The 58,626-nt window shown below is 36.2% G+C and overlaps 6 protein-coding genes and 1 non-coding gene across 11 annotated transcripts; 3 read left to right on the plus strand and 4 right to left on the minus strand.

The window, feature by feature from the left end:
- Positions 1 to 638: 638 nt before the first annotated feature.
- LOC147532669 (adenylate kinase 4) lies at positions 639 to 3,872 on the minus strand. The gene is made up of 6 exons (XM_086648383.1): positions 3,577 to 3,872; positions 2,638 to 2,783; positions 2,398 to 2,517; positions 2,044 to 2,211; positions 1,750 to 1,839; positions 639 to 948 (listed from the first exon to the last, which is right to left on the minus strand). The coding sequence occupies exons 1-6, from the start codon at positions 3,686 to 3,688 to the stop codon at positions 850 to 852; spliced, it is 735 nt and encodes a 244-aa protein (XP_086504509.1). The 5' UTR covers positions 3,689 to 3,872; the 3' UTR covers positions 639 to 849.
- A 1,426-nt stretch (positions 3,873 to 5,298) lies between these two features.
- LOC147532670 (cyclin-dependent kinase C-2-like) lies at positions 5,299 to 12,449 on the plus strand. 3 transcript variants are annotated; one of them, XM_086648528.1, is made up of 14 exons: positions 5,299 to 5,775; positions 5,935 to 6,077; positions 7,132 to 7,245; positions 7,957 to 8,038; positions 8,189 to 8,279; positions 8,381 to 8,410; positions 8,493 to 8,602; positions 8,697 to 8,769; positions 8,858 to 8,978; positions 9,099 to 9,216; positions 10,483 to 10,622; positions 10,746 to 10,803; positions 11,341 to 11,411; positions 11,502 to 12,449. In XM_086648528.1, the coding sequence occupies exons 3-14, from the start codon at positions 7,136 to 7,138 to the stop codon at positions 12,034 to 12,036; spliced, it is 1,539 nt and encodes a 512-aa protein (XP_086504654.1). In that variant the 5' UTR covers positions 5,299 to 5,775; positions 5,935 to 6,077; positions 7,132 to 7,135; the 3' UTR covers positions 12,037 to 12,449. The 3 variants fall into 3 exon arrangements, with proteins under 3 accessions (XP_086504654.1, XP_086504653.1, XP_086504655.1); XM_086648529.1 differs by having other exon boundaries at positions 5,418 to 5,775; positions 5,844 to 6,077; XM_086648527.1 differs by having other exon boundaries at positions 5,336 to 6,077.
- Positions 12,450 to 14,982: 2,533 nt separating this feature from the next.
- On the plus strand, positions 14,983 to 20,755 carry LOC147532671 (uncharacterized). Its single transcript, XM_086645166.1, has 9 exons — positions 14,983 to 15,253; positions 15,357 to 15,485; positions 15,972 to 17,654; positions 17,828 to 18,056; positions 18,187 to 18,411; positions 18,900 to 19,073; positions 19,524 to 19,721; positions 19,850 to 19,963; positions 20,055 to 20,755. Exons 3-9 carry the CDS (start codon positions 15,988 to 15,990, stop codon positions 20,385 to 20,387), a joined length of 2,940 nt encoding a protein of 979 aa, XP_086501292.1. The 5' UTR covers positions 14,983 to 15,253; positions 15,357 to 15,485; positions 15,972 to 15,987; the 3' UTR covers positions 20,388 to 20,755.
- Positions 20,756 to 20,948: 193 nt separating this feature from the next.
- On the minus strand, positions 20,949 to 25,130 carry LOC147532672 (arginosuccinate synthase family). The gene is made up of 10 exons (XM_086645167.1): positions 24,772 to 25,130; positions 24,106 to 24,164; positions 23,943 to 24,024; positions 23,680 to 23,815; positions 23,153 to 23,201; positions 22,773 to 22,955; positions 22,394 to 22,468; positions 22,121 to 22,306; positions 21,847 to 21,935; positions 20,949 to 21,650 (listed from the first exon to the last, which is right to left on the minus strand). Exons 1-10 carry the CDS (start codon positions 24,839 to 24,841, stop codon positions 21,098 to 21,100), a joined length of 1,482 nt encoding a protein of 493 aa, XP_086501293.1. The 5' UTR covers positions 24,842 to 25,130; the 3' UTR covers positions 20,949 to 21,097.
- Positions 25,131 to 30,182: 5,052 nt separating this feature from the next.
- TRNAK-CUU (transfer RNA lysine (anticodon CUU)) lies at positions 30,183 to 30,255 on the minus strand. Its single transcript has one exon. It is a non-coding gene; the product is annotated as a tRNA-Lys (tRNA).
- Positions 30,256 to 30,410: 155 nt separating this feature from the next.
- On the minus strand, positions 30,411 to 34,910 carry LOC147532674 (U-box domain-containing protein 45-like). Its single transcript, XM_086647124.1, has 6 exons — positions 34,473 to 34,910; positions 33,875 to 33,968; positions 33,354 to 33,539; positions 32,997 to 33,104; positions 31,650 to 32,827; positions 30,411 to 31,452 (listed from the first exon to the last, which is right to left on the minus strand). Exons 2-6 carry the CDS (start codon positions 33,923 to 33,925, stop codon positions 30,627 to 30,629), a joined length of 2,349 nt encoding a protein of 782 aa, XP_086503250.1. The 5' UTR covers positions 33,926 to 33,968; positions 34,473 to 34,910; the 3' UTR covers positions 30,411 to 30,626.
- A 9,953-nt stretch (positions 34,911 to 44,863) lies between these two features.
- On the plus strand, positions 44,864 to 53,830 carry EMB2746 (RNA-metabolising metallo-beta-lactamase family protein). Of its 3 annotated transcripts, none has more exons than XM_086645757.1 (17): positions 44,864 to 45,518; positions 45,856 to 46,075; positions 46,527 to 46,650; positions 48,721 to 48,777; positions 49,201 to 49,392; positions 49,470 to 49,547; positions 49,825 to 50,007; positions 50,131 to 50,211; positions 50,825 to 50,890; positions 50,999 to 51,091; positions 51,313 to 51,438; positions 51,541 to 51,654; positions 51,738 to 51,833; positions 51,936 to 52,033; positions 52,148 to 52,602; positions 52,741 to 53,201; positions 53,463 to 53,830. In XM_086645757.1, the coding sequence occupies exons 1-17, from the start codon at positions 45,413 to 45,415 to the stop codon at positions 53,547 to 53,549; spliced, it is 2,637 nt and encodes an 878-aa protein (XP_086501883.1). In that variant the 5' UTR covers positions 44,864 to 45,412; the 3' UTR covers positions 53,550 to 53,830. The 3 variants fall into 3 exon arrangements, with proteins under 3 accessions (XP_086501883.1, XP_086501884.1, XP_086501885.1); XM_086645758.1 differs by having other exon boundaries at positions 45,168 to 45,518; positions 46,527 to 46,636; XM_086645759.1 differs by having other exon boundaries at positions 45,191 to 45,518; positions 46,527 to 46,733; positions 48,463 to 48,777.
- Positions 53,831 to 58,626: the final 4,796 nt, after the last annotated feature.

Consider the following 58,626-nt stretch of genomic DNA (forward strand, 5'->3'; position numbering starts at 1 on the left):
AAATAAAACATCTACGAAAATAAAATAAAAACAACATAAAAAATATTGAGAGAACTCCGGACGGCTCTATTTTGGGGCAACATAGAGAGAGGGGAGAGGGAAAATGAAAACTAAGGGACAATGTTTGATCAAGTCAATTATTGGGCTAAAACAAATATGCCCCTAAGTCAATGTTTATTGACTAAGTCTTTATGCCCCGGAGACATTATTCGCCGTAACAGCGGCCTTATTTAATTGTGCAAAGGCAATTAACCAGCTAACCTACCATTCTGAAAAAAGCTCTTCGAGAGGGAAAATATAGAAATCGGCTTTACCACAATCCTGAATTCTACTCAAAACACATATACCCTAATACCCCTACTAAATCTACAAAATTATATTAAGAAAATCCCATGAAATCGTAAGAGATCGCTGCTGGAACATAGTTACGAAGAACTGACAACAAAAAATGTAAATGGTTAAGCCATTCCGACAATGTATCGGATTACATTATTCCCCGTAACCGCGGCCTTATTTAATTGTGCAAAGGCGGCAATTAACCAGCTAACCTACCATTCCGAAAAAAGCTCTTAGAGAGGGAAAATATAGAAATCGGCTTTACCACAATCCTGAATTCTACTCAAAAGTCAAAACACATATACCCCTACTAAATCTACAAAATTATATTAAGAGAATCCCATGAAATCGTAAGAGATCGCTGCTGGAACATAGTTACGAAGAACTGGCAACAAAAAATGTAAATGGTTAAGCCATTCCGACAATGTATCGGATTACATAAGATCAAAAGCCGAAAAAGGTTTTTTCATGTCTCTACTTTTGTAAAGTTTAAACAACTAAAGATGTCTACTGTTAAGAGAGAACCTTCTGAACTTCGGTTGTTACCTCCTTCGGAGGTTTCTCTGCGTGAAGCTCTGCGACGATGCCCTTCTGAGCATAGTACTCAATAACCTGCATTAAAGTGAAAAGAGTGATCCTTAGGTCGTAACAAATTCGATAAAGATTAGAAGGTGCAAGAAAATGAGAAGAGCAAATATGGTATCTATTTATAGTGAGTGAATAAGGGGGTATTAAAAGGAAGTATCCCACTACAGGCTTTAACAAAACATCCCGACTCTTTAACGTAATCATCCGCTTCAAAATTTGTTGACATGCCCCGTTAGTTAACATCGACAATAGCATTAACACGAAGTTGCAATTAAGTGTTGGGTATCATTTGTCGAACCTAGTACTCGAGTATCCTACCCCATGAATTAATGGAAGTAAGGCTGTTTAGTGTAGGTTAGTCATGTAAAACTCGTCTCAATACCAGTCATACCGTCCTTGATTTAGGCCCCACCCAAGCCCATTGGCCTAGTTCCACATGGTACAAGGTTTTTGGTTGCACAGGTCTGCCCTAGACCACCCCAAACTTCTACAACTGACCAATTTAGGCGCCAAACCCACCCAAAAACCAAGCCAATAATATGTAAGACGAGGTGTTAAATTTTACCTAGTCTGGAAGGCCTTCCTAAGCTATGTGGGACTAAGTGCCTTGAACATGAAACATCTATTTCACATCAATTAGTTATCTGGTTTGTCAAGCTGCGAAAAATTACAGTTGCAAGGACAGCTCCTGAACCAATTGTAAAACATGAAGCACGACCTCTTTAGTAGTTCAGTTCAGAATTCTTTAGGGTCAATCGTTTTTCCCTCGACAATTTCCAAGTAAAAATAATTTTTCAATATAAATAGAAAATAAAGCATGTATACCGGCTTGGTCTGCCTGTGGAAGGCCTCCAATCTCGATTTTAGAACTGCAGCATTATCATCTTTACGCTGAACCAAAGGCTCTCCAGTGACCTTCAATTTAGAACAACAAGATTAAAAAAATTGAAATTGCAACTCAGATTGAGGTAACAAGACTTATAGGAGACATAATTTGTAGGAGATCCCGCAGCGGTCAAAGGGGTATATCAAAGTTCACTAGATCTGCCGGAAGAGTAATCACAGTTTAAACTGAACTCATTAAGAGAACTGTAAGAAACACACAGGTAATTTACTTACATCATCAACACCAGGAACCTTTGGGGGTGCAAATTTAGTGTGGTACGATCGACCACTTGATGGATGGATCCAACGGCCAGTAATTCTCTCCTCCAAGATCGCATCATCAATTGCAAAGTTGAGGACCTTGTCGATTTTAGCTCCTTGCTTTCCAAGCATATCATCGAGCTACATTGTAGGAACAATTACGCACAGAGTTAAGAACCAGAAACAGGAAGGGAAGAAGTAATTCAAGGTGAGAATTAATAAAGGTTTGGTACATCGGAAATAAATATTAGTTGACTCTAAAAAATGTATCGATTAATATTATAAGATAAAGAAGTTGACAAAGTTACAGATGCCCAAGTTTATTACCTTTTCTGCTTGAACAACCGTTCTTGGAAACCCATCGAGAATGAAACCTTTCTTACATGATGGCTTCTTCATTGCTTCATCAATTATTCCGACAACCAAGTCATCGGAAACAAGCTCTCCCTGTGAAACCATTATAGGTTCAACCAGATTAAGTATGGTAAGATATATTTTAATTTATTAAAAAAAGTACAACACATCTTTAGATGCAAACAATAATTTATAATTATGATAGAAAGTCACCTTGTCCATAGCCTCTTTTGCCTTAATCCCTAGAGGAGTTTTAGCAGCAACCGCGGCTCTTAGCATATCACCAGTGGCCAAATGACACAAACAATATTCATCCTTAATAATCGGTGATTGGGTGCCTTTACCGGATCCAGGAGGACCTGCATTGATTACTTTCCTGATTAAATTATTTATATCAGATCTCATACACGTACAAAAAGATCAACCAAGAGCTTGCCGTAAAGAAAAAGGGTGTTCACAAGCAAAATTGCATGCCGGCAATTTACCCAAAAACTTTGATGTCCATGTCTCTCTCTCATTCTCCCACCCTATCTTTTCTATATTGAAACATGTTTTGTCCAACACAAAGAAATGGATATAAGTGAAGAAACGATTGTCACGTTTCACAACATGGGCACCATAACTCTAGAAACTAACCCCTTTGGATAATCGCCAGAGATGAGAATTACATTACCTAATGAGATTCATGTTCTTGAAAATATGAAGTAAATGTGGTTAAATTGGTTCTGGAGTCGAGGTTTGGTCAAGGCACTAGTAAGTATAGCTAAATCACAATTTACTGGTTCTCTAAAAGAATCTAAAAGCCCTAGTTTTACTGGTTCTCTTAAAGAATCTAAACGCCCTAGTCTTAAATTATACAGATGCAAATATGGCTCCAAAAAAGCAGATCCTTCAATGAACACCAATAGTTCACAAAAAGAAGAAGAAGATAAACTGTGGGTGATGATAAGATTTATGGAAATAAGGAGACATCATAAACCCTAAGTACTTTAACAAGAAGAAAACATTAGTGACAATTTTACGAAGATAAACTTCCGCTGAAGTACAGATGAATTCATAAAATTTCAAGAAATTTGAAGTTAGTCAATTGTTCTTCATAAAAAAAAACTTAAGCGGTGATTGACAAACATCAAAAATGAGAGAGAGAGAGACCGATAAGGATGAGACGTTTATCAGGTTTTGGAGCGCATTTGAGACGGCGAAGAAGCTCAGACATGAGATCCATGGAGTCGACATTCTCCAAATCCACAGAAGATGTCGCCATCTTCACTTCTTGTGTTTCACAGGTATGAGAGTTAGAAAGAGAGAACTGAGAATACGAAGCCTGGAAGACAAGGTTATACACACTGTTGATTGGGTACCCTTCCAAAGCCTCGAAGAGAGTTGGGGGTACTCTTTAGTTTACCATATTTAATTACAGTGTTAGGGGCTTAGCCGCTAGCATCTCCGGCGCAAGACGATAAAAACTCTAAAAATTCTATGTGTCATGTGTAAAAAATGAAGCTCTAAATATTCTCTTTCCTATTTGGTTATTTAGAGACACTTTATTGCAAAACCTTCTCCAATGCAACACTCAAGAAAAATTCTAAAAAGCTATATTTTGGTTTAAAAGTAATTGATTTGCTTATGTGGCACTTAGAGATCCTCAAGAGGACACTCTAAATTTAGAGATTCATGTTGAGTTTTGCATTGAAGATGAATTTCAAAGAAAAACTCTAAAAAGTCCTATGTGGCACTCTAAGATTTAGAGTTTGAGTGTTGCAGTGGAGATGCTCTCAAGGTTATTGAATCATTTTTTAATATGGGCAGAAAAATCCTTGCCCGGGCAATAAACACATCAGATGTCCAGTTGGCAAAAATAACGTTTTTACTCTTTTCGTTTTGCTACATGACAAACGAAAAAAATGACGTCTTGAAATATTTTATAATTCATAATGTGTGTGAAAATATACATGATATTTAGATAAACAACAAAATCTTAGTATAGGGTGTCTAGAGAAAGAGGAGAGGACATAGAAAATGGTGGTTGTGTTGGAGGATGTGGTGGTAAAGAAAGAGAAGATCGAAAAAAGAAGAAGAAGAAAAAAGAGGTTAACGACGGTCGATTGTCTGTTGACGACTTTTTCCAACGAAAGGAAAGAGAATAGAACAGAGAGGAGATCATCTTAAAAAAAAGGTAAAAAACATAAAATTTGACTAACGGAATTACAATTATTGGGGAAAATTGAAATGATGGAAAAACATGGGAGCAAACTTTCCAGTTGATCACAAATTGGGCTCATATTGGAATTGACCCTAATTTTGTGCATTAGTTTTGAACAACTTTCTTCATATGGGTACAAAGATAGAAACACAAGAATGGATTATTTTACTTCCGTCTTTGCCCTCGGTTTTTTTTAATTCCCGTTATAGTCTAGTCATGATCTTCATTTACATGTTTGATCTTCTTCATTTTCTTCTTGTCAGTTTTCCTCATGCTCTAAACCTCCAAGTTTTTAAAAGCATCGTTTGCGAGTTTTCGTTTCTCCTTTTTTACTTGTGTTTCTTTTCTCTTGTCGGTTCTTCAGTTGCATCTCCAGTTTTAGCGGTATTGGCTCATTTTCAGCCATAGGTTCGCCCATCAATGGCAGACTCGCCTTGTAATTTCTTTGCTGAAAATTTAGCAGGTTTATCTTTCAATATTCATCTTGTGGTATCCTCTTGAAAGATTAGTGGGGGTAAAAAAGCTGAGTAGAGCTGTATGAGCAAGCTTGGCCATGTTTTTTTCCTTCCGTCTTAAGCTAACTTGTATGTACCTAACTTATCTGAACGTGAACTTGCATGTTCAAGATTTGTTTCAATTAGGGGCTTGACGGGTCATAGGAAGTAACTTCATACAATCTTTTTAATCACGAATTCATAATTCCTCCGCAAGGTTAGGTTATGAAATTTAGTAAGAGTGGACGGGCTGTTAGAAAAGGTGTACGTGCCAATAAGAGAGGATTACAAGTTAAGTTGGTCATTAAGTTGGGGCAGAAAGGAATTAGCCCAAAAAAAATCCTTATATTTTCTCAAGGGTGTTTGATCAAATTGATCGTCAGAGAGGACGATACTTGGTTCTATTTTACCGTAGGCGGTTGGTTGAGTTCCTCAGAAAATTAGGGTTTGTGTTGATCTTTAACATAAATTAGGGTTTCGCTAATAAGCTCTCGAGAACACATTAATGGTTCCTCCCTCTTGCTAAAGGTGCTGTCTTGGAATCGAAATCTTCTGCTTTTCTCTTTGAAAAAGGATCGACCTGCCAATTTTGATTGACTGAGTAGCCAAAACCACCAAAATTTTCTTGCTTTCTCTCTCTTTAAAGCTTAAAAGGTACATGATGTCTCATATTTATTTCTCAAGACAATTTTTTGTTTCCTAACTTCTCAATTCGACACCAGCAAGGAGGAACCGAGAGAAACTCGTTCTAGGGTTTATCTTTAATCTCCAGGATTTATGGTGAGGATTTCGCTTTGAACTTTCTCTCTGAAGGATTCGGTTGGTCTAATTCTAACCACATCAAGGAGCCGAGCAACTAGGGTTTTATCCTAAATCTTCACTTTCTCTCTCAAGGATTTCGTTGGTTTATCATTCAATTTTTGAATACTCCAACGTTAGGGATACTCAGATTTCTGGTGAGTACTTGATACCTGATTTGATTCTAACCACCTTGATGCGTTATTTGTAAAAAGTTTCTTAAAACTGGATGTTCTGACTAATAGAGATTATTGATCCTTATTCCTTTCCTTGGGTTTTAGATAAAATATTGCCTCCCCTTTTAAGAAATTCATCAAGAAATTGATGAGTCTCTTTGAGAATGTAGATATTCTTGTTACTCCAACTGTTTGATGAAATTCCTCTTGTAGGTTAGAAATTGCAAATTAGATGATTTAATCAATTGATGATGATGAATTATGAACTATGATTCCTGCTTTCTTACAAGCTGTGAATCTTAGATAAGTTCATATTTTGTTAATTAGTCGATGTTCTTTTTTCGATCAATGGTTATTATTTATAAATTATGATTCTTTCTTTTTTAGTAAGATATAAATCTTAGATAAGTTCAAATTTTGTTAATTAGTCTAATGCATGGATTCTTACTTTCTTATAAGTTATAAATCTTAGATAAGTTCAAACTTTGTTAATTAGTCTAATAACACTTCTATATTTATTCGATGCATCATAGGTAGTAACCTACTTAGAGTGACTTTTCGTTACAAAATTTGGCTACCGTGAAGTTAAAGCTTAGCCTCGTCTAAGTTGAAATCCTGGCTGCGCCCCTTACAAAGATGTTAGGGTTTAGGGATCATCTTTCTTGTGTAAAATATGAATTAGGGTTTTAAGTGAAAAGACTTTTACTTGATATATTTGTGAATTGTGACAGGGTCTAATGTATGGATTCTTACTTTCTTATAAGTTCTAAATCTTAGATAAGTTCAAACTTTGTTAATTAGTCTAATAACACTTCTATATTTATTCGATGCATCATAGGTAGTAACCTACTTAGAGTGACCTTTCGTTACAAAATTTGGCTACCGTGAAGTTAAAGCTTAGCCTCGTCTAAGTTGAAATCCTGGCTGCGCCCCTTACAAAGATGTTAGGGTTTAGGGATCATCTTTCTTGTGTAAAATATGAATTAGGGTTTTAAGTGAAAAGACTTTTACTTGATATATTTGTGAATTGTGACAGGTTTATGGCTTTAGCGGGTCCTGGTCAGCTCAATGTTGACGAGTCGCCTGTATGGGGATCTCGAGGTGTTGACAATTTCGAGAAATTGGAACAGATTGGTGAAGGGACATATGGGTTAGATATTTTTTTTTTGTATTTTGTAACATTATTGCCCTGTGGACATGTTAGTTAATTTTAAGCTCATTGATGTTTCTTATGTCTTGCATTTGTACCATATTTATAATTTAGATGTTTTCTTAAGATATTGTCAAAAAATATATTTTTTTGGACATTATGGGTTTTACTCTTGCTCGTCCTAGGAATCGTGTTGTTTTAATTGAGAAAAATGTATATAGGTAATCAACAAGGGAAACCATAATAACGTTGTTTTATTGGTTAAAACCACTGTTGATGTTTGAGACTGTCTAAATCTGCATATCTGATACTGTCTAGCAATTTAGTGGTTGCTCTCTATTTCTAACAATAACAATTATAGAGTTGCAAGGTAAACACCATAAGCATAGTGGATAGAGTGTCAATCTGAAATTTAAAAGAAATGGTTAAGGGATAGGGCACTGCGTTTGATTATTTCTCGGTTGGAACTTGTAGGCACTGGAAGTGGAACCCAAAGCAACTCCATTGGCTATTAGTCTTTTTGTTTTCTAAGCAAATTTAGTTAATTATGTGTTTTGGTTTATTCTACTGTAAATTTTTGTTTTGCTGATGTTGCTCATTCCAAAATTTCTTAAATAAAGGTTAGTAGTGATTATTCCATCACTCTTTTTTCTATGTTATCTTATATGGAAAAAGCTCATCTTTTTTAGATTAGTTTTTTTGTTCTTGCAGTCAAGTGTTTATGGCTAAAGAAATCAGAACTGGGGAAATTGTTGCACTGAAAAAGATAAGAATGGACAATGAAAGAGAAGGGGTATGCTTTATTGTGTTTTTTTCTTTCGGTTCATATATATATTTTCAGTTTTTAATTGAGATTTGGTGTACACACAAAAAGTAGAAACGGTAGCTACATATCTTATTGTTTGTATATAATATGTTTGATACATTGTCTCTGCTTTTGCAGTTTCCTATTACGGCTATACGTGAAATTAAAATTTTGAAGAAGCTCCATCACGAAAACATAATTAATTTGAAGGAGATTGTTACTTCCCCAGGTTTTTCTTTTCAAAACTAATTTGTTTTTCTTCTTCTCTAACAAATATATGTCTTTGAGGCACTAAATTCAAAGTTCTGATCTTCTATTGTGGCTTTTCAGGTCGTGAAAGGGACGAGCAAGGGAGGCCTGGTGAGTAGTTCGAATATTGCATGCTTGCATGTTTATTGTCTTGGACAATCCTGCATATCGTTAATGCAATTATGCATTTCAGATGGGAATAAGTACAATGGTAGTATCTACATGGTTTTTGAGTACATGGACCACGATTTAACGGGTCTTGCTGATCGTCCTGGTATGCGATTCACAATTCCCCAGATAAAGGTATTATAGATCCACATAGCTTACTAAATACTCATATTCTTAATTTACAAAATTGGTGAAGAATCGTGCTGAAAGCATGTCTTGTCACTACCAGTGCTATATGAAGCAACTATTGACAGGACTTCATTACTGTCATGTCAATCAAGTTCTGCACCGTGACATTAAAGGTAATAATCAAGTTAAAATGCAATTTTTAATGTCTTGTGGTTTTCAATTGCAGGTTCGATGACAATTGTATTACCTATGCCTTCGCAGGTTCTAATCTTCTAATAGACAATGAAGGAAATCTGAAGCTTGCTGATTTTGGTCTTGCACGGTCTTTTTCTAATGATCACAATGCCAATCTAACAAATCGAGTTATTACTTTGTGGTATAGGTAAATATTACAAGGTTATTAGCATAATATCTAGATAATAAATTGTGAAGTAGGTCTGTATATATCTATTTCCTGAACACATCTCATTATATTCCCTAATTTTCATAATGGTTTCGACAGACCTCCAGAATTGCTTCTTGGAACCACAAAATATGGTCCTGCTGTTGATATGTGGTCTGTTGGATGTATCTTCGCTGAGCTTCTTCATGGGAAGCCTATCTTGCCTGGAAAGAATGAGGTCAGTAATTTAGTATGAGCTTTTCCTGTATTAAGCCATGCACAATATAAGATGACCTTTCAGAACCTTGGCTTTTGCACTGATCTTGCAACATTGCCCCCATGAAATTAATGTGGAACCTTCGGAATTAAGATAAGAACAAGTTTAGAAAGGCTGTCCAATGCAAAAGGACTAACTGTAGGTTCCTACATCAGTTTAGCAATTGTTGGAGCTTCATTGAAATTTCAATTTGGGTATAATAAAATGAGATTGGAGAACTTCTCCTGGCTTCTAGTTTCATTTCCTTCTTAGGTTTATTAATTTGAGTATCTGTCAACTTCTACCTCTTTTTACTTGTATATGTGGTTTTTTTTTTTTTTTTTGCTTTTGCAATTGTTACTATTTTCTATGCTCTCCAGTATTCAGCAAGTGACAGCTTCAAGATTCTCGTGTTAGTGCTTCAGAATAAGATGTCTTCATATCTTGCTTAGAGTTGAATTTTGAACCCCACTTAAATATATTATTTTGTGTATGTAGTAGAAAGATATATACTAAATGAAAATACTTGAAAAATTCATTTCTGTATACGTCAAAATGAACATTGTGTACACATCAAATTTGAAATGAAAGAAGGATGCAGTTGTTTCTGCTTTGGAACATCAAGTTTATAAGGATGAACTCCAAACACAATATAAGTATTTGACGCATTCCTTTTGGGCTTGGTATGTTTCAGTGACATGTTTTATACTTGGTGAATCTATCATTATACAAACAGAGTGGCTATGCAAACAGGAAAAAATGTCAGATTTAAGAAACATATTTCAAGAGCTATATTTTTTTGGGAGAGAACTTGTATTTGCTCTTGAAATATAAAACTTATAAAAAATTGAAAACCTTGTACAATGTGGATATTGGTGCGGGTATTGACGTTTCTTTACCTACATTTGTACATAGTTTCAGATACTTCGAAAAGAAACAGGCCAAAATGCTGACACCACCATATGTGTATATAGAATTGTCATTGTTACGAGGTCCAAAGTGGATTTTCTATGATTTTTTATAGGAAGAGGAAATTGAGAGTTACGGGAGGTTAGATAATTAAAGAGTAAGATTAAATTATACATTTGGTAATTGATATTGCAAAACAAAGACTGAAGGTGACTCTCAGAATGCCATATATTATGTGGTACTTTGAGTTAAGTTATAATTTCATGCATGCTCATATAGCCTGTTACAACTTCCCTGGAAGCATAAGTTCAATACAAGTTCTTTTTATACCTACTGTAGGCAGAGCAACTTAACAAGATTTTTGAGCTGTGTGGAGACCCTGACGAGGCCAACTGGCCTGGGGTATCCAAGATTCCGTGGTATAACAATTTCAAACCGTCAAGGCCAATGAAGAGACGTGTGAGGGAGGTTTTCAAGCAGTAAGTATATACTTTTATTTGTAGATTTTTCTGGATTACAATCAAAATTACACGAACTTGTTCTTCTCTAGTTTGGTCTGGTATCTTAAAATCATTCAGTTCATAACTTATTGCGCATTATAGTTTTGATAGACATGCTTTGGAGTTGCTGGAGAGAATGTTAACTCTCGATCCGTCTCAGGTATAATTGCATAAATTTATGTTAGAAAATTTATTCCGAGAAGAAAACACAATAGTGTTGCCCACAGTAAAGATTTGTTTTTATTATGTTATTTCTTTTATTTATTTACTTATCATTCATATCTGCTCAGTATCTGATGTAGCTACTTCAGAGAAACTTTTGTCAAGTATCTCTTTTTTATTCTTCTTTGATTGGACACCTGTTGATATAAAAGGGGTACTTTGACCACCCTGAGATGACTCAGGATCCACCGTTACTGAGTAGCATCAAAGTTCACGTATAGTTAGTTACCCATATACGCAGACTTTGTACTTTGCATTTGAATAGTTGAATAGGGATTGTTCACTATTACTTACCTTCTTGCTTTTGGGTTGTGGCGCTTCCATCCTATCTGGGTGATATGATTATGTCAGCCCAATCTACAATCTGCTCACTACATCTAAGTTTCGTCACTGATGCTGCGCAAGTATTTAATTAAATACGAGAAAATGTTCTAATTGTGTTTGTTCTTTCCCTTTTTCCTTGATCTGTCTAAAGAGAATATCGGCTAAGGATGCCCTTGATGCTGAGTACTTCTGGACGGATCCGTTACCTTGTGATCCTAAGAGGTATATATGGATTTTATCGTCTATTCATCTACATAAATAGTTGTCTTGGTATTTATATATGCTTCTTACTGGTCCATCTTATATGGACAGCTTGCCTAAATTTGAATCATCTCACGAGTTCCAGACAAAGAAAAAACGACAGCAGCAAAGACAACAGGAAGAAGCAGCAAAGAGGCAAAAATTGCAACATCCACAGCAACACCATGGGCGTCTACCTCCAATCCAGCAATCTGGACAACCGCATCCTAATCTAAGACCAGGTCATAATCAGCCTATGCATAACTCGCAGCCACCTGCGGTCGGTGGACCTAGTCACCACTATGGAAAGCCTCGTGGACCCTCTGGAGGGCCCAATAGATACCCACAGAGTGGAAACCCTGGTGGCTCTTATCCGAATCGTGGAGGTCAAGGTGGAGGCTATAGCAGCGGCCCATACCCGCCACAAGGAAGAGCTCCACAATATTCTGCAAGTGGTATGCCTGGTCCAGGACCACGAGGAGCTCCATATGGAAATTCAGGTCCCCCAAATTATTCGCAAGGAGGAGCATATGGTAATTCAGGTGGGAGTGGACCAAATAGGATGGGTGGTAATAGAAATCAACCATATGGTGGGTGGCAGCAGTAACACATCTAATGATAGCAGACACCTACCAGAAAATTGGGTTGTGGTTTTGGTCATGAGCATGGATGAGAACTGAAGTCAGAACCTAGTCTTTGAGTAGACTTGATTGACTTTTGTAGGTAGGAGATCAACTGTGAGGCGTAATTGATGTATAGTACCCTAACTATGCGGCTGCTTTTAAGGATTTCATTTTGTTTCCGAGGAAAAAAAAAAAAAGAAACATCATGAGATTCTAAAATCCCAGGAACTGTGTTTTTAAGGTGTTTTTCTTACGGTTTCATTTTTTTCCCTAAGTAGCAGTTGTAGCACACTGGGATAGCCTGCCATGGCTTTATTGTTGCACCCAGATCAGGATATTGGATAAACTCATAAACAGGAGTGGAATGGAAAGGGCTAATTACTGCTTTCAGTTTTCACAATGAGTCAATTTGAGAAGACATAGTTTTTATTAATTGATCTCTAGAAGTATAACACATGCAAGTATTCAAACTATAAAAGTGAATTACATATATTTATTTCAGATTCATATTTGGAAGATAGAAAAAAAAATTAAAAAACTGATGGTGGCCTATCTGCAAAAGGACAACAAAGAAAGAAGTATATATTGAATTTGACTAAGGGCAAGAAACAAGTAAGTATATATTGAATTTTGTCTTCAGACAGCTCCGACTTGTTCTCCACATATTTTGCAACTTTAGCATAGAGATAGTTGTCATTAACAATCTTCACTAGCTCAGGGAAATGCCAAGAGTACCATTCCTTGCAGAAAGATGTTTTTCATAATCAACATTATCTAAAATAAGCGCGTGACTAGAAGAAAAACTACAAGTACAAGAGCATAAAATCACAAGTCTCAACAGAAAACCAAGAAGTCATAACAAGCTCATGGAGAACGAATTAACCAAAATGAAATGTACCTGACTTTCATGGAGAACGAATTAACATCTTTATCCAATGTGTCGAGAAGAAAGATCGACTGCATAACCATATTATCCACCAGATTGACATTGAACTTAACCTTTGCTCTACTGTAACTATGCCCCAAACCAAGTTGAGCTTTATCTAGGTCTGAAGACTAGATACAAACAGGTTTCAAAAATGAGAAAATACCCAATTTAACTTTTTCTTTTTTCTTTTTTTTTTTTAAAAAAAAAAAGCCGAAAAAATCATGAATAGAGTAGATAGATAATTGGCGGAAAAGAACACAAAGGGTAAGCTCAAAACCTTAAGATCATTGATAAATTTATAGTTTTTCTTAAAAACTCTCTCCAATGCAAAATTAATTTGGATCCCTACGATGATGTGGTGGTAGTTAAAAAGAGATATATCGAGAGGGCATTCTATCTCTAATTGTCTAACTTATCAATATTTAGGTCTGGACCAATAGAAATCAAGTCATATGTTTTTAGAATAACTAATTATCTTTTTTTACAAAATTAATCACTTATATTTACAAAAATGACTGCCACATACGAAGGGACTAATATGAACCAGAGTTCAACAGAAAAAATAACTATTATGAACCAGACTTTATTATTTTGCTTGATAAGTCTCATTCTATGTTATTAGACCAAAATCATGTGATAAAAAACTTGTCCGGTGTTAACAGCAACAACGTGATCACTTTTGGACTTCCTAGTATCACTACATATTAAATTCAATCTTTTGAATTTAAAAGTGTGAGTTGGGATGTCATACTCGGAACGTCTAATATCAATCAAAACTTGCTAACCCCTATCACGAATACAAAAATAAAGAAATATAATCCAAACCTTAAAGTCTATTTATTAGTCAACTTATTACAATCGGTAACTTAAGGTAGAATTTAGGCTGTTCTTTTTCACTAGATTGCATCTCCCACCAAACAGCAACAAAAACTAATCTATTTGGACATTTGGTTACTCAAAGGTGACATTTTAACATCCATCTACCTTCTCGTGCACCTTACCTTCTACTAACCCGTTTTTGTCAAAGTATTCTTGTTGTTGTTCGAGTTGGAGTTTCTTGGTTCTAGTTCAACTTATTTATCCTTGGACCCAAACCCACTCTGAGTTGGGTGTTTTTTTTCCAACAATTTTGATTGTGGAGAGACACATACTAGCAACGTTTGTATTAGACAATTTATACAACTAACAATCTTTTCCAACACATCTACATGGTGTTTGTCTTTGTCAAGATCGTCATTCTCTAATGAGGTATTTGTTTCAATAAGAGGATACCAGTTAATGTGTATAACCGGAAAGATTGCATATGTGAATTTAATTGATTTTGCATGTAATTTTGATAAATCTAGACACGTTTGGTGACAACTGATTTACTCTGAATCTATATAAGAGGCTTCATCAATTGACAGGGCCCAGGCCAAAAAAAAAAAAATGGTATCATACTTATTTGGAATTGCATTGTAGTGACAAAGAAAACACCTAATGTGATAGTGAATGAATGTTAGTAATTTTCTCGTCAAATGATGGGTAAAAGAACACCTATTTGTAAAAGAAGCGCTTATTTGAAAACCTCCCCTTTACTAGAAAAAAATGAGATGATAAAGTGAGTGCGAGAGAGAGAGAGGGAATGAAAGGAGGAACACGAAGAAATAGGATGGGGAAAGTAAATGAAGCGAGAAATAAATAACTAGTCGTTTTCCGCTGGTGGTGGTATGTCGGTGGTGATCGATCATTGGTACCTTGCCGATTGGTCAGTCAACCGTCTACTAAAGGCCCATTTCAGAATGACCAAACAAAGACAAAACAAGAGATTAAATTTTGAGAGAAGGGTAAAACTGTTAAAGAAATAGTCAACTGACATAAAAATGGAAAAAGAGTGTTTGGAAGGTCAAATTTGGAGGACCATTTAGATGAGTTGGTCATAATTAGGGGGGTAAATAGAATGGAATTACATTACCCAAATGTACCACCAGCCAAGAGAGGGACCATTTAGATGAGTTGGTCATAATGCCCTTGTCCCTTTTCCCCTCTCTGGGTCTCTCTTTCTCTCTCTAGAACAAAAATATATAAGTGGCGCCAAAACGTCCCCCCATATTTTAATGGAAACTGACACTTGCGATGATAAACCCCAGGAAAAGTTGAGATTAAAGAAAGGGAAGAAAAGGAAAGAGAAAACAAATGGGGGGTGAGAGATTCTGACTGATGTCGACAAAATAACCTCTTCCCCCATTATAACAACTCACTCCGAACTCCCAAGGAGTAGTAGTAAAACACAAGTTTCTCTCTCTCTCTTTCTTCTTTCTCTCTCTATAAATGTGAAGTTTTTTTTCTGTAAATAAAACTACTTATACATCGATTCCTCTGTTTTTTCTTTCACAGTTTTCGAGTTTTCATCCTTAAAAATGGAGTAAAATCAGTCAATATTCATGACCGCCGATTCCAAAATACATACAAAAATCTCATTCTCTGCACTTTTCCTGCATCTCTTGTCTGATCAGATTTTACTCTGTAAGTATATACTCTCTCTCTCTCTCTTCGTTGAACTTGTAGTTAGATAGTTTATTGTCTCTGTTGCTTTGTTTTCTGTTTTTTTGGATGTTTGAATGATCTAGATTCTAGGTATTCCTTACATTTCTGTTTTTTTACTTTCTTTAACTTTAGCTCTAATGATGTGTCAATTAGGTCATTTTAGGTTTTTTACTAGACATTCAGATCAAACCAAGTAAAATCACTTGCATTGTCATCACATTTGTAAAAACAAAGTAATGAATTTGGTAAAAGTTCCTCTTTTTAAGCTGTTTTTCTGTTAGGGTTTGTGTTTGATTCAGCTCCAAGTCCATTTCCATGTCTTTAGAAAATTGCATTCTTCTTAGTGAAGTTTTCGAGCGAGTTACCGAAATGAAGCTCGAAATTGAATTTTTTATGCTTCATTGGTCTTTAGTTTAACTACTAGCCAATAAAATTTCTCAAACTTCAATTTTTCACTCATTATAGACCTTATCAAGACAAGATGATGACAACATCGAGAACGAAGAACCAAAGAGATGGTGCTTTATTTCAGGTTGAGTATATTGTCCAAGTCCAAGAGATTAGACCATGGCCTCCTACCCAATCTATGAGGTCCCTTAGGTCTGTACTGCTTCAATGGGAAAATGGGGATCGAAATTCGAGTTCTACTAGACCTGTCAGTCCTTCCCTTGGGCCAGGTATTGGAGATGGAAGAATCAAGTTCAATGAGTCTTTCAGGATTCCGGTTAATCTGGCGAAAGATGTCTCTGGGGACGAGGATACCTATCAAAAGAACTGCTTAGAATTCAATTTGTATGAGATTAGAAGAGATAAGACAGTGAGAGGTCAGCTCTTAGGAACTGCTATTATAGATCTAGCTGAATATGGGATAATAACAGAAAAAATGACAATCAGTTCTCAGATGAATTGTAAACGGAGCTTTAGGAACACAATACAACCACTTTTGTTCGTTAAGATCCAGCCACTAGATAAACTTAACTGCAGCTTCTCGTCGAGGGAGAGCTTATCGAAAAGTGTGTCTTTGGATAATGACAATGAGGAGTTAGTTTCTTCCTTGGCCAATGGAGAATATGCTGAAGATTCTGAGATTATGTCCTTCACATATGATGATGTTTCGTCACATTCATCCTTGATTCTTTCTTCTTCTGCTTTGGACTCTACCGGGTCCTTGGAAGCACAAAATCATAAGGTACTACAAGTCGTGAAGGATATAAATGGAAGGGGTATACCAGTAGGAGACGACTTTCCTTTCGAGCCAGAGACTGCAAAGACCGATGTGATGCTTACAGGCTCACCATACAGTCATCTGAATAGGCCTTCATCTCGAAGATCATCAAGGGATCTTTCCCAGAACAGAAACCAATTTGGGGCTAAAATTATGTCTTCAGGTGCAAATCTTCACGATGGTGAGAAGACAGATATGGAAGATAATAAAACCTTCGAGGGATGCAGAAATGGGTCTGAAGACGCTAAAAGTACCAAAGGAAGACATGCTGGTTTTACAGAAGAGGGAAGGGAAGGAGACGGACAAGAAGGACATTTTAAAAATTATCCTAATTATTCCCCTGACTATTTAAACTTGAATCAACATTTGCAGGATGCTATCCCAATTCCGCTGGAGGTTAGTCCACCTGCATTCACAAGTAAAGGTTCTGAAGGGAAGGGTATTCAACTATCCAGCGAGAGGCTGAGGCATCTGAAGTCCGTTCAATCACGACTAGATTCATTCAAGAGCCATGGTTCATTAAGCAATAATCATTTTACGGAAGTTGTGAAGGACATTGGTGTTTCAGAAGATGTTCTTCATAATGGCCCTAGAAGATCCAGCTCAAGTGATAAAAGAGATGGCATTGTTGTCCGTGGAGAAAACAGAAACTCATCTGGTAGCAAAATCATACAGTTAGAGAATAGAATCGAGAAGCTTGAGGCCGAGCTGAGAGAAGCTGCTGCAGTTGAAGTTGCACTTTATTCTATTGTTGCCGAACATGGGAGTTCAGCCAATAAGGTTCATGCTCCAGCTCGTCGCCTTTTTAGATTATATCTTCATGCATGCAAGCAAAAGTCTAAAGCAAGGAAAGCAAGTGCAGCTAAGAGTTCAGTTTCAGGGTTAACTTTGGTTGCAAAAGCATGTGGTAATGATATACCAAGGTACATTTTAACGCTTCTATTTAGTATTTACCCTTCGATATATTTATTGAGCATCATTTAGGTAACCCTTTCATTTCTTCATGCATACCAATATAGAAAACGTACACGGTACAACACTAAATGTTTCGCAGATCCTCAATTTTTTTTAAAATTTTTTAGGTCTCTTGATACAGGTTAACTTTCTGGCTCTCAAATTCAGTTTTCTTGAGAACTTTAGTCAGCGAAGCTTCAGGACATGACAACAGATCTCCAACGAAATGGAAGGAATCTTCCCAGATAAGGAAAGATAAAAAGCTGACATCGGACTTTGATGACTGGGAGAACCCGAACACATTTACAAATGCACTGGAGAAGATTGAGACGTGGATCTTCTCTCGAATCATAGAGTCCATGTGGTGGCAGGTCAAACATTAATAGTTTTTCTTCCTTAAATATTTTTGGACTTGTATTTACGAGAAGATTTCTACAATATTTCAATACACTTTTGGCTTAGTAAAATTTTTATTTAGTTCTCCTTTTCCAACTTCCACAGATTTTCACACCAGTTATGCAATCTGCCTCCAGAAAGGTAAATGGTAAAGATGACGGTTCAGTTTCCACAATGCATTGTGGAAGGAAACCTTGTTTGGGCGATCAGGATCAGGTGAACTATTCTTTAGCCCTTTGGAGAAAGGCATTTGTGGATGCTTATGAGAGGCTTTGCCCTGTCAGAGCTGAAGGGCACGAGTGTGGTTGCTTGCGAGTTCTGGCAAGACTGGTAAAATATTCCACCCCTTTATTGTGTATTTGGGAATTGGGGATTGTAGGCAGTGGTTGCTATTTCTTAAGTCAGATCTGAAGTCTGACTCAAGGTTAGAGTTGACTCGAGTCAGAGTTCAGACTGCGGTTTTGTCCGATTGTAATGTTGGACTCGTGTGAATGGCTTATTTGGGTTGATTTTGGGTCCATTTGCTTCAGAAGATTCAGATGAGTAAGACGAGTTGGATTTAGATAAGGAGAAAAAACAAAAAACGCCTAGGGTTTGTGCTTCGTCTTACTCATTGCAGAGAACGTAAAAGTACTGTTTACGGGTGAACTCTCTGCTGCATTAACTTGATATTTACACGGTTGCTGCTAATTGCTAGAGCTTGTCATTTACCGTATTATGATGTGTCGATGTTAGCTCTACGAATAAGTTTTTCTTTCCATGAATTTCATTGTTTCAATCAATATTTTGAACTAACATTGAAATGCTCTTGTGCGCAGATGATGGACCAGTGTATCAGTAGATTAGACGTTGCTATGTTCAATGCAGTTCTTCGTGAATCATCTGAGGAGACTCCAACAGATCCTATGTGTGATCCAATTAGTGATTCAAGTGTTTTACCCATTTCAATCGGGAAATCAAGCTTCGGTGCAGGTGCTCAACTGAAAAATGCTGTAAGTTATACATCATCTTTTGTTCGGTTATTATTTTAGGTAAAAAATTAGGAAGAAAAAGGAAAAATGGTTACAGTCCGTGTAATACGCTGATCCTTCATTGTCACTGTGAAGGTATACTACGTCTCTTTTCATGTGCACCCCTGCCTTTTCCTCCCTAATCTAATATGCAAGGATATCATACTTCGATCTATAACCCTTGCGAGAATTGGGCTTCTGAACTTATTTAAGGTTGACACCAAAAATATGGCAAGGTCGATCATAAATATCAGGACATTGTCCCGGGGGATACTATTCAACATGATTCTATTCTTAAACACATGAAATTATAACATACACATGGTTCTATTCAGGACATTGTCGTGATAATCATGCCTTTTTTTCAAGATAATAGTTTCCTAAGATATTCATTGAATACATTTTCTTTTTCTCTTTGATGTTGTAAACCAGATTGGTAACTGGTCAAGATGGATAACAGATCTAATCGGCATAGACAATGGCAATAATGAACACGACGAAAATGAGAATAAGCTTGATAATGACGAGAGACGAGAATCATCCTTCAAATCTTTCCCTCTCCTTAGTTCATTAAGTGATCTCATGATGCTCCCAAAAGATATGCTCTTGGATAAATCAATCAGAAAAGAGGTTAACTCCCTAGAAGTTGATTCTTCATTCCTTTTACTAGCTTCAATCATCTTCTTCTTCTTTTTTTGTTGAAGTATCATCTTCTTCTTCTTGATTTACTAACTCGGTTATAAATTTATATTCTGAAGGTTTGCCCTGCATTTTCTGCACCTTTGATCAAGAAGATACTTGACAGATTCATCCCAGATGAGTTTTGTTCCGACTTGGTTCCACTAGCTGTTTTTGATGCACTTGACTCTGAGGTTCGAATCTTCGATTTCTTTTTCAAGACTTCTGTTCTCTCCGTTACCAATTCTAGTTTCATTCTTTGGACTTGTGAATTGTTCTTTGCAGGAGTCTTTTGAGGTTGAGGGCGAGAACAGATCGCTCGAAGACATTCCTGCAATTTCTGTTCCGATAATCTATTTACCTCCCTCTGCGGATGCACTTTCTAATGCTATAAAAGTTCAAACTGATTCTAAGCTACTACGAAGTGGGTCATCAGTTTCGAAATCATTTAATAGCGATGACGAGCTAGATGAACTTGATTCACCTCTGACATCCATCATTTATAACAACTTTCAATGTTCGGCATTGCCGAGGTGGAAAACAAAGGAAAATGTAAGTCGGAATTCTGTCAGATACGAACTTCTCCGCGAGGTATGGAGAGATGTTGATCAGTTGTGATTCTCCCCCCTGCTGTTTGCTTATCTATTCCCCCAGTAAATACTACATCAACTCCCAAGTCGACCACTTTCTGCTGTTTATTATCATCATTTCACGGAGATTCATTCGAAAGCGAAGTAGGAAATTGGTCTTGCATTTTATATTCCTTGTGGTAGTTTGTTATATCTTGATCTTAGATGGCTAAAATAGTATTAGGTAGCATTTGTTTCTTTCTATCCAGATCTAGAATCTGACTTGAGGTCTGAATAACACTCAAAATAGCAGAATGTTTGATTTTGTATGACTCTTTCAAATGGCTGATATATCAGTCCATTGAGTCCTACAATCTGAAGAAAAGCACCGTCCAATTAATAGTATAATATTGTAAAGTTCTTCCTCTCTAGTTTTCTTTTTGTTGATTCTAAGTTCTCTTGTGAAGTACAAACAACTGGTGTAACTCCAGTGTAAGAACCTACACATTTGTGACTGATAAACTCTACTACTCAAATTCATTTTTAGGGTTTAATATATAAATTTGAAGATACCGATGACCAAATTCATATGCATTAGATAACCAAAACAGATAAAATTTAATCCCATTTATCCTTAATTAAAAAGCTTCAATGTTGTCACAAAAATAAATAAGAAAAATCACAAATATAAGAGAATTCTAATTCTAGTCAATATCTTTAAGGATGAAAAGGGTTTGTTACAGATCAGAAACAACTTTCTTAGATACCCTTCTCAAGCATAGCCCGAACCCTCATCGGTAAACCATATAGCCGAATGAACCCAGCAGCATCAGCCTGATTATAAATGTCCCCACTCTCGAATGACGATATATCTTCTCTATACAAACTGTATGGACTTTTCCTACTTGCTACTGTCACTGATCCTTTATACAATTTCAGTCTAACAGATCCTGTTGTAGTTTCTGTAATTTTCTTCATGAATTCATCCATGGATTCCCGAAGTGGATCAAACCATCTACCTGCATAAACCAACTCTGCGTATTTCAAAGCGAGCGAGTCTTTTACCTGAATGGTTTCACGATCTAGAGTCAATGATTCTAGTTCACGAACAGCAGTGAATAGGATTGTTCCACCGGGTGTTTCGTAAACACCTCGACTTTTCATTCCTACTAGTCTGTTCTCAACCATGTCGATTCGACCTATCCCGTGTTTTCCACCAATTTCGTTTAGCTCTGAGAGGAGTGATGCTGGAGATAGCTCCTTTCCATTGACTGAGACGGGGAGTCCAGCCACTATTCCAATCTCCACATATCTGCAAGAAATAGAAACGCAAGAAACCTCGAGTTCGTCAATGGAAAAACAATGGGGTTTGGAGAGAAGGAAAAGAACTAGCACTAATGGTACTAAGTATATGGTGCATGACATATTTATATATATATATATATATATATATATATATATATATATACACAAATATACTCATAACGAAACGAAGGAAGGTTATTTACTCGGGTTGGTCGGGTGCGTCTTCCGGGTCGACGGACATCATGTACATATCAGACTTTGGTTCGTTAGCTGGATCTTCCAAGATATCTCCCTAAAATAAAACAAAAGAGCCGGAACAAAAGGGTCAGCTTCTCTTTACATTCTGATGAATTTTTCCACGAAAAGGACTATATCACTAATTCATGAGAAATACATAAACATCAGTCGCGAGTAATCTCTAGGGCAAATCATTGAGAGAAGCTAGAAAAAACTCAACCTAATCAAAGTGAAAGTTACCTCATGACTAAGGTGCCATAAGTTCCGATCTCTACTATAAATAGACTTCTTTGTTACTGGGACGGGTACATTGTGTTTCTTTGCATACTCAATAGCATCTTCACGGCCAGTAATATCCCATTCCCTCCATGGTGCCACAACATTGAGCTCAGGATTTAAAGCAAAGAATGTCAGTTCAAATCGCACCTGGAGAGTAACATGGTAAGGGTATTAGAAGTCATGTTAGGAACCAAAGTACTTGGAAATTGCTAAATAGCAAACTTTAAGACAGACCTGATCATTTCCCTTTCCTGTGCACCCATGGGAAACAGCATCTGCTCCAACTTCTTTGGCAACATCGACCATAGCCTAATATTTAAAAGATGGTGTTAATTTTATTAAAATAGCATTACAACCTTTTTACAGGGATAACAAGTGAAGGAAAGAACTGTGAAGAGATTGAAACCAAGTAACATAGGGAGTTCTTGATTACAACCCAATACCACCCATTGAATTTCCCGCGCATTTCATTTGACATAAAAACTAGTAAACTTGATATATACGAGTAAGAAGTTCCATTGCTAATGATTTAGCAAATTTGGGCCAAATGCGCAACTCTATATCATGCAGTAACTAGACATAGAAACATACTACATTACAGGTGAGAAATCACCTTAGCAATAACAGGGCGTGCCATGGACGTTCCGAGAAGATACTTCCTTTCATAGATAGCACCAGCTCTCAAGCAAGGATATATGTAATCTCTGACAAATTCCTCCTGCAAATCCTTGACAACTAACTGACAAGCTCCACTTGCTTTAGCTTTTGCTTCCAAACCATCCAGTTCCTTGATGCCCTGGAAGATTTAGGTTACTAGAGTCAGGTACTGAAATTAAATAAACACAAGGAGATATTCAATTATTCTTCATGAGGTCATAGTGCATTTTGTCACCTAAAGGGAAAAAAAGGTGTACCATGTTTTCACAGACCTAGAAGAACCATCAATCATGAATCATACAACTCAATCTTGGATAATAGATACTTATGACATACCTGACCAACATCAGCGGTAAAGCAGACAACCTCGCAGCCATAATTCTCCCTGCAATGTCATATGAAAGAAGAAAATCAGATTTTGAGGTCTAAACTAAATGAAACAAAGAAGAAGTGCAGACTGCAGAATACAAAAATTAAGTTACATAACGTTACCAATACATCCATCAACAATATATCAAATCCAATATTACAAATCGGCCAACCATATTTTCATTAATTTTTTTCGATAAGGCTTTCATTCTTTCTGTTTATATCTGAACACATAATGAGCAATCAAGCATAAACTGAATCCAAGAATGCTTTCAACCTCCAATTCTGATTTTCTTTTTCATTTTTTATCAGTACAAACAACTCTCTATGACTGTACGTGATAATGCTTTTATTAAGTTTACGTACACTCTGGTGATTCCTCATTCCCAACACATATGAAAAACAATTGATATAAATAAGAGAATACACATTAAACTTTATAATATATGATCTCCTAGACATAGGACAAGCAAGGAACCATTCAAGAAATATACCTTAGCCATGGGACAATAACTGAAGTGTCTAAGCCACCGCTATAAGCTAAAACCACTTTATTCAATTTTCCACGCAAACCTTCAGACTTTCCAGAAACATCGGTCCCTTTCTCGCTGGCCACTACAGCACGAATTGCTGTATGAAGTGTAAAATGTTAGAATTGAGCCTAATAAACAAGAACGGACCGAACTCAAACAACTACTCAAAAGCTAGTTCCGAATTAATGAGTAGAACTTGATTTGAAGCTAAGCAACATGAATACCATGGTTTTTACAAACTTGAGTAAGATTTGAACTCTGATGAACAATGGCATTTCCATTGAGCCCACTCGACCGTGCCCCTAACTGGAAAACAGAAAAGAGTTCGTAAGCACCGAAAGCTATAAAACAGTAAGTACACAATGAGAAAGAGTAAGTGTGTATAACCTCTAGGCTCAGTGACGAATTCCTTGAGCAGCATAGTGTGGTACGACAGTTAGCAGATTCTGTGATTAGCCCACAAACTCAAAAGAATTACTAAGAGTAAGAAAATGCAATATATGCTCTCAATTGAAACCCTAACTAGTCATCCAAAATAAATGAAATCGCTGGTGTTTCCTAAATGGTAGCACCGTAGCATTTACTATATTCAAATTGTCGAAATTATATAGCAACCAGGGATGCATGTCGAGCCCAACCCATCACCATAATTTCTACTCCAGGTCTTTAAGCATGTATCTTAATTCAATCTTATAAATTCATTGCTGAAATGTTAGTAAGGTTTGTTGAAAATGTTCAAAATCCTCAAGATCGAAAAGTAAAGATACTAAAAATGCAGCTTATAAAGTTTCTATCATGCTTAACTAAGATATTTGAACTGAATCTTTCACAAATATCTCGCATTTGGCATCAAATTGAAATGGGAAGCGGAAAAAATATGAATACTGCATTAAAAATGCAAACTTTTTCTGAAATAATTCAACTAAACATGGGGAAAAGTAAGTAATTTATCCTTCGAGATTAGGGTTTCCAGATTTGCATAAAAGACAATAGATTATGTAGATCCTTACAGGATACAGATCTTCTTCAGGAATCAAAAGAGGGAAGATTTACCTGGTTTCTTAGCTCCGTTGAAGACTAAATTGGGGGAAGAAGAAGGTGAAATAGCCCGCAACTGAGCCATGAGAGGTCGGGGATTCTATAAGTGATAGTAGATAAGACGATCTAGGGTTTCTGAAGTGAACTGTAATTACTGTAGATCTTTTACTCTCTCTTTTTATACAAGTGGATGGATGCGTAGTGAGTCTCTGAACTCTGAGATTACGATAAGCTGTTGATAGGGTTTAGAACATTTTCAGTAGGGTTTAGAGCGCACGTGTGAATGCTTATTATTTTAGATTGGAACCAATTTTTGCCCGTACCCGAGTTGGATGGGATCCAATTTGTCCGTTCTAGCCCCTCACCATCCATTCTATGGCGGGGTACTTGTTCAAAACTTTTGTTACATCTCTAAGAAATTTGAAATTCAGAACAACTAGTTTAGATTACAATAATGATAGAGAACAAGAAAATACAGACATACTCTAGACATACATCCTATGTGGCTTGCCGTGATTCGTTGTCTAGTGACTTAGAATCATCAAAAACACGAATCACAACAAGCCACATAGGATGTATGTCTGGATTTTCTTGTTCTCTATCATTTTTCGATATTAAGAATTTCAAAATTAGTTCAACAAAAAAAAAGAAATTCAAAATTAAGCTTTGTTGGCTCGCAATATTCTCATAATTTTGAGGTTTAGAGTTATCAGTTAATAACGATTTTTAAACTCCCATGTTGAAGTAGAACTTTAAAGTTCTTACATATTTGTATTTGAGGGTATTAGTGTTTGGAGTTGGATTGGTATAACATAAAACCCTCTTTTATCCTTGTTCACGAAAATATAAACAAGTTTCATTCCCCCTCTCTCACACCAAATTCAAGTCTTTTTTATCCATTCTCATACTGAATCAAGTGTTAATATTTCTCCAATCGATCAAGCATTCCTAAATTTTATCTCTATCAAGTCTAACGCAAGGTAATAGTTCAATTGATTAGAGAATGTGCATCAAAATCATGATGTGTGATGATTCTGTATATATACACTAGGTTGTATCCCGTGCCGTAGTGCATGAACAGTTGTATCAATCAAATGTGATGAAATTTTAACCCAGTGTTTCCATAGGCGCACTTTATTATTGCTCGACTTTCCATACTGATTATAGTTATATTCTGGATACCCTAATTTTTAGTATTGTTTATTTTCTTTTGTTTCTCTTTTTTTAAATTGGTTATTTTATTGAGATAGGAGATTTCAATTTCTTTTTTTAACCCTTGCACTTTCTTTTGTTTCTTTTTTCTTAAGTTAGTTATTTCATTTCAAAGGACACACTTACTTTGTTTTCGTTGTTGAGTGATAACTTTTTTCTTTTATAACTTCCCCGTCTGAACTCCGATTCGACATACGTTGTTTTCGTTGTTGAATTCTTCTTTATCTGATCTTTACCGCTGGAAGCCAAGGACTTACAAAGTCTAAAACTTAATTAGATAAGTTATCACTCTTTTTTTATTTTTACTGTTTTGGTTTGTTTTATTTCTTCCTCTTTTAAAGCTTCTATATTTTTATTAAGTTAAATGTTTTCTTTTAATAATTTTTTGTAAGATAATATGTTTGTGGTAAGTGTCTATTTACAAAAATTAATTTAAATTAAATGATTTAAAAAAAGTTATTAGAAAATAAATTAAATGAGGCAATGATATTAAATTAATTTACTAAAATTGTAATACATCTAGTTCAATTTAAACAACTTTTAATTTTTTTTAAATGTTAAAATATAAGATACTTGCGTGTAAGCAATTTCATATAAATATACTTGGATGTAAGTGTTTAATGAATCAAGTTATTTCAAATAAATATCATAAGAGCATTTCCAATACAAAACTCAAAAAAGTTTATGTGTGTCCTGTCTGTCAAGTTTTAATTGAAACTCTCATTCTTGAGTGACGAATATAGAGATCTTCAATTCTTATACGTCTCCACTGCAAAACTTTAATTTTATTTATTTACGTGACATGGTTATTTTCGCAAAGACATAATTACTTATTTTGAAATATATGATATTTTTATTGGTTGAAATTCAAATATTGATGAGTTGGATAACTATAGATATCTCAAGAGGACACTCTAGAAATAGAAAAAACTCTAAATTGAGTTTTGCATTGGAGAGAATTGTTATGAAAAAACTCTAAAAATCTTATGTGGTACAGTGATAACTACTACTTCTAATGACCTTTTCTGAAGTTATGATATAGTGGTTCATGAGATTTAATTATGTAGTATGTGACTCTTTTACATAAACTAGTCGACATAACTTGTTCCTATGGCACAACGTATTTATCGGTCACTTTACATGTTTAAATGCGATATATTATGCCTTGTACGTTAACAATGAATAACAAAATATAATGGTTCATTAAACAAACATTTATAACTAATATAAATTTTCGTTTTCCTGTTAAGAAATTTAAGTGGAAACATCTTCATCGTACAAACCATTAATGAGAGTAAGGCCACTCTCCTGGAAAATCAAATAGTGTAAATTAACATATGAATAAATGTAGTAGTCTTAGAAAGAAAAGATGTAATTACTAACAAAAATGATAAAAAAAAAAAAAAGATCGGGAGTCTTCTACTAAAATTTAACTTGCTAGCAATATTATTTAAGAAATTTTTGTATAACTCAGAAACATGGACTGTGCTAGATCTCAGTTCAAAGATTAATTAAATACTTTTATTTACTAAATTGATGGAGAAGTGAACAATTTATGTGGAGAGAGATTTAATGAGAGAGGAAGATGAGTTGAATTTTATCCTAGTAATCGTAGAAGACATTTGTTTTGTCCCAGTCAACAACACAAGTTATGTTTTGTAATATAGAATATTTATATTCCCGATAAAAATCTAATCACCGAAGAATCTTGAACTTCTTTGGGAAAAATCGAACATAAAGTGGAGGAATTGGTTAGAAAGAACATCAAATATGAAATCAGTTCATCGATCTGAAAGAAGGTAGAGATAAGCATACACTATCTCACTTTAATTCGTCTGTACTATGCGTTTCGTTGTTTTCTTAATCTGCTGAAAAGAAGAAAAATCGTCTTCTTCCACTTCTTCACTTTGATCTTGTTTATGTGATCATGTACGATATTTATTTTGATATCGTTGCTAAGATTAATAATTTCGTCACTCAATGTCCTCGTTCTCAAAGACCTTGAAATGATTCAGATCTTCATTGAGAGGACATTAAGAACATTTTTTTTTTTCCTCTCATGGCCATTATATATTTGTGAGTGGGATCTAAAATGTGACACGAGGTTTAATTGGCTCACAAGATTTTGGTTTTAGTTCTATTAGAATTAGATGAATGAGATTCATAGAATGAAAATAAAACGCCTACAGGAACATATATTATGTTATGATTATGCACTTCTTTTGTTGAAAGAGTTATGATTATACACTTGCACAATCCAATATTTTCTTCTCTCGTAACTCGCATCCTAAATTCAAGAGGATCATCACCAGAAGCCTCAGAGTCCGTCATGCTTCCCCTCTGACAAATATCTGGGCGCTCAACTCTTCATTGGGGCGAATAAGACAAAAGTTGTTAACTCACTTGCCAGCCAAATTCATCTTAAACTTTCCTATTGGCAGAACAAGTTTCTGTCTCAAACTGGTTGTACGGTTGTTGTTTCAGCAATAGCCTCGACCGTTCTCCGATATCAGATGCAATGCTTCATCATTCCTAAAGGCGTCTGCAATCGCATTAAGACCGTCAACGGTTTTATCGGTGGAGAAAATCTAAAGGCATTTGCACGAAGGCTTGGTCCACCATTTGTCTTCCTAAGATTTATGGCGGCCTGGGTCTCTGGGATCCGTTTATAGACAACCAAGCCTCCTCGGTAAGCTTGGTTAACCCCTCTGAACGGAACCAAATACCCTTTGGGTTAAATTTCTGAAAGCGAAATACTTTCCTAATATTCCCTACCTAGGGCCTGACAGGCAAACAAACTTCTGGATCTGAAAAACCATTCATAAACAATTGACTCAGATTACTCCTCTCTCTATTTGGGAGGTCAATAACGGTAGTTCTACCAACATTTGGACAGACTACTGGATTCCCAACCTTCCTCCCCCTATTTTCAACATTTACAACTCCTCTCTCACGTGGGTTTCCCATCTCATCCATGACCATAATTGAGATGTCCAATTAATCCCGACACCTTTGACTACGATACTGACCGCCTTATCCTCTCCATTACCATCCTGGGGGACGGATCATACTCGATTAAATGGTCCCTCTCTAATTCGTGTAAATTCGGGTAATTATGAAGTGCTTTCTATGTATCAACAACTTACTACTATTCGTCCTACTATTAGTCGGATCACGGTCGATTGAAACTTCATTTGGAAACTTAAAACGATCATTCGTATTTTTCTAGTTCTTATGGAAATGTTGTACTAATAGCTTGCATGTGCGTCATATTATTCATAAATATATTGGTAATATTACGACCTGTCCATACTGTAACGAAATTGAAACTCTTGAGCATGCTTTATACTTCACTGTAGTTTTGCTAGAAACATATGGTTCTATTTTCACATACACTCTTCTAATATTTTATATTTAACGCAATTGATTATTTCGTGGAATGACACTCATTATCATGTTAGTAACGAACTGACATCTTTCCATGCAACTATTTTATGGCTTATTTGGAAAGCAAGATGTGACAACTGTTTTCAACACTCTAACGACACCAGAAAAGGTAGTTAAACAAATTTTGAGCTTCCCTCATATAACTACTCACTTCACCCCACCATCTCAGATGCCACAACACAGATGGACTCCTCTAAGGCTCTAACTACTCCGTTTATTAAACAAAGTACTGAAGCTTCTTTTACCAACATCGCGGAACCGGTAGGAATTAACACCATTTTTTTTAACGGCATAGCTGAATTTTTATTCGCTCACACTTCTATTGTTAATACTCGGACAACGGAAGAAGCAGAAATTAGGACAATTTTAGAAGGCATCAAATGGGCAATTATGCATAATATTGAATATCTTCATATTGAGGGTGATAACCAGGCCATTATCAATCATCTAAACAACTCTGAGCTATCAACTACACTTGCAAACGAAGTTCCACGTCACATTGATCAAGCAACTGCTACCTCACTTTGAAGCTACGATCTTCGCCCATATTCCTCGTAAAGGCAATGACCTAGCTGACTCTTTCGCTAAACGGACCAAGACTCATAGTTGTAGTGGGAGGTTGTTCCCGATATTATTAGACATAGAATTGTAATGACTCTCTTGTTGGTTATTCTATTTTACTTTCAAAAAAAGAAAAAAAAAAAAAAAAAAAAAAAAAAAAAAGGTGTTATAGGCAGGCATAAGAACCGAAAAAGGCAAAAAACGAACGCCCACCGTGGGGCTCGAACCCACGACCACAAGGTTAAGAGCCTTGCGCTCTACCAACTGAGCTAGACGGGCTTGGTGATGTAATTTCCCTAAAGTAATATATTGAAGTGTCAGAACTGTCACTAAGACTGATAATTACTCATTACATCATAACCGAATAATAAACACTTGTGTCGTGAAAACGTAAAAAATATATCTGATGATTCTGATAATTCGTGAAGTGTAGGTTTAACGGATTCAAGAAACTCGATAGTCTCAATGTTCATTATATGTTAACAATACATTATCATCCCCACAAGAGGAAAACTAACTTACAAAAGATTACATTAACACCCTATACATCTCATTTCCTTTTCCTCAAGGAAATTAATAAATAAAATACCCACATTCAAAAAAAAAAAAGAAGAGGAATTTACATATAGCTGCCCACAAAAGATACAACTCTAGTAGTGGTGAACTGAAAAAGGCTTGCTCTTCCATATAGAATTCCATCCTCTTCCTATTCTTCTAGAGGCTGATTTATATGACATTCTAGGTTCCGGCACCGGCAATTTCTCACCGCTGTTCTCTTGGTCTTGTTCTTGTTCTTGCTCTTGATGGTGATCATGTTCGTGTTCTTCTGGTGGACGAATCTTAACAGGGGAAGGATCTCTCTGACGTTGTTCACGAAACAACATAAGAAGTTTATGCGCTTTTTCTTTCCCTCTATTAGTTCCATTTACTGATATTGATACCAATGCAGGTATTATCCCTTCTTGAAGAACCATATCTGTACATTTTTCATCTCCGTTGCATAATACTAAAAGACATGAAACAGCTTGTTCTTGCTCCATGGGTTCACCGGTATCTAAAATAGAAGCGAGCGTACTAACAAGTTCTGGGTCTGCCATTATTTCTGCTTTGCCTGATTTATTTGAAGTTATGTTTATAAGGACAGCAATTGTTTTCTCGACCAATATGTGGTCCGTGAGGAGAGCCCCAAGCCCATCTATGATGTTAGCAGAGAGGAGGTGGGTTGTGTTGGGCAAGTGGGTCGAAAGGTTGTAGAGGGTGTGGAGGGCATCAAGTTTGCATTGTTGGGATGATGAATTTGTTCGAAGAAGCTGAACTAAGAAAGGAACTGCCTTACTTGATCCGATTATCGGCTTTGCTTCTTCCAGACATGAAAGGGCCAAATAAAGAGCAGAACCTGATTCAGAGGACTCCGGATTGAGTATCATTTCCTCCAATACTTGAATTACTCCAGCAGATAACATCATCTCCTTGTTCCTGTGAAAACATGAAAAATAATCGAAGAAGACTTAGAAAACACAAGACATTATCATGATGATGCAGTAAGTATAGCGGATTCGAACATTCAAACTCAAAATGGTTAATCTTCTTTGGTTTGAATGTCAATTTCTTTTGATCTCAATTGGGATTTGAAGTATTTCAGTAACAAGTAAAGAAATTTGAGAGGTAAGCACCTGTTGTTATTCACAGCAAGGTTAAAGAGAGCCATGGCTCCATTTTCTTGAGCACTTCCATTTCCTTCTCGGACAGCTAAATTCAAGAACCTTACTAGCTCCTCAACCAACCCATTGGCACCCATAAACATCCTAGCTTCTTCGTCATCCTTCAACAAGCGTCGTATTTGTTCTACAACTTGGCATTGTCTCGTCATATCTTCCCCATCACGTAAGCACTTTAGTAGACTATCATACCTTTCAAACATGTCCACTTCGCAGTCCTTGGCCTCCTGGCCCGATATAACCGGCATTTCATTTCCATTGACTTCCTTAGGACTACTGTCTTCTAGAGGAACCACATTGACCCCCTTTAACTTGGATGGACTTAAATTTCCAGTGGATCGTGAATTCGTAGAGTCACACTCTGATAATGCCAGTCTCCAGTAATTGAGATCGAGTGACTCGGGAGGTCCATCAGGGGCGGGGATACCGTTTTGTTCACACCAACCAGCAATAAGACCCTTTACACAGTAATTTGGAGTTAAATTGAGACGGTCAAGTTGCTGCTGAGTTTTTGGGCAAGTGCTATGCCCATCACTGAACCATTTCTCAATACAGACACGCTCGTAAGTTTGACCGGACGATATAATGACAGGATCGTACATGAGGTGTAACGAAATTGGACACTTTAACTCCTCGGGTGGGACTGCCATTGTCCCTGATATCTTTCCTCTGGGCTTAAAATTGAAAGAACATATTTTTGAGAATTGTTTCTCAAAAGCTTTACCATTAGCCCCTGAGCCACTATCATCCTCAGATCCCTGCAGAGTGGGAGAACAAGGAGAGGATCCTTGTGAATCATTTTCGTCTGCAAACTCGCTTCTGAATAGCTTGGAGTATTTTCTCATGAGATGTAATAGGTAAGCCACAATGGACTCCTTTTTCTTATCTTCCTCGAGACGAGCTTTTTCAATGAGCTTTTTAAGAGCTCGTCTCTCTGTGAGAGCAACTCTTGAAGAAGTAATGCCAAGTCCTGTGGCAACTTGGTGAAAGGTTTCAAGCTCATTATTATCATTATTGCTGCCATTAAATTTTCTATCCAGCTGCAGCAATGCAATCACTTCATCACCAACTCGTTTTTCTGCTGGATCAAGCGAAAACTCAGTTGATTCGAGTTCCTTTACAATCTCTAAAATCTAGAAAGAATGAGATTACAAACATAGGTTAGGTTATTATTCTGAAAAGTTGTGCACCAAATAACAACAAAAGAAAACGAAAACGAAAACGTATCTGGATTTTCTGGAATAGGCAACCAAACCATAGGAAACTAATTAAAGAAAAAAACTTCGATTTTACGTTAGTTACCTGGCTACCAACAGATTGTGGGACAATATCTTCAACACGCCTTAGACTATCCTCAAGAGAAGACCTTGTCTTCTCAAACTTTTGGAGGACAGAATTCCCAGTTATAGCCTAAGAAAACAATGTTACCAATTAAAACTCCTAAAGATTTTCAACCACAATAGAAGTTAAATTTGATGCTGGAATGATGTTAATTAAAACGAGATCACACATCCACAAAAAGAACAATTTTAGCAAACAGTTTCTAGTCTCGTGGCACTAAATTCGAAACACATTTATAATTTTCACATCACTAATCGTGATTCATAATGTCAATAAGTAATCAATCGGGAGCAAATTTGGGAGGCATTTGAAACATACCAAGTAAAGTTTACTACAATCTGAGCAATGTTGGAGTAAGTTTTTCGCCTTCTCGAGTGCAACATGAACCGAACATAGAGCTTGGATACCCGATTTGCTTCTAGGTCGTGACGCTTCTAATACAGGAAATATCTCCAAAATTTTGTAAACGATCCCGGATAACATTCTACACATCCCTCCATGTAACTGTATATGAAACCAAAATACAAAATCATTTACCTCAAGCAAAGAATCTTCAAAACCATATATATGCCTAAATGGGTATTAGAAAAATGAAAAATACTTAAAACTACAAAAGTAGGAATCCGTTTCTAAATCAATCGGGCTTCTAAACTCAACAAGTATCGAAAATTCGGAATAAACAATGACTTTTATTTTCCTAAGAACTTCTAATCCATCTAAATTATCAATGCCCGCCTACGTAGGAAATCGCAAACACCAACACATTAAATTAGCAATTACAAGGAATTTCGAGCAACCATGAAAGGATTATGGAGCTTAAAATTTAGCTTCATATATACCTTGGCATCGCTTGCTGCGAAAAGACTTTCTTCAACCTCAGCAACATCCATAATTTCCAATTGATAAAACTTATTTTGGTCTAATTCTGCTTAGCTGCACCAAGAAAATGAATTATGAGCTCAAATATCAATAAATCTTCATTTATTTTTTTATTACTGTTCAAACTGTCAAAATCTAGCTGAGTTCCTCAGAGATTTATTACAATAAAAATAAAGTCAATTTTATGATCAAGCAAACAAATCTTGTATTCACCATTATCCTTGCAAACACAAACCCTAAAAAACAGCTATTATTTACATGGGATTACAAATCCATATCAAAATTCAAAATTGAAGGTTCGAAGAAAAATTATGAAAATGTGAAATTTCAAGCATTAGTATAGCTTTTGATGATTTGATTTCGTTAATTAAATTTTCCGGCTAACCCTGATCCTAAATCCTGAAAATGCATAAAACTTAATATATATTGTCAAGAAAAATAACAGTTTTTTTTTCTGATTCAAAATAACGGGAATAATAGAGAAAAGAAAAATGTTTAAATTTTGAAATTAATCGGGAAAATTGAAGAAACAGTTTCAGCTCGATCAGAAAAACCTACCGGAAAAAAACACAATAGTATGGAGAGGGAAGTTAATGAGCTGACATTGTCAAGGATTTGGAGTTTCAGATTAGCGCGTGAAGAGAAAAATGATGATTGTTTTTTTCGTTTTTAATATCTTTAAGGTGACTCAGTTTTCTTTCTTGTGATCTTATCTGAAGTAGAAAATTCGGAATTAGGGTTAGGGTTTGAATTAGGCAATTGTGGAGGAGAGAATTTAACGGCGTGAAGGAAAGGAGACAGTTTTTAGAGAGAGAGAGAGAGAGCTTTTTATGGGTTTAGGATTAAACACGGAGACGAAGCATTTCGCCGTTTTTGTCTCTGGTTCACCGGCCGACAGTTGCCGACTTTCTCGTTTTTGTCAGTTAGTAGTTTATCCATTTTATTGAAATGACTAACATGCCCTTGTTGAAATATCCAAATATTACAGAAAATTATATTCTCACCTACCTCTTTTCTCGTATATCCTTGGTCCACGTCCTGGATTTGGTGGTCCATCATATCATTTTATTTCTCCGACTAGATTTGGGCCCAATATTTATTGGGTTATTTGCAAATGGCCCCCTAGTTTATGACCAATTACCTGCCTAGCTTTTTAATTCAGCGAAAATACTCAGACGGTCTTTTTTGTTCTGTAAGCAGTTGTTAAAGTTATACTTTCTATTCCCTATTTGCCCTTATGTGTCGTCAGTGACGACTTTAAAAAGTACCAAACCCTTCTTCTCAATGTTTTTCTCTCTCTACACTCTCGAATTCTCCTAGAAACAGAACATATTATAACAGACATAGAAAGCAACAAATTATACACAAACTAATCATCAATTTCAGTGGGTTTTTTCTTTCTTTTTTTCCGAGTCTCAATATTCTAAATTTTAGTCTTTTAATGTGAGATCTTACTACTTTTTGTTATAATTTAATTTGCCCCTTGTTTTAAGATTTACTCAGCTCTTCTTATCTGGATCTTGACTAGGTTTCCTCCCCATCCTACGGACGCGGAAGATCCCTCTTGACTAACGCCTGACATATTAACCAATAAATCAATGACTGAAAATCGTGAAGGAGAGAAATACATGGGTAGTTATGTAGGGATATCCTAACCAATTTTGGTCGTTTGACACTACTACCCTTCTATTTTGACTGGATTTACACGAAAGAGATTTTATAACAACCGTCAGATGTGATCTTTATGAAAATCACAATAAAAATTGATGGTCAAACTTATCTCCCGGATAACCGACTGAGCTGTTTTAATATAATAGATAGTTAGAAATTTTGGGTGATGTTGTGTTCATACAGAGTAATCGAAATCATACCCAGTTCTTCTCATCTGGATCTTGATAGTTAGAAATTTTGGGTGACGTTGTGTTCATACAGAATAATCGAAATCTGTTTGCTTTAATCGGTAAGTTAGTTATCCCTTTTCATTTGATCTTTTATCTTGCTATTTCATTATTTGGGTCTAGCTTTATTATACAAATTTCCAAGTCTATAACTAGTGTCTCTCTCTATATTCTCTCACTTTGAGATGGTTGTAGCTAGATTTAGTAGTCACACACCGGAGACGACAAATTTGCTCTTGGTACGTGAGTAAGGAAAGAGCTAAACATGGAATAATACATCATACTGAAGTACCATGGAATATTGATGAAAATTTGAAAGGAACAACCTCCCAAGATGTGATGAAATTTGTGCTTAAAACAACAACAACAAAAATGCTTCATAGTTCTTCATATTTTCATCCTTTTGATCTACTGTATTTTCTTTTAAGAATATTTTTTTTCGTTTTGATCATGTCCAGGGCTACCCATGGTTGATTTATCAAAGATCAGAATCATGCTACTAGTGATCATCTTCAACAGTCAAGAGGTGAATACAACAATTGATGGACAAAGCTTCGTTGATGGAGAGACAAACATAAAAGACATGACATCGCGGAAAGGGAAGCAGATAGAAAATATCCATCTGAAAACCATCAAAGAGAAGCTTAAAGATTTGCCTTGGATAGTGATGATGGGCAGTCTTCTCAGTTCCATCGTCATGGAAGACGCAAACAAGAAGAATACGCCCATGAAGAACATGAAACCAACAATCGTAGTTATAGTAAATAATTGAATAGGGGAAAGAAGCGTCGGTTTCGGGGTGTGAGGCGAAGTCGAGCTTCCATGGACTCGAGAGGTTTCGGAGGTCAGAAATGATTATCTTTGGCTTCTAGATCATTAGGCCGTGGCTCTTCACGACGTAAAAGCTTGCACCATGAAAGAGCAAGAGATAAAGAGTTGACTATGTGAAGGAATTAAAAGGAGGGTGCTTCTGAAAACACGAAAATGAATTAACATTCAATGGACGAATAAGAAGAAAATTAAGCCATATGGATATTTTCAATAAACTAGAGGGGTGAGGCATGAATCCGATCATAAACTAGAGGGTTTTTTGGAAAATACTCGTATCTGTTTCAAGTCTATAAATAAGTTTTTTTTTTTTTTGATGAAAGTCTATAAATAAGTTGGAGACCTTTTCTCGTAAAAAGAAAAAGAAGCAAGTAAAAAGTCCACGGGTTACCAATTATATTTTTGCCCCTTTTTCTTGTCTCTATGACACACAAGACAGATGACATTAAAATAAAATAGAGTATGATCATAATTGTTATGCAAAGTACAAAATTTTTACAAAGAGAATGGAAGTTTTAAAATGGAATTCATAACATATTACGAACAACTATATTGCGTTGTGTAGTTCATAACATATTATTTAAGGTCATAACGTACTTTATGTGTCATTTTGACATATCACGTGAATTAGAGGGTCACAAAGAAAACTGATTATCTATTCAGGAAATTGGGCCGGAGGTCCAATTTCTTGTATTTTTTTGTTAAAAAGACAATCCATCTTTTTAACTAGCTAGGCCCCAAGTAAGTTATAAAAATAGGCTTGAAGGACATTTTTAAAAGCACCAACTTTTTAAGAGTCAAAAATACCCTTCATTCAATTAGAAATACCTTATAATAATCTAACTAATAAATTAGGAACTTGAGTTTTTCTTATGAACGAACCGAGTTGGATTGTCGATGCCGATTAGAATTTCTGGGGTTTGAATCGATTTTGGCTATAAGATAAGTTGATGTTTTTAGGTTTTGGTGATTTAATCTATTTGCTTGTTGTTTGAAGAGGCTTTTAAGGGGTTTGATTTAGTTTTTGGTTCTAAATTCTAGAGAGAGAAAGTTTTATATACTTTCAATGGAAGGAGAATTTGATAGTGTTTCAAGGTGTAATCCAACTTCTTCATTGCTTTATTTTCATTGAGTTATGAATGATGGATGACAATTTGTTAGTTTTGATGTTTATGTTCAAACTTATTTGTTGGGTTTATATGGAAGTTGTGAAAGTATAGTTGATGCAAGCAATGTGTTTGATAAAATGCTTGAAAGAGATGTTGTTGCTTGGAATGCAACGTTAGTTGGTTATACAAGACTTAGGTTGATTGAAATAGCAATAAAGTTGTTAGATGAAATGCCTGTGAGAAATATTTTTTCTTGGATAATCATGATTGGTATTTATGTTCAAATTGAGAATTTCATGAAAGCTTTGGAAGTTTTTCAAAGAAATGTAAAATGATGGTGCTAGAGTTTATAAAATGACTATTATGAATTTGTAGGGGTTTTAGCTAGTTTTTCGATACAACATTCTATTAGACAATATATAATAATTTGTAACAAATTTCATGTTAAATCAATTCAAAAACTAATTTGCAAACGATTTGCATGGCATTGCAAGGTGTTTGCAAGGCTCTGCAAGGTGTTTGCAAGGCTCTGCAAGGTATGTGCAAAGCTTTGCAAGGCTCTGCAAGGTGTTCGCAAGGTTGTGCAAGGTATTTGCAAAAGTTATGCAAGGTGTTCGCAAGGCTCTGCAAAGTTTTTGCAAGGCTCTGCAAGGTGTTTGCAAGGCTTTACAAGGCAGTGCAAAGTGTTTGCAAGGCAGTACAAGGTGTTTGCAAGGTATTTTCTTAGACTAGGGTTAGGTTGGTCTTTTTACTGAAATTGAAAATTACATAATTGCCATCAGGGAGGTGAAGCCTAAAAAACTTTGATGAATCCTTTTTAACTGAAGTCATAATTTCTTAGGGAGTTTTGGCCAAAACTCCCTTATCTATTTTATAAGGTAATCGAGAAATACCTGAACTCGTGAAGTGACTAACAATGATAAAGCCATAAAGGTGGGTATGTGTAGATCGCGTGTGGTAGTCGGACGTTGGAGTAGCAGTGAACTCGAAGTTGACTGAAAGCTGATTTAATTCGTTCACCTACTTACTACCACCTTTCATTATCAAAAGACATGAACCATGATGTTGTACAAAAGAGGTCGTGACAGATTTGGAAACAAAATATAGTAAACAAATAATATAAGGGCGCCTCTAAAGGCTCACCCGATTCCCTTTCTCTTACTCTATGCCTCTCTTGGCACCCCCTCGGTCACAATTGAGCCGTTTGATGCCTACAAACTGAAGCAATCCGAGGATCTCAGATTGGCCTGAGTTTGTGTTGTTCAAGCCCAACACATACTAGATCTAGTTTGAGTGCTCTCAGACTAATCTAGTGAGAGGGCACAAAGAGATAAGCGGGCCAATATAATTTTAGGGGCATCTATAGGCGCCCCAACAGTATAACAAGTAAAACTAGTCTACCAGAAACCACTTAAAAATAAATTCTGATGAGGTCCTACATATGAATAAGCCACCGTTTTGGAAAACCAAAAAAGTATTTCAGGGTGCGAAGTTTTAAGTGACACTATTTTTTTTTTTTTTCACCAAGCCCCTAAGACCGTTTATTTTCTATGTCAATAAGCCCTCTCTTCCTCTTGTTGGGGTCCCTCCTTATAATAAAAGGACTCCTAGTTGGAATAGGATTTCCCTTATTCCTTGTTTGGGGAAAAAATAGAAGTTTCTATTTTTTCAAGCCTAAAAAGGAATTCCTATTTCTTTTTGGTAAACCTCCCTATTTATCATTATAAAAGGGAATGAAAGGGAAGAGATTATACACAACAACTTCCAGAACAAAGAGAAGTCAGAGAAAGAGAAATTTCTGAAGTGGTTCTTTCAAGAGAGATTGAAAGAGCAGAATATTGGTTTGAAGGAAAGAAGATTATTAATCTTGTGAAGCAATTTAGTTTGTGGTTATCTTCTTCAACCTTTAGGAATCTAGGATTTGTTCAAATCCTAAGGAGTAAGAGATTTTTATTTCTTTGTTTCTTTGTTCAGTTTATCCACCATAGGTTTGGTGAAGAGTTGTCCAAGAGCGTTTCTACACATCTTGAAGAGTTGTGTAACCCATTATTATCATTATAGTGGAAGATTTCTGGACTAGGTCCCGTGGTTTTTTACCTTCTAGTTTGGAGGGGTTTTTTGCCACGTTAAATAATCTTGGTGTCTCTACTTTTACTTTCGCATCGTTTATCTTCATATTCCTGAACAAGTTAATTAGGTTATTTTTCCCAACAAGTGGTACCAGAGCTAAGGTTGGATTTATTGTTCAGAAATATGGAAGTGAATACTAATCGAATGATTAGTTTAGATGGAGAAAACTACTTGATGTGGAAAGCAAAAATGGAAGATTTGTTATACTGCAAAGACCTAGCTGTACCCATTGAAAATCACGGTACAAAACCGATGAAGATAGATGAAGAAGACTGGAAGGTATTAGATCGTAAGGTTGTTGGATTTATTCGACAATGGGTAGAACCCAGTGTTTTTCATCATGTATCGACGGAGACTTCCGCTTATAGTCTATGGAGGAAATTAGAAGAATTGTATGATCAGAAGACAGCTGCCAAAAAGGCTTACTTGTTCAGAAAGCTAGGAAAATTACAATATAAAGAAGGAACCTCAATTGCTCAACACTTGAATGAGATGAAAAGTCTAGTAAACCAGCTTTCTGCAATGAAGTTAGTTTTGGATGATGAGTTGCAGGCCTTACTTCTTCTAAATTCTTTACCAGATAGTTGGGAGACATTGGTGGTGTCTCTTAGCAATTCTGCTCCTGATGGCATAATGCGTATGAATCACGTAACAGGTAGTTTGTTGAATGAAGAAACAAGAAGGAAATCATCGTCAGACGAGTCTCATTCAGAGGCACTTGTTACAGAAAGACGGGGGAGAGGTAAAAGTAGAAAACCTCATAACCGTGACAAGTCAAGGGGGAGATCAAAACCAAAGAAAGAAGTTAGATGTTTTGGTTGTGGAAAAATGGGTCATTACAAGAGTGATTGCAGGAAACCAAAGAAGGAAAATAAAAAGGATGATGAAAAACAAGATAATGTTGCGGCAGTTGCCTCAGGTGAGGACATTATCTTACTCTCAGGTTGTGGAGACACTTGTTTAAGTATGGCTGAGTCAGAACCAGAAACAACATGGTTGGTTGACTCAGGTGCTTCGTATCATGCTATTCCATGTAAGGATTTCTTTAACTCTTACAGAACTGGTGACCTTGGCAAAGTCAGGATGGGAAACTTAGGTTTCTCAAAAATCGTAGGAATTGGAGAAGTGAAAATTGAGACGAGCACAGGGAGTACATTGATTCTTAAGAATGTGAGGCATATACCAGATCTTCGATATAACCTAATCTCTACCGGAGTATTAGATGATGAAGGGTACCACAGTCACTTTGGTGATGGAAAGTGGAAGCTCACAAAAGGGTCAATGGTGATAGCAAGGGGGAAGAAGTGTTGTACTTTATACAGGACTCAAGTAAAACTGTGTAAAGGAGAATTGAATGCAGTTGAAAAAGATTCTTCCACTGATCTTTGGCATAGAAGACTCGGGCACATGAGCGAGAAGGGACTTCAAATCCTTGCTAAACGACAAGACTTACCGAACATAAAAGGTATAAATTTAAACACTTGTTCTCATTGTTTAGTAGGAAAGCAACATAGAGTTTCCTTTCAAAGGAATGCATCTGAAAGAAAATCCAGTGTTTTGGAGCTTGTTTATTCTGACGTTTGTGGACCTTTAAAGGTCAAAACACTTGGTGGTGCTTTGTATATCGTTACTTTTATAGATGATGCTTCCAGGAAAGTTTGGGCATATGCCATAAAGACCAAAGATCAGGTACTTGCAGTTTTCAAAAATTTCCACAACATGGTAGAACGGGAGACAGGAAAACCATTGAAGTGCATTCGCACTGATAATGGAGGAGAATACATCGGGTCGTTTGAAGAGTATTGCAAAACACATGGTATTCGACATGAACAGACAGTTCCCAAAACTCCACAACAAAATGGTGTAGCAGAACGCATGAACCGCACTATTGTGGAGAGGATCAGATGTATGCTCTCAGAAGCAAAGCTGCCTAAAAGCTTCTGGGGTGAAGCAATGCGTACTGCATGTTATCTGATTAATTTATCACCTTCAGCACCATTAGATGGAGATGTAGCTGAGAGAGTGTGGGCTGGGAAAGAAGTCAGTTATGGACACCTAAGGGTGTTTGGTTGCAGGGCTTTTGTGCATATACCTAAAGATCAAAGAGCAAAGCTTGATGATAAAGCCAAGCAATGCATCTTTTTAGGATATGCAGATGAGAAATTCGGATACAGGTTATGGGATCCAGTCGATAAGAAGATTATTAGAAGTAGAGATGTGGTCTTTCTTGAAAATCAAACTATTGAGGACTTCGGAAAAGTTGAGAAGCATGAGAATCATAGTAATGATCTCATTGATCTAGATCCACATATCTCTCCTAAGGTTATGCATGATAATGCAGGTGAAGAACAAAATCATGAAGATGAAGCTCATGAAGATGTTCCTATGGGTGATGATGTTGAGCAAGGAATGGAAGTTCAACATGAACCACCAGCTGAATTGAGAAGATCGACTAGAGATAGAGCACCATCTACCAAGTATCCTCCACACGAGTATGTGATGGTTACATATAGTGGAGAACCACAGTGTTTTGAAGAAGCCATAGATGATGAACACAAGAAGGAGTGGTTGAAAGCTATGCAAGATGAGATTGAATCATTGCATAAGAACAACACTTTTAAGTTGGTTGAAAAACCTAAGAATAAGAAAATTCTTAAAAATAAGTGGGTTTTCAAAATCAAGACCGAAGAAAGAAATTCACAACCACGGTATAAGGCACGCCTAGTGGTGAAAGGATTTGGGCAGAAGAAGGGTATTGATTTTGATGAGATTTTCTCTCCGGTGGTGAAGATGTCCTCTACACGGTTAGTATTGGGACTGGCTGCAAGTATGAACCTAGAAATTGAACAACTAGATGTCAAGACCGCTTTCCTTCATGGTGACTTGGAGGAAGATGTGTATATGGAACAACCAACAGGGTTTGAAGTTAAAGGTAAGGAACACTTGGTTTGTAAGTTAGAGAAGAGTTTATATGGGCTGAAACAAGCACCAAGACAGTGGTACAAAAAGTTTGAATCATTCATGAAGGATCAAGGGTATCACAGGACGGCTTCAGATCATTGTGTTTTCGTTCATAAATTTCCTGATGGAGATTTGATTATACTTCTACTTTATGTTGATGATATGTTGATTGTTGGTCAGGATGCTAATAAAATTAGCAGGTTAAAGAAGGAACTAAACAAGTATTTCGATATGAAAGACTTGGGTCCAGCAAAACAAATTCTTGGCATGCATATCTCTCGTGATAGGAAAGCTGGAAAACTTTGGCTATCACAAGAAAGATACATTGAGAAGGTTCTAGAAAGGTTCAATATGGACAAGACAAAACCAGTGAGTTGTCCATTAGCCAGTCACTTTAAGTTGACTCGTGATCAGTGTCCATCAACTAGAAGTGAGAAAGAAGAAATGGAGAAAATTCCTTATGCTTCAGCTGTAGGAAGCTTGATGTATGCAATGGTGTGTACAAGACCGGACATTGCATTTGCAGTTGGAGTAGTAAGCAGATTTCTTGCTAATCCAGGCAAAGAACATTGGTTAGCAGTGAAGTGGATTCTGAAGTATCTTAGAGGTACGTCTAAAGTTCGTATATGTTTTGGTAATGATAAGCCAGTATTAGTCGGTTACACAGATGCAGACATGGCAGGAGATGTAGACTCTAAAAGGTCCACATCAGGCTACTTATTTACATTTTCAGGGGGAGCAGTGTCATGGCAATCTAAATTACAAAAGTGTGTAGCTTTATCTACTACAGAGGCAGAATATATTGCCATTACAGAATGTTGCAAGGAGATGTTATGGATGAAGAGGCTGTTAGAAGAACTTGGTATGAAACAAGATAATTATGTTATTCATTGCGACAGTCAGAGTGCCATCCACCTCAGTAAGAATTCTAGTTTCCATTCTAAGTCCAAGCATATAAATGTGAGATACCAGTGGATCCAAGAAGTTCTTGAAGAAAAGGTGTTGAAGATCGAGAAAATCCATACTGACGACAATGGTTCAGATATGATGACAAAACCATTACCCAAAGGCAAACATGAGCTATGTAGCAGTGTTGCAGGTTTGGGGATGGTAGGTCCCTCTTCATAAGTCGGGAGGGGGAGTTTGTTGGGGTCCCTCCTTATAATAAAAGGACTCCTAGTTGGAATAGGATTTCCCTTATTCCTTGTTTGGGAAAAAAATAGAAGTTTCTATTTTTCAAGCCTAAAAAGGAATTCCTATTTCTTTTTGGTAAACCTCCCTATTTATCATTATAAAAGGGAATGAAAGGGAAGAGATTATACACAACAACTTCCAGAACAAAGAGAAGTCAGAGAAAGAGAAATTTCTGAAGTGGTTCTTTCAAGAAAGATTGAAAGAGCAGAATATTGGTTTGAAGAAAAGAAGATTATTAATCTTGTGAAGCAATTTAGTTTGTGGTTATCTTCTTCAACCTTTAGGAATCTAGGATTTGTTCAAATCCTAAGGAGTAAGAGATTTTTATTTCTTTGTTTCTTTGTTCAGTTTATCCACCATAGGTTTGGTGAAGAGTTGTCCAAGAGTGTTTCTACACATCTTGAAGAGTTGTGTAACCCATTATTATCATTATAGTGGAAGATTTCTGGACTAGGTCCCGTGGTTTTTTACCTTCTAGTTTGGAGGGGTTTTTTGCCACGTTAAATAATCTTGGTGTCTCTACTTTTACTTTCGCATCGTTTATCTTCATATTCCTGAACAAGTTAATTAGGTTATTTTCCTAACACCTCTCACCACCACCATCATTCTCTTTCTCTCCACCCCGTCTGAAAACTAAGGTTTCTACGAAATTTGTGCATCTGGAACCTATGGGATTTCACCCAGAAATAAATAGAAATTTATTAGATAGAAGAGAGTGAGAGAGAAGAGAGGGCTGGTTGTGCACTTGTGGTGGTTGGCGGAGGTGGTGGATGGAGTTGGTAGGAGATGGAATGAGATAAAAAGAAGAATAAGTTGTGTCGTCCAAAAAAAGAAACACTAGTGTGGCTGTTTTGGCCTTTTGGGCTTGACGCACCTCGCTAATTTAGATAGTGAAATTGCATATGCACCCATAAATTACTAAGGCCAAGGTTCTTTTTCTCTTCTAAGTTCTTGGGCTGGGTTACTAACTAGAGAAGATGGATTAGGATTGGGCTCTCAGTAATTTCTGAGGTGCCTATATAGTTTCTTATACAGATCGTAGTATCGGACTGTCACTTAAGTTGACCCATCGGGTCGCTCCATATCATGCCCTACGCGGGTTTTTTCGTCACAGGTCGTCCCCGCAAAACGATGATAAGAAAGATATTTTTCGTCCATACAAAAAAAACCCTCCCTCTCTTTCTCTCTCTCTACACTTTGTTTTCCCGCTTCAAAATCTCCCCAGGTTTTGCCCTGGATTTCTAGGGCATCCTATCTCCTAAAAGGAAGAAACTTTTCTGCCCTTTTTGAGTCTCTCAAGCTCTGAACTTGTATTTGAAATTTGATTTCTAACTTATTATTGAGGTAGTAGTACTAGTAGTAGTAACAGAGTGTAAAAATGGCAGCTTTGAGTGCTCCATCTCTTTGCCCTTGCAAATTTACTTATTCACCAAACCCTAGAAAAACTTTCATTTCTTGCTCTGTTGGTGTTCCTGCTATTACAGGTATATATTAACTTCACTTTTAGTTATAAATGAGTGTCTCACTTTGTATGTTCAATCTTTATACTGTTGTTTCATCTTCACATAGTTTTTTGAAGTTCTCTGTTAAGTGCTTCAAAAAAGATGCAACCTTTAAGTAGATTTTGAGAAAAACTTAGTTTCAATAGGGAAAATTAGGATGCTATTGGTTAAAAATTAAGTTGATTCACTTAGTTTAAGTTCAATCTTTGTTGTTTGTTTTGAAATGTTCTCTGGGGTTTGATTATTGGTTCATTTAGATTTTTATATTTTGTATGATTATTGATTGTTATATTGATGGGTTTTGATTTTGAGCACCTAGGGTCTAGAGTACCAGGAAACAAGTCTGCTAGAAGAGAAGGGCCTGGGAAAAGCATGTCCGATTCGGTTCAACGTAAAATGGAACAGTTTTATGAAGGATCTGATGGACCCCCACTTCGTGTTTTACCAATTGGGGGTCTAGGTGAGATAGGGATGAATTGTATGCTTGTCGGAAATAACGATCGATATATCTTGATTGACGCAGGGGTTATGTTCCCAGAGTAAGTTCTAGAATAAAAATACAAGGTCTGATTGCATATTTGATATAATTTTTCGTTTATCTTTCTTTTAATTTGTCCTACAATTCTTTCTAGTCGAGCCTCACCTCGAGAAATAGAAAAAATTACAATCGACAGTCCTCCTAAAATTCTAGTGATTTGTTGATAGTTGGAATAGATTCATAATCCAGGACGTCTGATATGTTTTGGAATAGTTCATGTTAGGATTATCATCCCTTAGATGAATGATCAAGAAGACATTCTTAGGATCATACCTTCTAAGACAATTACAAAATATATATCTTTCTCTTAGTCTTAGATTGTTTAAGTGGTTGCACGTGTTGCATGAATAGCATAAAAGAGGCGCCTTTCAATTGTTGATGAAGGATCTAAAAGACTTTCTTCAGAATTTTTCTTCTTAATAAATCTTTTTGTATCATGTGATGTGTATCAGCTACGATGAGCTTGGGGTACAAAAGATTATACCTGATACAACATTCATAAGGAAGTGGAGCCATAAGATTGAAGCAGTAGTCATAACACACGGGCATGAAGATCACATTGGTGCGTTGCCCTGGGTAAATTTTCTATTCCTTTGGGCTTTCTTTCCCTAGTTGTGTGCTTTCGGACAAAAGAAACACCAAACTTGGAAGGATAGAAAGTGATAGAGATGAATGGAAGCAACTGTTTAAGGCATATGGGAGACGTCAAAAGAAGGATTGCCATACCCAAATTCTGATTTGGCGTGTCTTGCATGAATGGCCCACTTAGAACCTTGAATAATGCGGGCCTGATCCACATGCCTTTGTGGAGATTCTACTAGTTTCTAAGTATTAGGATGGTTAAGTGTCTTTAATGTCTTTTAGTGTCTCTTTAATGTCTTTAATGTCATCTAGTGTCTCTTTAATGTCCTTTATGTCCTAGGAGTTTAGAAGGTTAAAAGTCTAGAAGTATGGGATATTAAGGATCAGTTTTAGGCTATATATAAGGGTTGTATTCTGCTGTTTGAGGAAGACAGAGAGTATTCCAGCAGCTAGTTAAGCTTTATGTGTTTGTGTGATGCAAATACCCCAAAGGTGTGATGCCTAAGGGCTCTAGGAGTGATTCCTAGTTTGTACTGGTGTGATACTAGTGCGTTATTTCTTATATCTATAATATAATCAAGCTATTTTCTTCCTTATTTCCAACTTCCCATTTCTGTCCTACATCAGTTTGGTATCCGAGCGAGGTTACATGATGGCAACTAGATACGGACTTAGGAGAAGATTAACTGAGAATGAACGAGACGATATCATTTTTGAAATTACAGAACGACTCAAAGACGTGCAAACCAGACTAGCTAAGATGGAAACTCGAACACACCATCTTGCTAAACATCCTGAAACTGCAAAAGGAGATGAGCAAGCCGGAAATAATGAAGAGAAAGCTCTAGAAAATGAAACTTTATTTGATTATGGAATCTATGAGTATAATCACTTAGAGGAGGAAGAAAATAGTTCCCATGTATCTGTTGTTGGACTCGTTACCACATCTCTAACAATGGAAAACGAAGAAACTAAAGACATTGTTGATCATCAAAGTGTTTCTATCGAGGTGGATTCCCATCAAGGATATTGGATTAATTGGAAGGGGCACCCACTTACTGACTATACAAGGACTAGATATGATGAGTTCAAAGTACTTGACGAAGATCTTTATGCATTTAACTCGCCAGAGTCGAGCTTTCTCAAACCCGGGAGAATTGATAGAGATGATGAGTCCAAAGTACTTGACCAGGACCTTGATGAGAAATTTTATGCATTTAACTCGTCGGGGTCGAGTTTTCTCAAGCCCGGGAGAATTGATAGAGATGAATGGAAGCAACTGTTTAAGGCATATGGGAGACGTCAAAAGAAGGATTGCCATACCCAAATTCTGATTTGGCGTGTCTTGCATGAATGGCCCACTTAGAACCTTGAATAATGCGGGCCTGATCCACATGCCTTTGTGGAGATTCTACTAGTTTCTAAGTATTAGGATGGTTAAGTGTCTTTAATGTCTTTTAGTGTCTCTTTAATGTCTTTAATGTCATCTAGTGTCTCTTTAATGTCCTTTATGTCCTAGGAGTTTAGAAGGTTAAAAGTCTAGAAGTATGGGATATTAAGGATCAGTTTTAGGCTATATATAAGGGTTGTATTCTGCTGTTTGAGGAAGACAGAGAGTATTCCAGCAGCTAGTTAAGCTTTATGTGTTTGTGTGATGCAAATACCCCAAAGGTGTGATGCCTAAGGGCTCTAGGAGTGATTCCTAGTTTGTACTGGTGTGATACTAGTGCGTTATTTCTTATATCTATAATATAATCAAGCTATTTTCTTCCTTATTTCCAACTTCCCATTTCTGTCCTACATCAGAAAGTGTTCCTCAGTCATGATTTTTTTACTTTTTTTTTATTTAACAGTCGGTTTGAAGTGGATTATTTGTCTATCTTTTTCTTTGTATCTTTGATTAGTCACTCTTCTACTCCTCATCCGGAATAAGTCTTTTCCTTAACCAGTTGAGGGAAAAATTTACGACTGTAACAATTTACCTAGTGGTTTATCATGAAGTGAATTTCCCGATCGCACTTTATCAAGTAGGGAAGTTTGAGAACTTTATATGTCATTGAACAGGTCATCCCAGCTTTGGATTCACATACACCAATATTTGCATCATCCTTCACAATGGAGGTATGTAGTTCTCTCAAATTCAAATATTCAATCCTTTGAAGGAAACCTTGTATTCATGGTTTAAGCTTTCACTGTGTTTCTATGGTCTCTAAGCCAGTGGTTTAGTTATGAAATTTGAGTTTCTTATAGCTTATAATAGAGGCATAAAAGAAAAAAGAAAAAGGAATGAGAGAAGTTCCAACTGCTTCTATTAGTCTAAACTTCAAAACTGTTTACATAAGAATCCACCGGGCTAAGACTTAGTAGTTCACAATCCACCTGCGTTCAATTTCTCAAACCCAAATTACATTATGTTGTGGACCACTTAATCCTTGGCTTCTTGAATGTTTTACGGTATCATTGTCTCTGTATGTCTTTGAGTTCGTAGAATCAGTTTATCTTGTTCAGAAGGATGATTCTTCATGTTTTTCTACTGTTAAACAGCTTATTAAGAAGCGTTTAAAGGAATTTGGGATCTTTGTTCCATCTAGGCTTAAGGCATTTAAGACGAGAAAGAGGTTCAATGCTGGGCCATTCGAAGTAGAGCCTATCAGGGTTACCCATTCTATTCCTGATTGTTGTGGATTGGTTCTACGCTGTAGTGATGGTTTAATTCTTCACACTGGGGACTGGAAGGTAACTCCCACTTAATTATTTCCGTATAATTTTAGTTTGCATTCTGGTTTCTGTATTGAATATTTTGTCTTTCACAGATTGATGAATCACCATTGGATGGGAAAGTTTTTGACCGCGAAGCTTTAGAAGAGCTGTCAAAAGAAGGAGTTACATTAGTAAGTTTCAAGTTAATTTGTCTTTCTAGCCTGTGGTGTTTTTTCTCACTTCCTTTAGAATTAGGGTCTAGGGTTCCTATTTCTTTTTCTTCTTTTATTTCCTCAAAAGTTAAGATATCCTTTTCATTGATGATATAGTTTTGCTTAAGCAAGCAAATGTGGCACGATTTGTTGAAGCTAGGCCTAGTTCTAGGCCATACTTCCTAGTCTAACAAGTTTGGATGAAAAAGAAATATATAACGCTTGAATCTTCTAATCAATAATCATCCGTTTTCAGATGATGAGTGACTCGACAAATGTGCTTTCACCTGGGAGGACTATCAGTGAGAGTGTTGTGGCGGATTCCCTTTTGAGACGAATATCAGCTGCTACCGGAAGAATTATTACTACTCAGTTTGCATCTAATATACATCGTCTTGGAAGTGTGAAAGCTGCAGCAGATTTAACTGGGCGGAAGTTGGTAAGTTGGTGCAGCTTTTTCTCAACCCCTTCTCTATGTTTTCTTTTCTTCGTAGACCGTATCTAGGGTTTTGAAGATCAACATATTTATATGGATTCTTAGCTATTCCTGTCACTGTAACAGGTATTTGTGGGCATGTCACTAAGAACGTACTTGGAGGCTGCTTGGAGGGATGGACAGGCACCCATCGATCCATCAACTCTGGTATGACATGGACTATGTTACTTTCATATTGTCCTCACCTGTTATTATGGCTGAAGTTTCTGTAAGCCCAGAAGCTCGACATCGTCCATGTTCACCTGAGCTCTAATGAGCCTGTGGATGCCCAAATCCCATAAGTGGGTATTGTCTGCTAAATTTAGTAGATCAGACTCAGTTACTGACCCTCAAGGAGTTTATTTCTTTCCATTTTTCTTGGAGTACATCATCGATTGGGCTTATTAGCTATAGGAGCAAGCTCTGATTCCAATTTCAGTGTTATACGGTCACTTCACTTTACGTCTTTGCATCTACATTTTGTTTAGCTCTCAGTCATGTGAAGCTAAAAATAAGTAGAAAGTAAATCTACTGATTCTACTCTATATTGCAAAATTCTGGAACATTCAATAATCTTATGAAGTAATAGAATTACGATACAGTTGAGTCTGAGAATCACTTCAACAGTTGTTAGAAGAATATATCAACATAAAAAAGTGGAAACTAGAGCTGAAGGAAGTTGGGCTCCTTGTTTAGAAGATATTGTAGCTTTCTTGTTTAGCAGATTTTCTTGTTTGTTTCTCTTACAGTCTTTTAGTCACCTGACATTTCACATATCTAGGTGAAAGTGGAAGATATTGACGCCTATGCTCCAAAAGATTTGCTAATTGTTACGACAGGGTCTCAAGTAAGTTCATCTTTGTGAAGTTGATCACATATATGGTTTCTCGTAATTGGAGAAATAAGCTTTTACTAAAGCATTATATGTGGCAAATGACTCGTGTATTATGTCTAGGCAGAACCACGTGCTGCCCTAAACCTCGCATCATACGGAAGTAGTCATTCCCTCAAGCTGACCAAGGATGATTTGATTTTATACTCGGCCAAGGTAATTATTGTGTGCTATTCATATTGAACCTGACCTTCATTGTGGTATGAACATTCTATTTCCGTGCTTCGTTACAGTGACCTTCAAGGTCTGTCTCTCTACATGTATATATTATTGTAATAGTCTGTGTAGAAATCAGCTTTTCCAGGATTAGTCTATACTTGCATTATATTTGTATTGCTATAACATTTTTCTTATGAAAGTGCAACCATTCATTCCAGGTAATTCCAGGAAATGAGACTCGAGTAATGAAAATGATGAACAGAATAGCAGAAATAGGTTCTACAATTGTCATGGGAAGAAATGAGGTTCTTCACACATCGGGTCATGCATATCGTGGAGAACTGGTACACTTTAATGAATATCTAAAGAATATTTTACGTTCACCTTTGAATTTCAGATCTTCCTTTGGCATGAAAAACTTCTAATATTGCATGATAATTTTAAAGGAGGAAGTACTAAGGCTTGTGAAGCCACAACATTTTCTGCCGGTCCACGGGGAACTTTTATTCCTAAAAGAACACGAGTTACTCGGGAAATCGACTGGCATCCAACACACAACTGTGAGATACTTACCTTATTATGATTTGTTCTCGCATGCTAAGTAACAACGGGCTTTAAGCTTTACGAAATTCATTCACTACAGGTTATAAAGAATGGGGAGATGCTTGGAGTTTCACACTTAAGAAACAGAAGAGTCTTGTCGAATGGGTTTATAGGCTTAGGAAAGGAGAATTTGCAGGTTATTTATTTACTTACTTTTAAAGTATTTCATTTTTCCTTGCATTAAGAGGCTAATTTTAAAAATGACTTCAAATTGGTTGCGCTCTATAATTTATTGCAGCTGATGTACAGTGATGGGGATAAAGCGTTTGGAACGTCTACAGAACTTTGCGTCGATGAAAGACTAAGAATAGCTTCTGACGGCATCATAGTTGTCAGGTTTTTTAGTGATTCCTTTTACCTCAGTTCTGTCATAGTTGACGTGAAATTATATGCGCTTGACATGTTCCTAGAAAGAGAGTCTGACATATGGATACCTTCTCTCTCCTGCAGCATGGAAATTATGCGTCCTCAGAACACAAATGGCTTATTTCAAGCAACCATAAAAGGAAAGATAAGAATCACGACTCGTTGCTTATGGCTTGACAAAGGGAAGCTCTTGGATGCACTCTATAAAGCTGCCCATGCTGCATTATCGAGCTGTCCAATAAACTGCCCGTTGGCCCATATGGAAAGGACTGTATCAGAGGTACTAAGGAAGATGGTACGAAAATACAGTAGTAAAAGGCCCGAAGTTATTGCAGTTGCTATGGAGAACCCGGATGTAGTTCTTGCTGATGAGCTGAAAGAAAAATTGTCTGGCAAGTCTCCTGTGGATTTTGGAATATCTTCATTGAGTAAAGCGGTTGGTACAAACCAAAAACAGAGACGGTCGAGCAGGAGGACCGAGGTAGTCGACAAGCCCAATGCCTTCCAAGAGCAAGCCTCCAAAAAACAAGATATTGATGGTAATAGCCTTGACCCTATGGTGTTTGCTTGTTCTTAGAATGAACCATACTGTGTACTGGTACCTGAACGTATTTGAATGATCTGCATTCCAAGTCATATGGGCCCTAAATAGATTGTTGTTTCGTTTTATCGTGCAGGTAAAGGTTTCGACGAGCGTCAACTACAAGAAGAAGACAGAATGATCTCAAGTTCTGATTCGGTGGGCTCAACATCATCGAATAAAGAAGAAACCGACTTTTTCTGGAAGTCATTTGTAGTAGAATCATCTGATAAGCCCTTAAAACAAGGCGAGAGTGGTTCAATTGCAAAAGAAGAACTGAAGCCCATCGAAAGTGGAACTGAAAGCAGCGGAGATGATTCTACCAATTCGTCTGATCTTCAAAAAGTGTCTTCCAAGCCTGTGAAACGTAACAAATGGAAACCCGAGGAAATTAAAAAATTAATCAAAATGCGTGCAGATTTAGATACCAAATTTCAAGTTGTGAAGGGAAGAATGATACTGTGGGAAGAGATATCAGCAAATCTGCAGGGTCATGGTATAAACCGAACTCCGAGCCAGTGCAAATCTCTCTGGACATCGTTGCTTCAAAAATATGAGGTATGTCATCTTCTCGCTCTATTTTCTTCCCGTACTAAAATATCCTTACGGAAAAGTTCATGTGATAGATGGCCGAGTCACATGGGTGATCAGAACACGCAACATCTTTCGATTGTTATGTCGTTTTTCCACGAAATAAGTTTAAATGCTGTCGATTCCATTCTTTACTACCAAGAAGAAAACGGAAGACTTCATTTTGATTATTTCCTCGCAGTTTGATTTACATTTCTTGGAATGTCTGATGAGACTTGTTGTTAACAGGAAGTGAAGACGGAGGAGAAAAGCGCTGCGGGTTGGCCTTACTTTGCTGACGTGGAGAAGATTTTATCGAATCGTCAAACGATATAAACATAACATGAGAAGCCAATGGTGAAGGAAGCAACAAGTCAACAAGTAGGTATTAGACAATTTTGATCAGAACAGATACAAAATTACCAGCAATGGGAGTTCCTAAAACATCCATCTTCAGATTTACTGTATCCTACTGAATTTATTTTTAGAACAAAATCAGATATAATGTTCCATATTTATGTTCATCACTGTCAGTTTTTAAGGAAATTTTGATTTGAACCTTTGTGGTTATACAACCATTCATGTATTTCATATTAAGTTAATCATAATTTGTTCTTGTTTTGCTTTTTGTTGCTTCTGGTAATCTCGATCAGTTTGCATGTATTCCAACTAATCTACAGAGTTATGAACTTAACATGTGAAATGCAAACTTCAGTTTTCGAAAAAGAGAGAGATTTGTTGTTTGAACCCCCTTTCCTATATAATTCACTTGCTGTATGGACTCTCTTTTTTCAGTTTTGCACTTTCGACTCCCTCTTAAAAGAATATTCTAAAAATATTCCGTCACTAAAGTTATACTTCCAAAAATTTCCATTTTACCCGTACAAAATTAATATTGCATTTTTTTTTTTTTTTTGTTGAAGGAATTAATATTGCATTTTAAACTCCTAGTTTTCAATCCACCAATTTCCACTTTAACTTCTTTATTTAATTGAATCTTTAGTGGCAACCCAGATTTTTCCTTCATATCAGAATTCTGTAGTAGCAATTGCAGCTAAAGCAACTTGATTTGAAGGACAAGTGAGCTTAAATTTAAGAAGGGTAACCTTCTTAAGTTTCATGAATTGAAGAAGAAGAAAAATGATCCATCGTCAACATCAATTCCATTAGAGAAAACAGAAATATTGACAAGATTATACTAGGTTTATCTTTGTTCTTTATTTTTTTTGTTCCAAGAGCATATCCTTCAACAAAAAAAAAAAAACCTGTGCCTGGCTGAGGCCGAAAAACAATTCCCTAACTTCATTTGCTTGAGAATTCAATTTCATTTGGAAAAGCAAATCTTTTCACATAAACACTACTCCTACGCGAGAACAATTCAATTTCCTCACCAACAGATTTTTAGAGAGTAAAATAAGAAAGTGATTGTGAGTTTCTAGAGAGGATAGAAAGTTTAAATGGATCCTTTTTTATGGTCATCATCACTTATGTCAGAAAAGGAAGAATTAGAAACATAAGTCCTAATTTCCCTAGCAATTACATTTCTTATTACATCCCAAAATCCATCTGCTACAACCTTCTCCTCCACAGCCGTCTAAGAAGAGATGTAAATAAAGTAAGATTTCTATCGAACTTCAATTTAAATCGATTTCAATTAGTTCCAGACTTCCAATAATCTATTCGAAAACCCAACGTCGATTAAGTTTCAATTGTCAATCTGGGCCACTTCTATTCATTGAAGATGATAAGAACACATATGATCATGGTGAAGGATCAAACTCATCAAGAATAGAACTTCAAAGAACAACTAGTTATCAATCATCAGTATCAGTAAAAAGATGTTGATAAAAAAAAAAAACAGATATCTTTATTAGTAATATTTACAGGCAACTTGAAATGGAAAGAAAGACAAATTTCTTTAGAGCTTGGATATTGTAGAAGAGATAGCTTGGATAGCATTCAATCAGGTTGAAAAATAAAAAAAATTGATTCAAATTTTGATATTTAAAGTGTTTGATCAAATTCTTCAATCACCAAAATATTTTGAAACGGTCATACTTGAGGGTTATTTCCCTAATAGCTCATAACTTTGTGACTAGCTTCCTGCCTAGCCCCTAACTTTATCGAAAATTCTCAGATGATCCCTTTTTTCAGTTACCGTTAGAACACTGTTAACCAGCCATCAACTCTCTCTCCTACATCTCATCACCTCTCTGCCACCTCATCGTCTTCTCCGGCGAAGGTCGCCGACCGACCAATTTTCCTGCCGGCGACCTTCAAACATTAAAATTTCTTTTTTTTTCTCTCTTCTTCTCCGAAAAATTGCCCGGGCGGCGACCTTCGCCGGAGAAGACGATGAGGTGGCGAGAAGATGAGGTGGCAGAGTGAGGTGATGAGATGTAGGAGAGAGAGTTGATGACAAGCTAACGGTGTTCTAACGGTAACTGAAAAAATAGGCCATTTGGGAATTTTTATAAAGTAACGGCTAGGCAGGAAGCTGGTCACAAAGTTGGGGGCTATTAGGGAAATAACCCTATACTTAACCATGTTTTCAAAAAAAAAGGAGTCCAAAGTGAAACATTGAAAAAAGAGTCCAAACAACAAGTCAATTATAGGAAAGGAGGTCCAAACAGCAAATCTCCTGATCTTCTCTCTACACGGTCACACCCTTTCACTCACTACACTCTTCCTCTTCCTACACACTCAGTCCCTTTCTCTCTCTACACTATCACACCCTATCTCTCACTAATTACATTCTATCCCTACACACTATCTGTTTCTCTCTCTGCACTGTCACGCCCTTTATCTCAGTAAACCTTTTCCCAAAATGTTGAATAGTTTTAATATTTGCTGAAAACTAATATATTTAAAATGTGGTGCATTGTTTATATATTTGATTCTTAAGGTCATTTTTCTTCAATTTAACTACGCAAAAAGTAAAACTAACCTCGAATTCAACTTCACTTTTTGTCAACAATGTATAGTAGCATTATAAGAAATTAAGGCGTAACTTTTTTGGGTTGTTGATTTTTTGTTAATGTAACAAAACAGAAACAAATTAGAAACTAAAAACTTATTCGAGAAGTAAGTTAAGCCATAATTTTGGTTCTCATTTGTATTTTCTACATCAACGTGTAGTTTCAATCTTATCTGATCTATTTTTTTTAAGTGAATCTTATCCGATCTATTATATTAATTGTTAGATGAAACCACTTTCAACTATTTTTCACCAAATGTATTCTATTAGCTTTTGTATCTAAAATCACTTTTTAGAAATTTACACAAACGGTCAAAATTAGTTTCTTTTAAGCACCTTAAATTAAATGCTAAAAGAAAATCTCTGGCTGAAATATTTTTCTTATCAGATGAGGTCTAATACTACCAGCATGTTCTACAACATCCTACCTCCATCAGAGCTAGTCCTGGGCCTATGCGACCCAAGCGGTCGCCTAGGGCCCCTAAATTTAGAGGGACCCCAATTCACAAAACATTATATATATAGATAGTGTTATTATATGTATTATTTTATGCACACATATATCAATTATGTTTGAGAAGTAGAGTTGGAAGAGTAGTTGATTAGTAACCCTCAGGAAATGGTTTCGACTTTCATGACTAACATTAGTTTTTAGATGATTTTTTTTTTCTGTAAAAATAGGCACTAAAAGTAAAAATGTAGATACCAAATAACAAAGTTTTACATTAAAACTTAATTAACTACTCATTGAAGCCTAAAAGACACCTTAATAAAAAAATCTATTTTCTATTTTCTCTTCAATCTCATTGTTTTATTTCATTCTCTAAAATCTCTACAAGGGTTTATCACACATTTACACCTGAAGAATCATTCCAAGTTAACTACTTTTTGCATATTGTTGATCAAGCTAATCTATCTATTAAAATTAGGTTTGAGTAGTTTCAAGTAAATGCAAACATTTTTGGAATTTTATTTTATTTAAAGAAGTTAGACAATGCGTGTTTAAAGATTTGTTGCACCAATTTAGAGAGCTTTCTTAAGGATGAACGACAAGCCGACATTAATGGATATGATTTATATTCTGAACAGAAAGTTTTAAAGAGGGTTTTGCCAGAAAATGCTAAAAGACCAATTGAAGTGTTAAAGTATTTGAAATTGATGGAAGGGCGTCTGAATGCGTGGATTGCTTATAGAATTATTTTGACCATTCCGGTTATTGTGGTTTTTGCGGAGAAAACTTTTTCAAAGTTGAAGTTAATAAAGTCTTACTTGCGATCTACCATGTCGCAAGAAAGAGTAAATGAATTAGCTTTGTAATATATTAAACATGAATTATCTTAGAATATTGATTACACAAATGTGATTAGTGATTTTGCATCGAAAAATGCAAGAAAAGTGGTGTTTAAGTAATATTTGTTTCATGTATGATTTTTAACAACGACAAATTTTATAAAAAAAAAGTCAAATTTTATATTTTTTCGACTTAAAGTGTAGGGGCCTCCGTCGATACGTTTGCCTAGGGCCCCCCAAAAGTCAAGGCCGGTACTGACCTCCATATATCTTCTTGTCCGTAACGTAACAATTTTGCTAAACAAATAGTCCCACTCACATGGTAAAATGGGTTTAAGTTATGACTACCAACCTGAATAATCCTTCAATGATGGGAAAAAAAGTTTAGTAAGGAACTTAAAATGAAAAAAGCAAGTAAGAAGATCATATCTTCTTTGTTTGGCTGCTAAGTGTGTACTTCTACAAAATTTCAAGTGACTGACCACACACTCTATCGTCTTCCAGTTGTACACTCTTAGCTATCGAATCCTTCTCTATGAGTTAAAGTGGTAAGTCTAATGGTGGAGGATATTAGTAAACAAATGAACTTTTATGTTAAAAAAATGATAACTCATTTCGAATTGAATATCTTGATATGTACTTCAGTCATAGGTTATGTGTATTTTTTTCATCTGCACACTTCAAGTGTAATAAACAAAAGGAAGTTGAATGATTTGTTGCAAAGAAATTCGAAGAAAGAACTATCATGCAACGAATACTAAGAAAAGTCGGGCGACATGTTTGGGGATAGCGACTAGAACAATACTGTGGGGAACCTATAGAAGCTCTGGGTTAAAAATTCGTCAAATTTGATTGATACAACTCTTCGTGCCTTAGGGCACGAGATATATCCTAGTATATATTTATATAATAAAACATAAGGGTTTTGTGCTGACTGGGACAAACATCTTTTTTAATTATAGACACTATTCGTTATTATAATAAAGTCTTTTGTTATTTTGATGATTCAGATTAAAACTATTTCAACGTGGTCGTCTATTTCAATCGATCTCAAATCTTGACCTTCAGACCTCCCGTCTTCTGAAAAATTTAAATGGTTTACCTTCTCATTGTTGATGACTATGCCGAGGTCATGATGAACCATGA

Source organism: Eschscholzia californica, unplaced genomic scaffold (genome assembly GCF_041429995.1).
Source record: "Eschscholzia californica isolate CP2 unplaced genomic scaffold, dmEscCali1.0.p SCAF_6, whole genome shotgun sequence".
NCBI classification, from domain to species: Eukaryota; Viridiplantae; Streptophyta; class Magnoliopsida; order Ranunculales; family Papaveraceae; genus Eschscholzia; species Eschscholzia californica.

Coding starts and splice junctions, on each gene's coding strand:
- LOC147532672 (XM_086645167.1), bottom strand. CDS start 24,841: ATGGCTCAGTTGCGGGCTATTTCACCTTCTTCTTCCCCCAATTTAGTC. Junction 24,165..24,771: donor CAACGGAGCTAAGAAACCAG/GTAAATCTTCCC, acceptor GGCTAATCACAG/AATCTGCTAACTGTCGTACC. Junction 23,816..23,942: donor TCAAGTTTGTAAAAACCATG/GTATTCATGTTG, acceptor CACTTCATACAG/CAATTCGTGCTGTAGTGGCC.
- LOC147532671 (XM_086645166.1), top strand. CDS start 15,988: ATGATGACAACATCGAGAACGAAGAACCAAAGAGATGGTGCTTTATTT. Junction 17,655..17,827: donor TGTGGTAATGATATACCAAG/GTACATTTTAAC, acceptor CTCTTGATACAG/GTTAACTTTCTGGCTCTCAA. Junction 18,412..18,899: donor TGCGAGTTCTGGCAAGACTG/GTAAAATATTCC, acceptor TCTTGTGCGCAG/ATGATGGACCAGTGTATCAG.
- LOC147532669 (XM_086648383.1), bottom strand. CDS start 3,688: ATGGCGACATCTTCTGTGGATTTGGAGAATGTCGACTCCATGGATCTC. Junction 2,212..2,397: donor CGGTTGTTCAAGCAGAAAAG/GTAATAAACTTG, acceptor CCTACAATGTAG/CTCGATGATATGCTTGGAAA. Junction 1,840..2,043: donor AGGTTCCTGGTGTTGATGAT/GTAAGTAAATTA, acceptor TCTAAATTGAAG/GTCACTGGAGAGCCTTTGGT.
- EMB2746 (XM_086645757.1), top strand. CDS start 45,413: ATGGCAGCTTTGAGTGCTCCATCTCTTTGCCCTTGCAAATTTACTTAT. Junction 49,548..49,824: donor CAAAAGAAGGAGTTACATTA/GTAAGTTTCAAG, acceptor ATCCGTTTTCAG/ATGATGAGTGACTCGACAAA. Junction 52,603..52,740: donor CAAAAAACAAGATATTGATG/GTAATAGCCTTG, acceptor TTTATCGTGCAG/GTAAAGGTTTCGACGAGCGT.
- LOC147532670 (XM_086648528.1), top strand. CDS start 7,136: ATGGCTTTAGCGGGTCCTGGTCAGCTCAATGTTGACGAGTCGCCTGTA. Junction 8,039..8,188: donor TGGACAATGAAAGAGAAGGG/GTATGCTTTATT, acceptor CTGCTTTTGCAG/TTTCCTATTACGGCTATACG. Junction 10,804..11,340: donor TAACTCTCGATCCGTCTCAG/GTATAATTGCAT, acceptor ATCTGTCTAAAG/AGAATATCGGCTAAGGATGC.
- LOC147532674 (XM_086647124.1), bottom strand. CDS start 33,925: ATGGATGTTGCTGAGGTTGAAGAAAGTCTTTTCGCAGCAAGCGATGCC. Junction 33,105..33,353: donor ATTGTAGTAAACTTTACTTG/GTATGTTTCAAA, acceptor TTGTTTTCTTAG/GCTATAACTGGGAATTCTGT. Junction 32,828..32,996: donor CACAATCTGTTGGTAGCCAG/GTAACTAACGTA, acceptor CATTCTTTCTAG/ATTTTAGAGATTGTAAAGGA.